We start from the raw sequence: 72,089 nt of genomic DNA on the forward strand, positions 1-72,089 counted from the left end.
ATAATGCACCGTAGCATAGGAGAAAAAATTTCTCAATGGCTTCTGGGGTAATATTGTTAGTAATTCTTGAGACACAAAACCTGTTGAGCATTTCTGTAGCAACAAATGTGTTTTGTCTGTCCATTTTTGGTTGGAAACAACCCTAATGTTTCGAACTGCCATGCACTTGCAATAGATGGAACCGGATGATGTAACAGTTTACCTTGAGGCTTTATGGTAATTTCTTCATTTGTTGACATTGGATGCAAGTTTTACTTTTATGTGCAAAGTAACACTTCATGTTTGGAAAATAATATTTTCGTAGTACCAATTGGTAGGTTTTCGTAACTCCAAAATGTGTAACTGTAGGATGTTTATGCATAGACTAGAAACACTTACTCAGTAATCACTTTGGAATACAAAGGAGGTATAGTATTTCTAATTTCGGGTGAGCTCCTTCATGGCTAAGCGGTTAGCATACGCGCCTTTGGCGTTGAAGACCCGGGTTTGATTTCCGGCGGGAGCTCATGTGGTTCGCATTTCACGTTAATCAGTAGGTCCCTTCTCATATAGTCTCGCTGCTGTGAGGGACGTTAAACTCAAAATCAACTCAACTCCCAATTCTGGTGTGTATGATAGGGTAATTTGTTTTTCAGAGAGAAATATTTCGCTGAGCGTAATGTAGATGTCTTGTTGGGTTCTTCGCCCTCCAATACTTAAATAATATGTGAAAAGGAGACGTCCTGTCTCTGATCTTTTGCCAGGATCTAAGGTAGCGTACATTGCTCTATTTGGAGGGTGGTATCTTTTAAGGTGTTGGAAGAAAATATTTTTGCCTTGTTACTGTCAAGAAAATTATCCATTTCTTATTGTTTGATGTCTTCTTTTTAAGACGACAAGATATCTGCAGCATAGTGTTGGCTTTTTATATGGGAAATCTCGAAATGATAATTGGCCAGGAATATCTTGTAACGTGTAATAAATTTTTCTACCGGATGCTGACGTAGCTGGTATAGTCACAATTAATATAGCTACCTTAACAACTTCAGAGATCACTTGATTTAATTTCTTGTGGGAAATGGTGATGCCTTCATTTCATGATATCTTGATATAATAAATCATGATATCTTCAAAGAAGACAATGAGATGCTGTTTCTATTCCTTCACTGCATTTACAAGTCTAGATGTAATTCCATCTCGTTGATGCTACTTTTGGATGTTTTTATACTCACAAATGTTTTAAACTTTTGTGACGTTTTGGAGATGCTGAGAAAAATCAGCTAAACATGAGAGTGCTTTAAAGAAATGCGACATTGTGGAATGGAAGAAGTGGTTTGTTGTAAAATTAAATTTAGAATTTGGCTGTAGCAATGAACAAATAAAGCTTGAGCATATTTTTCTTGAACTTTAGTTTTCAATCCATTCATCTTTCCCTCTATTATTGATGCACTATCATCTGTCTGTGCAATTAACTTACTACTGATGTTCTATTACCCTACAACATTTTTTACGTACTGGAACAAATCAGTAGCAGTTTTTCGTGAGCTGATATTGGTAAACCTATATATCTCTCTTGAGCATCCTCAATCGATATATCTCGAAACAGTAGACAATTGAGTCTTGATTGGAACAGCCGCTTGTTTTACCAATAATAATTGACACAAAAGTGATTCATGCATTTCAGACTTTATATTATTTATCATAACCCTACTAACTGCCGATATCAAAACATTCTGAATTAAATACATGGAACACCGTAGAGCTCCCAAGATGATTGGCCAGTAAGTTGTCAAATTCACTTAAAGATTTTAAATATTCAATACAATTACCCTGATTATCAGATTTTTTATTCTCATTATGACCCTGAAAAGCCAATTCTTGTTTGCAAGAAAACAGACTGCATTAATTAAACGCAACAAAACTTCCCGATTTTTTTTTTTCACAACAGCATTATCATAGGCAATATGCAGAGCTTGTTCTTTATCTAACTGTAAATCAATTCTTGTATTTCCAAAATTTGCGTCATTCGTGCAACTGTAAATATGAGCCTTCGATTTATCATGTTTCTGGCCAGCACTGCGAAGGGAATTCAAATTAGGAGACCCTTCCTTCGACCAGACATTAGCTTCATTACTGAATAACAAACATGGCCAACAAAGTAATTTAGACAACTTAGAGCTACCACACAACCAATTAAACTTTATTATACGCAGATAGTATAAAATGACGTGATGTCTAAATATACTCAGGCATCACTTACCATCGTTAGGTACATTTAACTCAGGAGTTGGTCTTGCCATTTTCACAATTTCTAGTTTATCTTTGTACGAACGACGGTTAAAAGACATATCTATTAAACTTTCTATAATACAGTAATTAATAGAAATCCCTTCTGAAGCTTCCTTTGCCATTCTTTCCCCCACAATGACACAAAACAAATTAATATTTTATTAACCTAATTTCAGTTTTTACACTTAAACAAAACACAAACTAAAATTCAGTCGCCTCCTCTGACGCTACTTTACACCCCTTTTTATTTATATTTAGTTTTGATTCATCTGTTTGCTACACTCATTTTTTTTTTTTTTTTTATTTTGTTACTTCAAAATTATTTTCACCGTCTTTCACTCGTTTTTAAGCTTGCTTCTATAACCACTCTGCTGCACGACAAAACTAAAAACAGACACACATTTTGTTTCTTTAATTTACTTTCTTTCAGTCTCCCGCAAGAGGTAACTAACTCCAGTACACCACTTACCACCGTCTCGATTTCGGAGAAAATGAGACGCTCCCGAAGTGGCTCTGTCACGACTTTAAAATGCACCAACTTTCATGTTTATTGGTGACTATTATTATTATTATTATTATTATTATTGGGGTTCAGATTCTACGTTATTATACAGTCTTCAAAATAAGAGAGAGCCTTACAACACACTTTCCTTTTATAAAGTAGATAAATATGTTTTGCTCCTCACTACAAAGACTTATTAGTTATTACGGGAAAACTATTGCAAATTTCTACCTTCATTTGCTGCATGAAGTATCCCTACATTTTGCTTTGGATAAGTTGTAGCCCTACTCACTAGAGTAAATGGAATGGGGGAGCAGGCGCGCACCCAGAAAGTTTCCTTGGGAGGTGTCCAAGCTGGGGGGAAGATCCAATACTACAAGCCATTACGTCTATGTAGTACTGAAAGGGTATTACTCTGCACATGAAAAAATGATAAGTAATTGTAAACGACTTCCACCTATATTTTCAAGAAAAAATGATAGAACTAGATTTATTTTTATAAGAGAAAGAGTAGAGATGAAGTGTAAGATCAAATTTTCATGCTACATGAATCATTTCCCTGTTAAACAAAGTATAGTTTTATTGAGAAATTCTACAAATGTATGTTGAGTTAGGAAGATTTTTCTTTTTGGGAAGGGAGAGTCCGGACCCCCGTGGGTGCAAGTAATAAAGAACGCTGAAATAGGCGATCGGCAACAAAGGAGCCTCAGTCTGTAAGAGCCTTCCCACCGTATCACAAATAATGAAACAAGTAATTATAACTATGCCGACTAACTAACTAACTAAACTAACTCTATGGCCTATGGAACCCGGAGGTTCAATGCCGCGTTCACAAAAGCTCTCCACTGACTTTTATCCTTAGCTAACTGCATCCAGTTTCTACTTTGTATTAGAATCTCTGCGAGATATCATCTTAATATTGTCCTCCCACCTGCGCCTAGGTCTCCCTAATGGCCGTTTTCCGATTGGTCTTCCAGTCAAGACTTTGAAAGCGTTTCTACTTTCTTCCATCCTAGCTACATGACCTGCCCACCTAAGCCTCCTAGACTTGACGACCCTAAGAATGTTGGGTAAACCATATAAATTATGTAGTTCCTCGTTATGAAGTTTCCGCCATTTCCCATTCCCGTTCCTCTTGGGTCCGAATATTCGTCTCAGGATCCTGTTCTCAAATACTTTCAGTCTATGTTCTTCCCTCAGAGTAAGTGACCATGTTTCGCAGCCATACAGAACAGGCATGATTATCGTTTTGTATATTTTAAGCTTCAAATTCCTCGACAGAATTCGCGACGACAAGAGATTTTGAACCGAATAGTAACACGAATTCCCTGCTTTTAGTCGACATTTAATTTCTCCGTGAATATGATTTTCGTCTGTTAATATTGATCCTAGATATTTGAAACTATCCACTTTATCAAAAGTATTATTTAATATTTTAACGCATCCATAATTTGCTGTATTCCGGTCCCGACGCACTTCCATGTATTTAGTTTTCTCTCCATTTACTTCTAAACCCATGTCCCTACAAGCGTTTAATAAGATCTCTGCATTTCTTTCTATTGTTCTCTTATCATCACCTATTAAATTTACAACATCAGCATATGCCATAATAATTATGCCGACTTTAGCAAAATACTGTAAAACACAAAATTTGCATTGCGTTGACGCAAACTGCTACGGAACGAAGCTCAAGATGTCCAAGACAATTCCCAGAGGCTCCTAAAGTGCGCTGTCATCACTCGTATAACTTCCCTTTACTCTCCGCTCACGGCAAGAAACCGATTACTCTAGAGGCAACTGGTGTTTCCTGGTAGCCCGTTCGTACGTTATGAGTGGAGGTGGACCGAAGAAGAATGTGCTGATAACTACACGATTCTTGCTGCTGTAGAGTTTGAAGAGAAGCGATTTCTGCTGCGTTGCCATAACGAAGATCTCTTAAGGAAGCGAAACAGGTTGCGTACAACGAAGTTAGTGGATGTTTCCAAGTACACAAAGTTTTCAGAAACTTGTATCATTGAAAGAAGATACTAAAGTATAAAATTATCAATATAAATTAGTTTGTATTATAATAACTTTATTTTCTAATATTCTAGGGATACCGCCGGTAGGCCACAAAATACACCACTGAATCTAGCCAAAGCATAGCCTAGTTAGGCAAGTGAAATGTACATATTAATTTATTCAGATTTAGCGAATTCGAGCGTAATGCATATGACTATGCTAATTAACATACAGACGTATACAGGAATCGAGTTCACATTTATCTTATCATAAATTTGACCACATCCAAGCTTTACAAAAATTTGCGTTCCGAATAAGAAGTCGAATAACTATACACTATTTGCTGCTGGAATCTCGAAGTACAGCTACTGTACAAGTGTTATGATTTGGGAATGTTTTATTTTTAACAGAGATGATATAACCCACATTTGTCATGGTGCTGTTAATGCTCAAACATACACATGTTTTTTTTTTTTTTTTTTTTTTTTTTTTTTTTTTTTTTTTTTTTTACAGCTGGGAAAACTTGGAATTCACTATCCCTTGACATACATCTATGACTGTGGGCATGTTCACACATGCGGATTCTCCACAAATCACTTTGAAATTTTTTTTGTCTAATCTGAAACTTCTCTACTGGCACGGGATTTTCTTTTTTCTTTTCTTTTTTTTAACACACTACAGAACCATTCAAAACCTACTTTATTCACTTGTACACTAGCATTGTTCGAAATACTGGGACACTTTTTCATTATCATTTTCGCACCACAAGTTCATTAAGTTGTCTGGATTTTTTATCTCAGTTGCTTGTGTTCTCCGATAGGAAAATGTTCAGCTACTTTTCGCGCACCACAGTTTTCTTTCTTCGAAAATTCAATGACTTTGGCTTTTTCTTTCAACGTTAGCGCTTTTCGTGGCATTTTGAAAGCTCACAACTGAATATACCTTATTGCTTATTCGATGCAGAATGACTGAACGATTTATTTCTACAAATAGAGGCAGCGAGATAATATGCGTACCAGCGGGCAAAACTACTGAGCTTGTCTTATGCTTGATTAGAGATTCCAGAGGACAGTAGAATGACGGTCATCCCAAAGGCGGGCAACTGTCCATCACTTTTCTTTCTAAAACAGTTTGGGTGGGAGTGGAATGCAAGCAAAGGATGTGAGAGTGTTATTAAACAGAGACGCTTCGTCTGGGTTGCTGAGCAGCCAGTCGAGGCAGCAAAATGTTATCACTATGTTTCTTTGGTGACACATGTATGAATTACTGAAAATGTACTTTTCAACTTGTTTGTAAAGAAAGTTTCCGTAATACGGAGGTAAATAATACCCATAAAAGACAGGAAAGACTGTCTGTGTCCGTAATAGAGAGGTTTGTCAATATGAATTTTCCTATTACAGTGCTTGGAGATTACAAAATATGTCCGTTACGGGAGGTGTCCGTTAGTAGAGGTTTCACTATAGTATTTACTGTTCTGTTAGGTGGTAGAGCAGTTTACGGCTGAATCTAGTCTCATAGATGAAAACATGCTTTCGCTCTCTTTAAATCTTTTCCATTCATAAAAAATCCAGTGTACAGTGCTCACTCCTGATGCAAAAAGTTTCTGGCTCGATCCACTCATGCAAGTTTTTGACAAGAAGTTTGTGTGTCTAATTTTTGTCGGGTTTGTCATGTTTTCTCCAAATCAATTTCCATCAATTACTTGAGAACTCTCTTGTGGCTATATGGTTAGCATTCGCGCCTTTGGCGCAGGAGACCCAGGTTTGCTCGATTCATGGCTGGGAGCTCAGGTGGTTTGGATCGCATGTTAAGCTGTAAGTTCACGTCTCAAATAGCCTCGTTGCTGAAACAATAATCTCCAAACCAAACGACTAACCAATCCAGCAACTGATTTTCTCTCATACTCGTCTTCTATACTACTCTTACTACCACAAAAAGAAATAATAACAACAATACATAATTATGAACAGGACTCTTGGTCCAGAAAACGAAAAAAATAGCCCGAGGAAGCAATCAAAAATTTCGGGTTTCCCACTGCAAATATGACTTCCTTGTACACGGCACAGGCTACATTCTTTCCCTTTTGGACTCTTCAATTCGTTTACGTGACTGTATCCAAATTTATCTCTGGTTCCATCTAAAATGAATGTTTTTACTGTAATTTGACTGTGTGAAGGATGTCACTAGTGAATAACTAGAAGAAAAACCAGACATCTAATGAGGAAAAAATAACAACATCGTAAGTATAAATGTACAAATTCATACTTTAATAGGAAAATAGTTGTACATTCTCGCAGTAATACGAAATTACGTAACAACTGTCTTCAAAGGACGCTGACACAATGTCGGTAGAACAGAATACGTGTAGTGAGTCCAAAGCTGATATTAAAAATACCATTCGACATTCACCTGATGCGAGTGGAAGTCAACCCCGAAGAAATAACAAACAAACAATCAATCAAGACAATGTGCCACACTATTTCATGTATACCTAGGCATAACAGTCAACAAATGCTTACCACTCAAACGTAACAACTAAGATAAAACAAAGACAATGAGAAACAATCAACAAAGCTTTGTCACTCAAACATAAAAACTCAGATAAAACAAAGACAATGAGCCACACTCAACAAATGTTTACCACTCAAACATAACTTAGATACAAGAAACATTAAACAAAGAAACATTTGTAGAAGAAAATAGGTTTAATAAAACATACGTTTCTTAGTTGTTAACTTAGTTGTACACATATAACAAGTAATTCTTTGGCTGCGGCTGCTTCAAATCCAAAATAAGATGTACAATTTAAAACCATGTATATTGTTTGTTTGTGACAGTCACTGCGTTGGAACGATTCATTGCTTTCATACACACCAGATTAGCTGCACTCAGTTTCTTGCTAGAACATATATCGCAGCAATAAGGCCCCCAACATTCACACTTGTCCTTTTGGTTAACCTCCATAACTTTCTTGTTTCCCTGAGTCCCTGAAAAAATATAAATAACCATTTAATACATTTGTTAGAGGAATGGCGCTACATTTTATAATACATGCTCAAAGACCTATTGTAGCTGTCAACTAATTCAACTCAAAATTGTCAAAAGAAGTCATCTTTAAAAGAACACAAGAAAATCTTAAAAAAAAATGTATAGGATGAAGTTCAAAACGATCAGCGTCTCGGTAATTGTTTAAATTTTTAAACATAGCCTTCCTCATCCACCTAGTCAACGATGATACAACACTTTTATGTCACTGCAACTGCAAAAGTCTGATTTCTCGAAGCCTATAAAAGGTTCTTCCACTGACGCTTCAACAACTTCTGATGAAGATCGGTGTAGTGTTGTAAAATTTCCGGAAATTTTGAACCTGTTGGTAAAAAAAAGTTTTTCCGGAAAAATTGGGAAAATAACATAAACCTTTGTATTAGGTTGATTTTACTAGTAATGGAACCGTTTTGTGAAAAATGTAGGCTGAGAAATTTTAATATTGCGAATATTTAAAAAAGAAGCATTCGAAAATAAAATTATTGTAATTATTCTTGAAAATTAAGAATTTGCACTTATTTCCTTTATGTGCTTTTTAGTCGTTTATTGGTGGTTGTGCATTAATTACAGAAGTTTAACAGTTGCATACACATCTACCATCATGAAGTATTTCTATTGCAACAAATAGGGCTCTTGAATTAAACTGAGTTCTTAATGTGCTCTTTGATCTGTTGAAATTTTGCTAATTTTAACCAAATTACTTCTTAAAAGAGAGAGCAGTAGGCAGATTTCACTAATACTCATGTACTAAAATATATAATTACTATTATTTAATATTCTAATATAGAATTTTATATGAACTTTATGTACAAAATTTTATATGTAGACAAATACCTGTTTTCTAGTGTGAAAAATTATATAAAAATAAAAGGGACTATATTTGTAACTGAACAACTGTTGAATCACCAGACCGATCTCGATAAAATTTTCAACATAGATGAGGTTCGGCCCTGGGATGGTTTTTATTATTTCACTTTGAAGGTGCAACTTGAAGGAAGGAAGGGGGATATATATTGAAAATGGCCGATATTGGTGTCGAATCCGTAGTTTTCGCGCTTGCTGAGATGAACAGTGACACTTCCGATGCCGCTTAAATCCAAATTCAGCGCTGCAACTTACGGGAGGAGGAAGGGGAGATATATAAAAATGATTGAAAATAACCGATATCAGTGTCGAATCCCTAGTTTTCGGGATCGCTGAGGTGAACAGCAACGACACTGTCGATGCCGTTTAAATCCAATTTATCCTCGGAAATTTGGGGGAGGGGAGATGTATAAAAATGATGGAAAATGATCGATATTAGTGTCGAATCCATACCTTTCGAGGCCACCGAGATGAAACAGTGATATTTTCGATGCCGTTTAAATCCAAATTCAGTCCCCATTAGTACTCTTAAATTGGGAGAGTGACATGTAAAAATAATTGAAAATGACCGATACTAGTGTCGAATTCATAGTTTTTGGGGTCCCAGTTCATTGGTGACAGTTTTGGTGCTCTTTATGTTCAAAATGAAACGTATTCTCCCAGTGCTTTGGGTATTTTGCTAGTCTTTAATAACAACGAACGGAAGTTTCACATGTTAAATTCTTTAATATAAATATTTCTCGCTGCTCAAATTCACGCACTTGTGCGTGTATGTTTGTATCTGTAAATAACATCATCTCTCTTTTTTCAGTTGTTCGAAAAATGTAAATATAATAATGAGGGATTTTTACCAGAAATTAGAGAACTAAAAAGTAAAATTAAAACCTGTTGCTTTAAGTATTTTTCCTGCTAACGAAATACATTGTATATATGCTGCATACACGTTACAGCAAATAAGATTACCATGAGGCGAAGAAATAGTTTTTAAATTATACTTTCCGGTTTTCGCCAATATTTCTGTACAGAAGATTTTTCTAATGGGTTCAAAATTTCCGGAAATTTCACACAGCACAAGGTAGGTACGTATCACTATGAAATATATATATGATTTTAACATACCGTATTAACTAAACTGATTCTAGCCCCGTTATTTTAACACTTCCCTGCCATAAAGCGGGAACTTCATAAGATTACTTAAGATAATTTAAATGCGTCTATATTAATTACTCTTGATAGGATTATATTTTATTATCTTTTGTAGGCATAACTCCATTCTATCACGTGTAACAAAAGCCGCCACTGAATCTGAGTTGGAAGAAAATCGTCAGGACGTCTTTTATTACAAAGGCAGAAGCAATTAAAAAGTATAACTTATATTGTAAAACATCGATAGAAAGAAAGAAAATTGTTGTAACATTCTTTTAAATTTTTTAAAAAAAGAAGTAAAGATCTTGACGATTAAAAAGAAAAAGGTAGTAAATTGTAATAGTATTTCCAGACGGAAACACTGATTTCTCCCTTCCTCCGGGCGAAGCGGACTCCCGGCCGGTGAGTTACGCTCGGCATTGCCACGGTGTGAAGATGTCTGTTTGAGGCTAGTGTGAACAAGAGGAAACGTGGATTCGCTACACGACCACGAGTTTGTTCGATCGGTGTATTAGTAATTTCGTGTGATTTTTGCATGGTTCGTTTAAAGGAGACAAAGTTTAACAATTATTAATAACGATTATATCTGGAAGTATATAAAAAAAAAAGAGTGAACCGAAACACTCTCGTAAATGTTGAAAAGTGGGGCCGTGAAAATCAAGGGATTGTTTTAATTCCCAGTGCAAATATTCGATCCTGGTATTAAAAAGGAAAGAATTGAAAGTGAATGATTTGTTGGTTAACTACATAAATTACCAGATCGTTGTTTTGCAGAAAGATTCGATGTAAAATCGAATACTCCACTTTGTTTCGTCTACTTGGATACGTTATTAGATTCTTTTTTGAGAGGATAGTATCTTACGTGTTTCCTTTCGTTATTTGTGGTGTATGGAGTGGGTTGAGTAAGCCAAATTGAAGGTCGATTTCCATCCAGAGGAGAAGGACGGCGAGATACAGTTGGTAAAGAAAGGTATTAGACCATTATTGAGAGGTAAGAACTATTTCAATTTTTGTACTTCCTTGTGACCCTTGTTAAATGTTAGGGATATGTTTTCCACAGTTTTGTTGGTTGTCTCATAGTGTTCTTCCTTTGATTAGGATTTTTCTGTTTTTCGATAAATACGAAGTTGCCCGGTCCGTTATCGAATTCAATTGCCGTTTTTTGACTAAAAATCTCAGCTCGATCCTTGTTAATAACATTTTCAGCAGTCGAAGAAGGAGAAACATTCTATTGTTGCCTGGAAATATTACGTTTTGTATTAGAAAGAGAGTAATTGATAATTAAAATTAATATTAATAAATTGACGGGATCAATCCCAGTGCCATTTGATATAAGTGTGTGGCGTGACCACTCGTATATTTTGTCTCTTAACTATACAATTCTGATTTGATTTACAATTTTTCCAAAAAAGAAAGAAATATAATTACCTAAAACATAAGGTTAGGTGGAGGTTTGCCCTCCCCCCCAGAATTTGTGAAACAGTAACGATTGACAGTTGCTTGTATCAGATTGTCACTAGATAGCTTTGATAATTGTTAAGAATTGATATATATACGTAAATAAAATAAAAGATATTAAATTTCTTATTGGATTTATTGTTGGTTAACGTCGCATTCAAATACGCCACTTCATATATAATTATTATTCGTTGGAATTATTGTTGGTTAACGTCGCATTCAAATACGACATTTCACACATATATTTATTTTTCATTCTAACAGTATATTTATTGTTATCTACTTTTTTGGAATTTAATAAAAACAATAAAACAAGGATTTTGGTGTGATTATTTCCAGATTTTGTGTATGTATGTTTGTGTTATATTATTGCAGTCGAATTTTGTACGGTATTTTCTACTGAAGGTTGGAGGAAAAAAACACTGATTGAACCAATAAAAGGTAAGGGTTGTTGGGGGGGATTGAGCTGAGATCTCGCATACAAGAAGCTTCAGATGTCCCGCACCCAAAGCGCCCGATTGATGAAGGATGGTTTACATTAAAAAAAAAAAAAAAAAAAAAAAAAAAAAAAAAAAAAAAAAAAAAAAAAACTGACCGGATTCTTTACGGGCGCGTTATACACGGCGCTAACTTTAAAGGAGTGGTGCACATATGTTTGTTGCCACAAATTTTCCCTGTTCTAATACAAGAAACATAAGCACTCAATGATCTTAACTGTAAAATAGTAAATATAAAATAGTTTTCCTTTTAAAAGCAAAATGTAGTAAAATATTCAAAAATTTCAAATTTTCCTAAGTTTTCCGCTTTTTTCCAAGCTCGGGGAAAAAACGGTAAAAAACTTTTTTTTTAAACCCAAAATTTCTGTTTTTTTCTCCAGCCTTCACAACAGTAGATCGGTGTTCATCAACGACGTTTTCAATGTCAGAAAGAATGGGAAATTGGATTGAGCCAAATAAGGTGAATAAGGTAATTCCCAAATTCACGCGAATAAAGTGAATGATATATCAGTTCATTAATTACCATCAATGAGTCGACGAACTTACAGTGCCAAGTATTAACTGCATGGATATCTTTCATAAGCCCATTCGTACGTATTATTTTCCTTTACGTGGTCTATAAGGTTAGTTGGATATGTGGGTCAGATAATAGGATACATTTGACACCACAAAAACTTTCTGGACCTTGACCTTCTTTGCAGTTCGATTTTTTTTTTTATTATTATTATTATTGTTTTGACCACTCTGTCTTGGTGTTATATAATGCATTCATACTTAAACGATGCATAAAATCAATTGGGGAAATCAGGAAAGGAATTCAGTCCCAAGCCCGGGTAAACTGTGAGGTCAGGGAGGTTATCCGGTCTAAAGAAGAAACATGCCACACTATTATGGAAAAAAGGGTATCATAAGGGAAAAATTAAGGCTAGGATGTTCCCTAGAAACGATGAGCAGTAATATCGCCCGAAAATCGCGATATGTGGCACCATGGGCAAGGGCTACCAAACCATGGACGGGTTCGGTTAAAGTCAGTCCAGAAAGAGAAGCAAAGAGCAAGGGAATCAGTGCAAGGACTGGAACAGGCAATATAGGTACTTTGAATGGAAATAGCAGGGAGACTGTGGACCTGAAGAAAGAAGAAAAGTGGAGATCTTAAGAGACACGACGAAAAGAGAATAAAGCAAGAGATCGGCGAAAGTGGAGCAAATGGAATAAGGAAGAATAAAGTTGGAATTGCAGTGGCAAAGAAGTTAAAGAATATAGTGTGTGAAACAAAAAGAAAGCGTGGTAGGAACATGAGCGTCAAGCTGGAGTTAGGAGGTAATTTGGTGACCATATTATGACCCTATGCTCAAGTAGAAAGCAAGGAAAAAGAAAAATACAGTTTTTGATCAGATCTGGACCAAATGATGACGAATGTGCCTAAAAATGAAAGGTTCATTGCTGGAAGTCACCTAAATGGACATATAGGAAAGAGGGAAGGAGAGGAACAAAGAGTAATACGAAAGTGGAACTTTGGAGAAACGAATACAGAAGGTGAAAGGATAATAGGTCACGTAATTGCATTCGATGTGGCTATAGTTAACACCGATCTCGAAACAGTTAGCTTTTAACTTACAAGAGTAGGAGCCGATACAGCCAAATTGACTATATTTTGTGACGCAGGAAACACCTAAGAAAAGTGAACGACAGCAAGGCCATAAACAGAGAAAGTGTGGCTCCACAGCATAGATTGATTATAGGTTGTGATATAATAGTGGACAAATACGCGAATGACAGAAAAAAAAAAAAAAAAAAACAGAACGGAAAGGCTAAAAGAAGTCGACTCAAGGAACGAGTCCAAGGAAAAGCTTCTTCAAAACATAAAATTAGCACAAAGCGAATAAAAATGGTGAAAGTTGAACAGTTGTACCGTGAAGAAAGGTGGAGAAGTAGTGCTGGGCAAACATCCCCGACCACTACAAAGGAAGGAGACTTGGTGGTTTACAAGGAAGTGCAAGTGGCAATAACGTATAACAGAGAGAGAGAGAGAAAAAAAGATAAGATAAGATGTCTCGTACCATGAAGACAAGATGGCATACAAGCTAGCAAATAAGGCGGCCAAAAAAGCTGCGGCAGAAAATAACAGTTATGTAGAGCTGGAAAAGAAAGACGGATAGACACGAATAGTAGGAATAGCTAAGCATGTAGGACATCACATCAACCAAGCAGTAAAACATGACAAGAGTAAAGTGCTGCAGGACTAGACACTGGTCCAAGACGGGTGGAGCGACTATGTTAAGAAGCTATTAAATGAGAGCCAGAGAGAAATATATGAGGATGGAGTGGCAACAGAGACAGATGGAACAACTAAACAGCATAGAAGTGGGAAACGCAATTAGAAAAATTAAACGCGAGAAAGCAGTGGGTGCTGATCAAACCCCCGTAGAGGTATGGAGAAGCTTCACCAAGAAAGGAATAGATATCTTATTGGATCTTATAAAAAAAGGCTATGGAAGCAAAAGAAGATATCGGATGAATGGAGGAAGAGTATACTAGCACCAATTTATAAAGGTAAAGTTGATGTGCAAGACTTTGGAAGTTACAGGTGCATAAATTACTTTTTCCCATGAAGATCTGGGAAAGAATAGTGAAGAAAGAATATGCCATGAGACGACTGTTGCAGAGGAACAGTTTAGTTTCACGCTAGGAAGAGGCACAACTGACGCGATCTTTGCGCTGAGGCACTTAATGAAACGACATAGGGAAATGCAAGCGGAGTTGCACCTTGTTTAACATAGACTTGGAAAAGACGTAAGACAGAATGTCCTGGTAAGAACTATGGCGATGTATTGAGAGAGGAGGTGATTTGTAAAAACTATGTCCGGCTGGTAAGGGACAATATACGGGGGAAAGAGAGACCCAAATGAAGAGTAGTGTGGGTATGACAGGAGATTTCTCTGTGGAAGTTGATCTGCATTAGGGATCAGCTCTCAGCCAATATTTGTTGAACTTAGTAATGGATGTGTTGGCGATGGAGTAAAAAAGTAGAACGCCATTGAGTATGCTGTTCGCGAATGATTATATTATATACGAAAGATCCAAAGATAAGGCAGAGAACTTGAAGAATTTGGAAGAGAGAAGCATAAGGATAAGGAGACCAAAACACGACTGTCAACAAAGAAGTCGGAAGGTTCCTACGGCTACAAGAAGAGGAGCTCCTATCTGCCTCGAAATTTAAGTATCTTGCATCGTATCTCAACGAGGCTGGTGGATTACATATAGAAAGCAAACACAAAATACAATATGGCTCGCTAAACTGGAGAAGGATGAGCGAGGTGCTGTGTGATAAGTAAATAACTTGCATGTCAAAATGCCGTATATAAAATACGGTAGTAAGACCGGCAAGGTGTACACTAAAAAAAGAAAAAAAACTAGGCAATCACAAGGGCTTAGGAAGAAAATGGTGACAACATGAGAAATGGGCCACAAATGATTGGAAGTGGCAATAATGTGATCCAATAAGTAATATTTTTCCTTTCTTTCACAGGATTCACACTGAAATTCCAGCATTAATTCACTTGAGTTTCTGTGACTAAGTAAATTGACCCTGACACGTGACACTACCATTTATGGTCAAGTTTGTGTGTGTGAAAAAAAAAAAAAGAAAAGAAAAAACAACTCATAGCTGCGCAACGCTCTTCTTACTTCTTAGATACATTATAAAACTTACTGTAATCTACTTTCTTACCGTAAATGATCGTTATGAGTCAAACTGTGTATTTGGAACACAATCAAACACTAGTATCAAACAATATTATCCCTTTAATATCTCAGCATTCTGAATATACGGTACTCTTAAAACTAAACAAGCAAACATATATATCAGAATTTACCCTACTTTTTTTTTTTTTTTTTTTTTGTCTTGTAACATTTAAATTTTTGGATTCACTTTGTTCTTCACTTTTCAAGGCTTGAAATTTTAACACCTTCGGGCTCACCAAGCTTTTTATTTTTTTAATTTCTTTAGATAATTTTATTTTTATGACTACTTTTTTCTTTCTTTCTTTCTTTTTGAATCTCTCTTGAATGTTCTAAGTGCTCTTCATATCTTCTGCAGACAGCTATCTATATATATAACCTTCTTCTGTGAAATATAGCAGTTTCCCTGGCTTCTTTCGACATATTTCGAAGCATTCCCTGACTTTTAAGGTCAATTTCCCCATATTAGCAGCAAGCTGAGCTTATATATATGACGGACTCTTCAAGAGGCACATACTCCGGACTCGCTACTTCTTACAGTTCAACATGGCAGCGATTCTTTGATGGTGTGCGTCACAATTCCATGATATTCAATTTGTCCTATTTATTACTCTAAAAGGCCGCATTACTACCGGTGACCACGTGGACATTTTTAGGTGGCCAGGTGGACCCTATGTTACAAATGTTATTCCCAAAAAACACCACCATTTTCCAAGATGACGATGGGTCAATCCAAATAACCTGACCTGTTTAAGGAACATCAGGGCGAACTTCAGCACCTTCCATCGCCTGCTCAAATCCCTCGACTTAAATATTATTGAACATCTACGGCCAGTTTATAGGAGCAAGGCGGCGTAGAGTTTCTTCTAAATAATCGCAGACGCAACTCAGTGCTGCGTCTCATGGAGAGTGGTCCAATATCTCCCCCTAAACAATTTATGTGCCATAATTCCACTACGAATACAGGGATGCACTATGCCAATGATGGCTCAACACTGAATTAATAAAGTAAATTACATTTCGTTAGGTATTTCCACTACTTTGGTAACTATCTGTGTATATATATATATAAGTTCCGTTTGTTCCTCCGTCAATAACTGATGATTTTTGTAAAATGTGCTTTCCGGCAATTTTCCCATAACTTATACCTATGCGTGCCCATGAGTCTCACGGTAACATACAAGAATAACTAATGGCCTATGGAACCCGGAGGTTCAATACCGCGTTCACAAAAGCTCTCCACTGGCTCCTATCCTTAGCCAATTGGATCCAGTTTCTATTTTGCATTCTTATTTCTGCGAGATCCATCTTAATATTGTCTTCCCATCTGCACCAATGTCTTCCTAATGGTCGTTATCCGATTGGTCTTCCAGTTAATTTTGAAAGCGTTCCTTCTTTCTTCCATCCTGGCTACAGGACCTGCCCCTGAGCCTCCTAGACTTGATGACCCTAACAATGTTCGGTAAACCATATAAAGTTTACCGCCATTCCCCATTTCCGTCCGAATATTCGTCTCAGGATTCAGAACAAACACGAATTTTGTTTTATTTTGAGGAGATTACAAAAAGTTCCTGAAAAATACTCACGTTATTGAAGCTCTTCAAATCTTGTGTTAAGAAAACACCTCGTCCTCCTTCACGTCTTGTCACTCTTCCTGCTTCCCTCAATACATTTAAGTACAACTTCGGGTTATTCCTCTTGCGCCCCGATCTTTTACCAAAAGGCTACACAAAAGACAGAAGACAAAACTATTAGAAGAAAGAAAAAAAATACATAGTTCTTATAAAGAACAACTTAATGTTCATGCATAAATGCCAGGCAGTTTAACTGAAACCAGGTCATGAATTATCGGGGCCGCGGTGGCTAAATAGTAGTGTTCACCTCTGGTGCATGGGGTCCTAGGTTCGATCCAAGCACGTGCCAAGTGAACTTTGTGGTGGACAAGCACCGTGTGCTTGGGTTTTCTCGAGGTTCTCCTGTTTCCTCCAACTTTCTTCATTTCACGATTTCATTCATTTATAATCATCACCATTTCCTTTAGCCTAACCGGCATAACCATGGGACGTAAAACTTAAACATTTCATTTCATGAATTATTGCGCGACAATATACGGGGCAATTCATGTAATGTTTTACTAATATACTTCAACAAGACTCCTTGATGATTGCCAACAATAACCGTTTGTATATGGTTTGTTTCACGGAATCATTACAGATCGCAAACATTATTAACAATATCTGTCCATAAACAAAATATAATTCAGAGGGTCGCAGTGGCTAAGTGGTAGAGCGTCCACCTCCGGTGCATGGGGTCCCTGGTTTGATCCCAGCTTGCCAAGTGGACAATGTGGTGGACAAGCACCTTATGCGTGGGTTTTCTCGGGGTTCTCATTTCCTCCTACTTTCTTTATTCTACCGTTTCCTTCATTTATCATCATCACCATCTCCTTTAGCCTAGTCTGCATACGTGGAACGTAAAATTCAACGATTTCAAGAAGAAATAATCCAACTTCTAAGTGCGAAATGCTGTTAACCCACAGATGTGTTCAGACAGATGAAAAAAGATGGTGAAGGATGAATATTCAATAGTACCGTCAGCAAACGGAGGAAATGTTTCGTAAAGGGCGTCAGGAAACAATACACAAGCTCCATCCAGGCCAAGCACATGTAGCTACAATAGCGAATATCTGTTTGGCCGGGACGTACTGATAAAAGTAGCATTCGATCCTTCCTGGTAGAATTCAATTTGAATATTGGCAATCTCATATGACAGTGAAGAAACTTGGATATCACAATGTGTGACCCAAGTGGGTTTCCCGAATGCTCACAGAAGAATCCAAACTGCAATTGGTTCATTTGAGTACTTGACTCATTAGTTGTTATAGTAGGGGAGCGAACGAGAGGTAATTTTTCTTACGGAAATGTTTGCAGAAGTTTAAAGCAGGTATAATCACTTTGAACAAAGTGGAAAATCATCCAACATGCGGTAATCATTCGTTGCCACGTCCGAAGAAGTTCAAATCATAAACATTTACAGCAAGTCATTCTTATCGTGTTTTTTAATGTCGTTGTTTAGTATTGCTGGAGATCAAAGACCGAGAGGAAACTATCAACGCAGTACATTACCGTAAAACTCTAAACAAAATCAAACATAGTGCTATGCTGACGTCAAGTGTCACTGTTAGCACGATAATCTTCGATCACATGTAACCTGCAAAGTGATGTGTTGGCACGATTCAAGTGGAATGTGTTGAAGCACCCACGCTATAACTCGGACCTATCGCTTAGTGACTTTCAAGTTTTTGGAGTTCTAAAACGTGATGACGAGGTAAAGACCGCCGTACTCAGTGACAGTGATTGAAAAATCATCATTGTGATCTACTGTTTGCTTTTCATGATCTGAGGTCCATCCAGAGGGAATGATTCGGAAGCTTCAGAGATAATATTCGCCATATTGCATTTTTTTTTAAATAGAAAATTATAGCAGAGTAGGTTTCTTAAGCTGTTGAAGGGATAAATTTACTCTTCATTATTGTAAGATTTTAAGCCCAAGCTGTGGGAATCATCAAAATCATTTAAAAAAATTGAAATCGAATAAATTTACGTAGATTACCCTGCAAATTTTTATGCATACGTTCAAACTTGCAACATGGGGTTGATTTTAGCCCCTTATTATTTATAGATTCTCACTCCAAACAATAGGTTATGTCGGAAGTTTAGAGGAAACCACTTACAGTGTTTCATTAAAAGCGGATAAATTTTACGACAGTTATCGTGGAACAGACGGACACATTAATCAAATTAACGGACCAATCAAGTTAAACGGTAGGGGCTCGCTTCAATTCGTATATATATTAAAAACTAAAGGAGGTGGCCCCGTGTAGCGTAGTCGCTAATGCCTCGTCTTTGGTGCCATCGGTACTGGGTTTGATTCCCGGTAGGGACACTCGGTTGAAAAAGTGTAAAAAGCTTCTTCAGGCCAGCTATCCTGAGTGAGTTTTTTTTGGGTTTTGTTCGTTATCACCAGGTAAACATAGAGATCCCAGGCCATTTCCTTCCTTCCTCAGTCTTTTTCTCCTTCCCTTTCATTGGATAGTGTGATCGCCGAGGGACGTCATCCCTCAAACGTGACGGGCTAAATGGCTTTAGATGTCGAAAACCCAGAAATCTAATTCCTAATCCTAATCAAAACTAAAGGATAACGAATATAGCCTATACTGATAAGCTTTCCTACCAACTTACCAGATCCGTAACAAATACATCGACGCTACTGTCCCGCAAAGGCAGCCTTGCTGAACTCCAAGACAGGACATCCATTAATGGGGTTGGTTTGCTTGTTTCCACTATGTGCTGCATATTAAGTTTTGCCCTTTCCACAGCCACAGATTCTATGTCTCCTGCAAGGTGAAAAGTGCTATGGAATGCCGAGGCTCCCTAGAAAAGATTAAACAAATTAGAAAGGGAATAAATAATCTTCTAATATATAAAGCTACATGAATTACTCACTGACATAAAATCACAGGTATTTCCGATTGATGTGGAAAGCTGAAAGAGCATCCGATCATGGCACTAGTGAAAAGTGCGAACGCTTGGATAAATTACTAATTGCCACTACAGTATGGGGCAAAACAAACAGTACTGAAGTCACATCGTTGACATATATTTATTCATTTGTTGTGCAACATAATGAAACATAAGAAGTGTTATCAAATGGATGTCAACTAAATGTTACTCAACATGTATTGTAAATTTAAGAGGAACCGCGTATGTTTAAAGTGTTGACTATTACGTTGCATACATTCTTCCCAGTGGTCCTGTAGATCGATCATCATGTTAGTGAACATGGGTTGCTGGATCGACAAAACAAATGACCAAATCTTTTTTCTTAACTCCGGTATATTGGTATGGGGTTATCTGTTCGGAAAATTGCTTTCTTCAGCATACCCCATATGTAGACATCCGAAGCCGTGAGGTCAGGGGACTGAGAAGGATATGGAAAATCCGTTCCACGGGAAATCAAGCGATGTCCAAACTCTCGTGGGCAGAAGGGTAAATGACTCACTTGCAGTGTGCACAGTAGCTCCGTCTTGCTACATCCACTGTTATAAACGACAGATTTTTGGTGCGGCAAAAATCACGCAAATCATGAAAGAATGGGTCAATAACTGTCGATTAATGTAGTGGCCAAGGTACGCATGCCTTTCATCACTGAACTATATGCGGCTGATGAAATCTTCATTTTCATATACCATAGCTCCAGAACAATACAGTAGACGTGCATGTTCATCTCCTGCAATAAGATGCTGCCCCACACCGTACAAGCGGAAACAGTGCTCGACAATAAACACCTTTTCCTTTGTTGTGAGTAACATTATCTTCTCGCCAACTTCACACACGTGACGCTCACAGCTCTTACTACATTGCACCTGAGCGCCATCCGTAGGCGAATTTCAGTACTGTTTGTTTTGCCGCATACCGCTTATGTCGTGTGACCAAATGAACGGATAAGTTTAAAAATAGCTGCATTGGATCCTCTGCAGCTATTTTCTGTATCCTCTAATTACTTGTAGTATGAAAAACGCTAATAGAAATTAATCCCAGCGTGGGCAAATTTTATTAGTCAGGATGTTTTCTGACATCTTTATACCTTTACGAGAGAATCAACAGGAAACCTCTTAAAAGTATACTTTTTTATTTTTTAGGAGGCAACAGTGAGGAATGAAATAATTCGCTATGATATTTAAATGGGAGTTTTTTTCTTTTTTGACACCAAATCTTAGTTCTTTTTCTCCTATTGAAACCGGAAGTAGTAAAAAATTAATACTAAAAATAAAACTACATTTTCGGGGAAACGGTGATACAGAGTTCTGTTGCAAAGGGTTTCTAGTTCGACCCAAGGATGTGTGTACATCAGTGTGTATGTGCTTTCTCCGTTTCGTTTCTCTCGTTTCTAGAAATTTTCCCAATGTTGTTTCCTTGCATTTGTTACCTCTCTTCAGCCTAAAATCATAACCGAGGGATGTTAAACTAAATATTTCTATTTATAGGTGTCATGGTAACTTAAAAATTATTTTTCTTTTCGTCGTGTATAGTGATATCAAATTTAAAATGTAATTACACCTCATGTCTACATTTATTTTTCTGAATTAAGTATCTTTCTGAAAGTGACCAAAACTTATTAAAGGAAATGGGATGAATTATCCGAATTTCCCTCGCACCATATTCTCTATAGGAGAGAATTAAGTGAAAATTCAAAGAAAAATTGTGAAACTGAACTGGGGTTCCCGGTTTATCGTGCCCATGCGTTAATCACTATGCTACCTAAACCAGCCACACACTTCTGGCTCCTGTGGTCGGTGCTGTCATTCAGACTACATGCACTGTTCCACAACTTCTCTTTGCATAACTGCGTAACTCAGCGTTTATATTAGTGAACACTTTTCGCGGTTAAATTCAATGTTATTATATACATGAGAAATGAAGGAAATCAATCGATGTTTACCTTACAATATATCCTATACAGTTCGGAATTCAATGAAAATTCAAAAGAACAGAAAAGTGTCATTGGGGAAGAAATTGAATCCAGGGCTCTAGCTTACCGCGCCAGTTCGCTAATCCTACGCTACCCAAGCCTAACCTCGAATTTCCATCGCACTCACACGTAAAACAAAATCGGTTGATTTCTGTCATAATACCAACTTCAATCGTCACAGCAGGTGTTCATTAATAAAGATAATGATTGTCTAAAGCAAAACAGTTGTTGTACAGTCCATATAGTCTGACTGATTAAGCACCGATCTCAGAAGTGAGAAGAGTATGGCTGTTTGGGGAGCGAACTGATTATAGCTCACTGCAGGGTAAAATGAAAACCCAGGTTCGATTCTCGGCTCAGTCACATTTTTGAATTATCTTTAAAAGTCTAAACTAAACTAAACTTCTGGCACAAAACGCCACAGATCTATGACAACTAGATATTCGAAAACTTCAACAAGGGCTAAAATCAGCAATTACTTATTACACTGTCCTACTTTTATGCACTTACCCTTCCCATTGCGGAATGGTTGGTACGTTCACACAGATAAATTAGTCTAGAAAGCAAAAACAAGATTTGTTACTAATAATAATTCTTTGATAATAAAAATCACAAGAGACGATTAAGAAAGATTTTACCTGATTCACTTCCACTGGAAGTAAGGAGTGAAATATACATGTAAAAGTTTCCATTTACTGATAAGTACTAATAACTGCTTCAGTATTATAGTGGTATGTGTAAACATCCAATAGTGGAGGGTGCAGCTGAATCCAGATCTCTGTGAATTCCGATTCGACTACTGATAGACATAAATTACTTAGCATTAGCAATTGTAGTGCTCCTTCAACTAAGTTTTCTACTAACAAGCAACTTCGACATAGCACAAGTCGAACGAGTTTGTATCTCTGTACTAACTGAAAAGTGTTTCAGGACAATTTCATTATTCTCCACTTCGATTCCTATTTTGTGTGTGTATGTGATTAAATATCTAGGATATGAGAAAAAATGAAATGAAATCTTTTTGAGTTTTACGTCCCACGGTTATGCCGGTTAGGCTAAAGGAGACGGTGCTGATGAGTAATGAATGAAATGGTGGAAGGAAGAAAGTGGGAGGAAACGGGAGAACCCCGAGGAAACCCACGCATACAATTTTTGTCCACCAAAAAGTTCACTTGGCGGGGGTTGGGATCGAACCCAGGACCCCAAGCACCAGAGGTGAACGCTCTACCACTGAGCCACCGCGGCCCCCTCTAGGATATGAGATGTAATGCAGTGTAAATGGATTGTATAAACAACGTACCTCTATTGATATAGATCCTACACCGCAGAGACCATCCACTACAATGTCTCCTGGCTGTGGTTGAGCAAGATGGTTCAGGCTGTAACACAGTGTAGCCCTCAGAGTCGTCAGACCAAAGTTAACGATGTTCCTACGATGCAAAGATTGCTTAGTCAACGCTATGCTGACCCACGCTGCTTCTGCGGAAGAGAGAAAACACAGCTGTTCTAATAGTTATTGTGATAACATTATAATAACATCCAGTAAACTAATTTTAATTAAAACTCATTTTTTGAACAGTAATAGCAGAATGAAATTAAAAGCTTAACATTAAGAAGGAGGAATGGATACAGATAGTACGAATTAAGAGCTTCGTATTAACATCAATTATAAGCACTTTTCATTATAAATCGGGTGTTCTAAAAATGGCGCGCACGGACTACAAAGTCAAAATAAAGCGAAAAATATATATTACAGTGAAACCTCCCTTAACGGACACCTCTATAATACGGACAGATTTTTTTTGTCCCGGCAAAAATATATGTTCCCTTATGGAACAAAACCCTCCCTTTTACGGACACACTCAGATACGGACGCGGACAGTCCTTCCCCCCCCTCCAGACGTTTTAATAACCTCTTCATAACGGACAGGAATTATTCTCGGTTCTGCGATATATTATTCCTCACAAGCGTATCTATCATGAGTCTAAACCTGGTGAACCATCAAACAGAACAGCTTCAGGCTGAACTCGAAATTATTTTTTTCCTGCAAGCAGGGTTGGCTGGTTTAAACCAAGGTGGTTTAAACCATGGTTTAAACCAAGGTTTAAACCAGCTGGTTTTTTCAAAAAAACCAACTGGTTTAAACCAAAGAACAAAAAAATGTTCGTAAAAGTGTAAGTGTTTGTAAAATCTTGATGAACACACATTTGTGGGTTATCACGTTTCACTCCCGTATATTATTCGTATTATATTCAGACCTAAATTTCTCATTCATTACTCAAAAAGATTATACTACAAAAGCAACTTTTTTTATAAGTTTATAAATGTTTATTTTGTGAATTGTTATGTAATTGCAATCGAAGAAAAATTCTAAATATTGTTTTGTTTCAATGTTTACTATTGATAAAATACATCGAAAATGCCGTACTTTGTGTGTGTGGGGGGGGGGGGATACAGACCCCACGAGAGGCATTTAGTGAAATATGTATTTTTGGTATCTATTTATGTATAAATAAGTCTGAGCCAAAGTGGACTCAAATAATTCGTATCTTTATTCACTTTTCTTATTGATATGCAGATTAAGTCGTTGTAGGGCTTATTTCTTTAATTTGGACCAATAAAAGTCGTTGTTAACTAACTTGAACTAAATTAGTTCTTCTGTACTCCGTAGTACTTTGAAATTGTTCATATGTAATTCTTTATAATGGTTTCACTTGTGCAATTGTTTATTTTTTTGTTCTTCTGAAATTAGTTTTGACAGTTATATTAAGAAGCATGTAAAGATCAGTACAACGTATTTTTTTTATCAGGATTCCTTCGTGAGTGAGTCGGCATACATATTGCATTTGTGGCCAATTAGTCCTGGTTCCGAGTTCAAATGGAGGATAATTTCTCTCGGATGTAACTCGAGAAGCGGTTTTTATTCCGCTTTAAGCTTATGTGACCCCTTTCAGCATAACCCGGTTCTTGCATAATAACATCAAGGCGAAACAAACTTATTTCTGTTCATATATGATATGAATATATAGAGCAAACTATTTAAACCATAAAAACCTGGTTTAAACCAAAAAAACCGGTTTTTTTGGTTTTTTTTAATAAAAACCATGGTTTTTGCCAACCCTGCCTGCAAGCAATAAACTGCTTTCTGGTGGAAATCCTAGAAAAACTTTAATAAGCAAAAACACTCATGCAGGGTCAGTCGTATGGCCAAGAATTCTATGCGAAAGATCTTCCTTTCCCTAACAAACTTAGTCCTTTTTCCTCTGGGCCTTGCATCTTTCCTGACAATTTCATAGATTTTTTTTTCCGAGAAAATCATAGTTGCTGAGATTGTTGTCCACATTTTCAGTATTTAATAATAATATTGCATGCTCTTATTAAGCTATTTTTGCTTTTAGTATAGGAGGTATGTGAATTAATGATTTTTTTTTTTATATATATATACAGAGTGATAACATGTACTTAAGAAAATCACCATACACGCATTATCTTTTGCAGTATACGAATATATTAACACATCCCCCAGCAATACTATTACTTAACAGAAATGAATTTCTTCTTCATCCCTCTCAGTAATTCAAATATGTACTAAATAGAGTATTTTCATATTGAATTTTATGTATTTAGGGTCATAAATAATGTATTTACTATATATTACTGCACAATTGCCGTTGTGAGAAATTAAATTTCTGTAACCTCCCTGTAATGGACACCTCTCATTAACGGACAAAAATTCGTGTCCCATTGATGTCCGTTATTGAGAGGTTTCACTGTATTAGGCTATATACTTTTGAGTCCTCTTCTGTTAATTTAAATAATTGAGTAGCAAGCAGCGACATCTGCTAACGTGACAGTTTACTATAAGGAAGTAGTGTCACACACACTGACGGACTAGGACGGTTTCCTTTTATCATTAGTACATAATCTTACAAGAGAGACTGCTAATATGAAATCGGTTTGATTTTGCGCTACAAACCCAAAAATTCTCAAGAAAATTCATGCAATCTCGTTTCTTCAAAATGATCGATTATATAGCTAAGAATTTGATTTGATGTTGAGTGTTGTCATTTCAGTAGCAAGGCTATATATCACGTGGACCTACAGTTTAACGTAGGACCCAAATTAAATGAGCTCCTGCCGGGAATCGGCCAGGGTCACCTAACTAAGGAGGACAACCCAATAATTGAGAACTTGCTCCTACTCAATTCTGGTAGAATTAACGTGTCTCGAAAATACTGTACTGTTAACATACTAATTATAGATATTTTCGACACAGATAAAACATACTAGTTTTATTCGTATCATTTGTCTCTAAAATACAAACTAAGTGAAGTATTTAGTTCAACGTTTCCCTCCCACCTCCCGCAGCTATACTGCGTTGGATGCGACGAATGTAATTTTGAAGCTAACATCTACAAAGAATATACACATATTATTTACCTTAGCTACTTTACCATTAATAAAATTTATTTTTAATTTTGCCAACAATATGTAAATAACGCATCTTCAATTTTGTTTAAGTTTAATTTAACAATTAAGATATTAGTATGATTACTGAAGGTAAAAATAATTTCATTGTGTTTGAACGTCCCTTGTCAGTATCAAAGCTATCTGAGATTCGAACCAGTTTTCCATGGGGTCTGAAACATATAAACCCTTCATAAGGAATGAAATGGGTGTCTATAGCACCTAAAGCAAGCATTTAGCCACGAGGGAGTTCGTAACATTTCACATAATATCAATTCACTTTACCTTTGACTTACTTTCAAGTATATTTAACACCACTTCCACGTCATAATGGGAAAGATTAACCTTCCAATTGTGTTTTTCTTGTACAATTGCACCAAAGGCACTTGCAGCTTCCATAGAAGAAAACGTGTGCTCTCCTGCTCGGTTACATGTCACACGAAAGTTCGGAATTTTCAACTCAGATTTCGTAATATTCAATTGATCACTGTCTATTGGTTCTTCTGGATCTACCACTTGCTTGGGACCACTTCCTGTCGATGAATTCTGCTGTAAACCACTAGTCATTTCGGGTCCAATCACAGCACAAGGTTGAGGCTCACAAGCTTCATTTGCCGTCTGAGGCTTTCCAGAAGTCAGTTCACTAACGTATTCGTCATATTGTTCCTTGGTTGGGAACAAAACACCAGCGAATTTACTGATGGAATCCCACGCATGAAGACCATCTTCCCATAACCCTATACCAAACAACGCCTTGATCCGATTTAAGTCCTCTTCCTGAAAAATACAAAACTCTCTGACAAATATTGGTAATTTTAAGGGTTATTTTCTGAATACTGTAAATGTTAAGGATTTTATTTTCTTAGTAACTCTGAAATGAGTGATCTAACTGCAGTAATTGCTAAATTATTGTGCTAAACTAGAGAAACAAATTATATTTCGTGGACAGCATACTCTCGCATCTATGCACCTAGATATTAATACATTTCATGGAAGGGAACCCATTCTCGAATATGACCGAAAAATCGTGTTCATTACTTTACTCACTTCTTAAGTACTATATCAGCATCGTACTATATCCTTCTTCAGCATCGAGGCTATATGACATGAGGACATACACTTTAAAGTACTATCCGAAGCACCGTGATGCGTTCAATGCTCTCCCACCGGGAATTGAACCCGGGACTCGGTAGAGTGACTGCGGGTGCGCTACTATATATTAAAATGCCATATAAAATAGTACAAATGGGTGACATCACCGCCAAAACCATACTACTACGAGTAGAAAGATGTAATTTGGATAAAATACTCCTTTTGTAACGGAAGTAAGGGATAAGGAAGAATATTTGGAAATACTCTTTGTAAAGGGGATAACGAAGTGTTCAAAATTTTCTTCAAGAACAGCGTACTCACGAATCCCTGGCATAAGAGAGATAAAACATGGCATATGAACTCTTCGTTAACTAGAAAATTAGGAAAGTTGAAATGAAATGAAATCTTTAAGTTTTACGTTCCACGGTTATGCCGGTTAGGCTAAAGGAGAGGGTGATGATGAGGAATGAATGAAATGGTGGAATGAAAGTGGGAGTAAACTGGAGAACCCCGAGAAAACCCACGAGCACGGTGTTTGTCCACCACAAAGTCCACACGGCGCGAGCTGGGATCGAATTAGGAAAGTTGAAAATGGATCAAAAGATTGCGATCTTGGCCAATAATCAGTTTTGGGATCAGGGGCCACAACATTTTTGAACGGTCAATAAATCGAGTTTTCATATTTTCTACGCACATCATACTGAGTTAAATGATAGCTTGGGTTTGGCTACACTATATGTAGTTCTCCAGATATAAGGCTTAGAAGAAAATTTTTGCCTGAAATATATTGGATCTTTTAAATCCAAAAGTAAAGGAACATGTTCTTCAGCATTTTAAAAATTTCCGCTCCAACGAAAGGAAAGAGAAACATTTATAAAATACTCAAATTTTCTTTTGTTTAATCCCGAAATCTCAAATGTCAATATTCGCTTAAGTTGGAGATAAGACGTTCAGTATATAAACTTTCATATATAAAAAAGGGAAAACATTTTATCGTATCGAAAATTCTACTCTTAAGAAGGAAAACTGATTGTTTTCTTCCCTATTTTTGTTTTGTAATATTACTGATTATCATAGATGTTCAAGAAGTGAGAAGTTAACACTACAATATTAATTGAAGATACATCTTTGTGTTATAAAATGTATATTCGAACTATTACATCTGATTATACTTACCTTATTGTCCGAAAACGGAATCGCGTGTAGGAAAGATATTACAACTCTCACGTTGTCAACACTTCTTAAGTCAAAGACCTGTTAAGGAAAAAGAACGATTACATAAATCAATTATAAAATGTTTAGATTTGATCCTACTTTACAATGCACAAGCCTTACATAGGCAGCCTCTTATGACCAAATCTCGGATACGCCCTGTGTATATACACATAGAATAAAGTTGAAACGAATTATTTTATCCAGAAAATAGTGGGAACAGTATCACACACTAATAAAATAGTAAAATATAAGGTTTTTAGATAAACGCCTCATCAGATAAAGAGTGAAAGAAACTAAAGACAGAAGTAGTTGCAATAGCCCAGCTGGGTACCATATTGGAATGCAGCTACGCAATAGTGTTGAAAGGTTCAGTTATAAATGGGGAGCAGGATAAAACTAATAGGACGGATTAGTCGGTAAAATTACTTGAGAAAAATTTGTATATATACGTACAGACACCAAAATTGAACTGTGTGTTGCTATTAAGGGAGTGGACTGGGTAGCGTAGTAGAACACGGGCACTTGGTTCGATCCTAGCTCGCGCAAAAGTGAGCTTTGGGGTGGACAAATACCGTGTGCATGGGTCTTCTCGCGGTTCTCCCGTTTCCCCATACCTTCTTCATTCCACCATTTCACTCATTTCCCATCATCATCTCCTTTAGCCTAGCAGACATACTGTGGGACGTAAAACTTAAAAGATTTCATTTCATTTTAGAACACAGGCAAGGTAAGTAGGGATCAGGGTGTCGTTCCCGGTTCACTTCTGCACTTTCTCATCCTAAATTTTCATTGAAATCACACCACGTGTGTGGTGTAAACAAAGTTGGTTGATTCTTTCGATTATCTCTTTCTTTTTTCTTAATTATATATCAATCCTTTCCCTCATTTATTAGTCATTCTCTCTTCGGTACTGTTAAACAAATCCATCTCATTAATTTTACTTTCCTCCACCTGAAATATCTTTAGTTTCAACCTTACAATACTATCACCTGAATATATTCCAAGATAGCGCACACCTGACACTTAACAGCTGCTTTTTCTGTTCCAAAATTTTTCTTCCTTCTCTACTTCTCTGAAGAAGCTTTTAGCGAAAGAGCTTAATACCGTAACATCAACTATTAACGAAATTCATCTGACACGTAATTTGGTAATTAACTGATATATTCCTAAGCTTAATTTATTACTTTATATTGCACAGTTTTACTCTCATGTGATAATGTTTACTCCACTAAACAAAAAACAGCGTGGCGCAAAGAAATGAAATCTTCGAGTTTTACGTCACGGTTATGCCCGCTAGGCTAAAGGAAACGGTGATGAGAAGTGAATGAAATGCTGGAATGAAGAAAGTGAGAGGAAACGGGAGAACCCTGAGGAAACCCACGCGCACGGTGTTTGTCCAGCACAAAGTTCACTTGGTGCGAGTCAGGATCAAACCAGGGACCACAAGCACCAACGGTGAACGCTCTACCACTCAGTCACAGCGGCCCCATCATGGCGCAAAAAATGGGAAAATTTCCATTCACAGAAAATGCAGGAATAAACAGAGGAAAAAATCATTTAATGATGGAAATGTACGTGCAGAGTATCCCATTAATAATGCCATTCACTATCGCACGTCACATCTTGAAGACGATATCGGAAAGATATGTTCCCTCTTCGTGTATGGAAATCTCTAAAATGCTTGGTATGTCATGTCTCGAGGAATGTCAGTGATAACTACTTCAATCTTCTGTTTCAGTTCAGCGCTGGATGCAGGATGTCTGCTGTACATTTTGCCATTGGGAGATTCCTACAGACTCACCACAGAAAGATATCGCAAACACTGAGTTCAAGAGAACTTAGAGGTCGAGGAATATTACTATTATGTAAATGACTGCCTTTCTGCGAACACACGTTCCGAACACTTAAAGTCTTATAATTACTAAACGACAAGTCACATCGGTTGCGAACAAGTGTCGGGATTACAGTGTTGATAATCCTGGATTCATAATTTCCCGTTTCCTTGCATTACCATTTATAAAACGTACTTACCAGGAAACAGTAAAATATTTTCTAGTCAGTAATTCGTTTCCATTCCCGCTTTGAGATTTCTATGTAACATATAAGCAAGCTTACTTATATGTTATCTTACGCCATTAGGCTTCATAGTTTGAAAAATCTGGAAAAAAGTATTATTATTATTTACTTCCCCGCCTCACTTTGATCATCATTATTGTTTTCAACCCTCCAGTTATTGTCTTTACTGTAAGCAGTGTTTTTAATTTAGTGTTTTTCCAACCAAATTTTAGTAATTGGAAAATTTTCAACATCTGTGGACAATGTCACAAACTCACATGGCCTAGAATTCTTCAAACTAGAGGTAGGCAATCAAACCTTGGACCACTGTATTTGTCTTAAAATCAGTACAATTAACGAAGCTTAACTATAAGAATGATGTACCTCATCAGTGTAAATATATAATTATAAAAGTGACAAAACTGCATAGCACAATGAATTACAGGGTTAATTGTTGTTAATGGTATAGAGATAGGTGCTATCTTAATGCAGGAGGGCCGCGGTGGCTCAGTGATAGAACGTTCACTTCTGGCGCATAGAGTCCCGGGTTCAAACTCTGCTCCCGCCAAGTGAACTTTGTGGTGGACAAACACCGTAAGCGTGGGTTTTCTCGGGGTTCTCCCGTTTCCTCCCACTTTCTTCATTCCACCATTTCATTCATTTCTCATCATCACGGTTTCCTCTAGCCTAGCCGGCATAAAGTGGGACGTAAAACTCAAAGATTTCATTTCATTTTTTTATGTAATAAGATTCTAATATTTTGAGCTGTGATCTACTGAGAAAGTTTTATGATCTGTTACGAGGAGCAACGGAAGAAGGAAATTTTGGCACCAGTAGTCTTGACACCCGCCCGTTTGTCGATAGGTATCAGAACAAGAAATTTGAGAGATCGAGATGCGGCTTCCTGCAATCAATTCACCGTCCCAAGAATGGATTCCATCTCGTCCGGTTACTTTCTTCAGAAACCAGAAGTGGTTCAAATTAGTCATTTCCGGTTTCAAAGTTTATCGTCATTGCACGAAAAGGGTACCAAATGGCGAGAAGGGGTTTTTCGCGAAAGATTCAGCGTCTCAAGGAAACGTACTATGATTATCCCGAACACTAAAAAAACGGAAATGATTGAAATTTAATGTTACTTCCGGTTTCAATTCTGATTTGCGGGTTCTTGCAATCGATTCATTGGCTCAAGAATAGCTCCCATGTTATTCATTTACCCTCTACTCAAACCGGAAGTGGTTCAAATTAACTATTTCCAGTTTCAACATTTATCATCATAGAACAAAACTGGTAATAGATAGCGACAAGTAATTTTCTGCAATCGATTCATAGTCTGAAGAAAGCACATTATAAAACCCATAACCCTCTACCTAAACCGCATGTAATTGAAATTTACTACAATACTGATTTCGGTAGAGCAAAAACAATAAGAGGTACTGGGATGAAGTTTTCCGCAATCAATTGAGCTTCACAAGAATAGGTTCTATCTCATCCCTTAAATATCTATTCAAACCGGAAGCGGTTCAAATTAACAATTCCCGGTTTCAACCTTTATCGACATAAAAAACAGTAACGGGTAGCGAGTAATGACTTTTCGATATGGCTTCCGCGTCCGAGGAGCAAGTTCTATCTTTGATCTTATTGCAAAGAGTGGTTCTAGATGTACTCGTTCAGGGAAAGCATATGAATAGGCACTTTAATTTAGATTATAATTGTGTCTTACAGAAACAACAAAATGTTATGTCGTTTGGTTATATTAGCGAGGGAAGTAGGCAGAAAAAACATAAATGTCATTCTTGTTGCCTTAATAGTCATTTTTAGGAACAATGTACTTATAATAAGAAAAATATTGGAAGTGAGAAAACATATTATGTTAGTGAGGATCAACCCCCCTTTTTGTTAAAAATGCCGCCATCTGCTAAGGCTTACATCTTTGTGTAATTGATTCGGAAAGTAGTCTCTCACTTACTGAAGAACAGGTTTTGAAAAAAAAAAAAAAAAAAAAAAAAAAAAAACAAAAAAAGGGCTGGCCTAAGACTAAATCAGTGAACTTTACCATTTTGGTTATGAACTCTGAACTTATCAAAATCTACAAACAAGTGAAATTGATGTATTTCATAAATGGAGTTGAGTTTATCAATTGGTTTTCGGTGGTTCAAACCCGTATTTAAAACTGTTAGTAGGACTTGATTTCTTATAACAATATAATGTTAATATAAGCATTGGGAAAAGGAAGTTGAATTTTATACATTGACTTAACCGTAAAATTAACAGAATCAAAACCACCTATTAGTGAATCTAGTGACCTTTGTTCCCGATTTTCTTGTTTTAGGTCTGGACCTGAAATCTCTGCGTCGCCATAAGATCTTGACACAGGGGGAGGGGCAAATCCAGACCTATGTAGCGAACGCCCACGCGCTGCGGGAAGGAGAATAAACAGCCACCACTTGTCAACCGAGAACTGCGGATCAGCTGATTGGAAGCAGGTCGTCTGCCCAGTACTGTTTCCATACGCAACCCAAAAGAGCCAGGAGGAATTTTTCTCGGGGGAGCTCGAAGGCCTGGCCACCTGTGTTGGAGACTTGTAAACCATTTTCAACTACAACATTAAATCATGGTTCTGATGTAAAGTCGGCACAGTACCAGGATGTTCCACCAGGAGTACCCATTTCAGATCCTACCGTCCATCATATTTATCCGGAGGAAGAAAATTCATGTAGAATCCCGTATGTAGAAAATTTGTTTGATCAGTATAACGACGTTACTAATGAAGAATTAGGGACTCTGAAAGACTGTTTATGAAATTAAAATGACTGATCCTAGTTCCTGCGTAACGCAACCCTATCCTATGCCGCGTCATAAATTGTGCGAGTTAGATGAATACATAAATCAATTGATAGAGAAAAATGTTTTAGAGAAAGTTCTGCCTATATCTCTCCATGTTTTTTAGTAAGTAATCGAGATGGAACCAAGCGGCTCGCAGTCAATTAATCTTCTATCAATTCTAAAGTTCTTGTAACTGCCTTCCCAGACTCACGCTGAAGCGACAACTGCTAATATAGGTATGCATAAATTCTATTCCGTTTTAGATGCGAACGGAGCATTTCACCAGCTATTGCTTGATCAAAACTCACGTCAGTATACTACCTTCGCTACACCAACGAGGTTATTAAGGTATCTAAAGCTCCCAATGAGGTTTATCAACTCATAATTTATTCTTTCTAGTATCATGAATAAAATTTTACAGACCCATTAGGAGATTATTTGGACATATTTTATGATTATATTATTATGCATACTGACACTGTTGAAAAGCATAAAGAAATATTGGAATTAGTCTTACAGAGACTCCGACAGTAGGACATAATTTCTAAAAGGAAAACTAGACTATGTAAAAATAAAATAAAATTTATAGGCTATGTATTTTCAGGTGGATACATAATAGATGAGGACAGAATTCAGGTAATTAAGAATCTACCAAAACCTAAAAACCGACGAGCTTTAAGTAAAATGATTGGTTTCTTGTCCTATTATTTGAAATTTGTTAAGGATTATGGTGAGTGATTGGGTCCTTTATGTGCATTAAAATAAAATAAAATACCGTTTCGCTGGGGAAAGGAAGAAGATAAAATATTAGAACAAATAAAAGAGGCAATTATTAATCATGTAGTGTTAAAAGTGACAGATTTTTCTTGTCCTTTCGTGATACATATAGATAGCAGCTGTCGCACATACAGTGCGATTTTAAGTCAGTACGATGAGGAAGGGAGACTTCGTCCTGTTTCTTTCTTTTCTAAGATGATGATTCCAAGTGATTGGTCAAAGAGTATCTTTGATTTAAAGATGAAGAGACTTGTTTACGCTCTTGATAAATTTGATATCTATTTACAAAAGAAATTTACCATCCATACTGACAATGCTACTTTATGGTGGAATTTAAGAAATCACAAGAGACAAAAGAAATATGGCTCTTTAATAGAGAAAATAAGTAAATACTCCTTTGATATTATTAATGTGTGCTCGGTAAAGAACCATTTCGCGGATTTTATTAGTCGTATGTATAATTACTTAGATTTTACTCCTCCCAACAGCGAAATTATTGAAATTAATAAGGTTAATGAACAGAATGTTCATCTCTCCTTTGTCAACTTTTGGAGTTATTCAATCTTCAAGAAACCACTTGGTGAACACCAAAGATAAGATCCTCATCTAAGTGAGATTCTTTCAGCTTTAGAGAGAAAAGAAACGATAGATCCTTACATATTAAAAGAGGGAGTTTTATTAAAAAAAACTAATGGTAAAAAATATGGTGGTTTACGTGCTGTAATTCCTCCGTCTTTACGATATTGTTAAATACTGGCATGAAGAACTAGTAGGGGGATGTCACGGTGGGATCCAGAAAACCATCTCCAAAGTGGCCTCACGCTTTACATGGGAAAAATATATTCTGAAATTACTCATTTTGCAAGGCGCTTTATCTAAAAAACTTGTCTACAGAGCAAAGAAATAAATTGTAAACTTTATGGAACTTATTATTCTAAAGAGCCTAGATACCCAAATAATATCGTTTATCTGGACTGCATGGGGGCTTGTCCCACTAGTAATGAATTTAATTATGTAATGGTTTTGACAGATAGTTATGGTCGTTTTGTAATAATAGCGCCTTTAAGAGCTTTGAATTCAAAATTAATTTGTTTCAAATTAACTAAAATCTTCCTTACGTATGGATATACTTACTCACTTTTACATGATAATGCGTATTATTTCTCTAGTGAATACTTCAAACAGTATTTGTTTAGTCTAGGTATCTAGAATATTAGTACGTCACCTTCCTCTGTCTTCGAACGGAACAAAGCGTCAGAATAAGACAAATAAATTTTGAGAGCACATATTAACAAGAATCATACAAAATGTGTGAATTATATCTATCAAATCCAATATACATTAAATATTACTGAAAATAATGGAAATCCGAAGACCCTGAGTGAGCTTTATCTTGGTCGAAAAATGTTTAATTCATTAGATGTCAATTGGATATTAGATTTAGGTACAATAGAGAAGGCTCAAAATAAAGAAAAAAATAGTAATACAATAGTCGATAACACTGAGAAAGCTTGGGAAAGGAGACAAGCTTATAACAAAAAAACATATACCTAGTAATCTTCCCGTAGGTGAATTAGTTAAGAAAATGTTAAAATCTTTAGATAAGAAATATTATGCCAAGTTTGATATGAAAATTTCTGGACCTTTTAAAATTATAAGTTAACTGACCCCAAATACTGTGTGGGTAGAGTTAGTAAGTAATTCCGATGTTAAGTTGAAGCGCCAGGTTCGATTTATAAAAAAGTATTCGCCTCCAAGAAATCTCCATAAGGGTACAAATAATTGTACTTTTAATCCAAAGAATTACTAAACTGAAGAAAGAATGAAATTTTTAAGTTAATAATTGTTACTTAATTCGTACTGAAGAAAAATATCTTGAGGTTCATTTCTAGTTTTCTTGTTCACTTCAACCATAGGTTGGTGGGCAACATGGAAATTTTAAATTTTTTCTCTTGTTTGGGAGAGCTGTTTTATACTTTGATGAGGTCATTTGTAGTAATTACTGTATATATATATATATATATATATACACTGTATATATATATATATATATATATATATATATATATATATATATATATATATTGTATATTTAATGTGTTTATATAAGAATTGTACTGTTTGTCTATTTTTAAAATTCTGTAGGTTCAGAACTATGTGGATCCACTGGGATTGTGTATTCCTCAGAGAAATCTAATTATCCTGAACATTAAGCAAGGTCAAGAAAAGGTATTTCAAGCAACGCAGCTTGGAATTGTTTTACATTCGTATCTTCTGTCTGACTCAGCAAATCACACCGTTGCTGATATGGAAGATGATCTCATCCACTTGTGACGAGACTACTTCTAGACCTTGAAGAATAGAAGTCCAGACATTTTAACTATATCTGGAATTTTTGGACTACACTTGGTGAGCTGAACTATCCTTATTTCCACATGTAGTGATTTGACTTCTCCAGTGGATTATTTTTTTTCCTTTTTCAATTTTGTATAACCAGTGGTTGGAAAACTTCCAGAGGGGAGGACTTTAGTATGCAGTATAATTGAAAAAAAAAAAGTTGTGATTCAAAATATAGATGGAAACATTGATGATGAGCATTGCTTACACAGGCTAAAGTGCTGCCACCTATGAACTTACGTTGTTTGAATTGACCTATCGAACCATATAATTTGACAAGGTAATTGGAACGGTTAACACCTTATTGTGTTTTTGTGATTAGAATTGTTTCATGATTGTGTCGTGAAGAGGAAGCAGTGAAAATTACAATTTGAGTGGATTTGTATAACGAATCAGGATTAAATCCTAGTGTGTCATTAATATCCACTCTTTCTAAATTTTAACTTTCTTTTTTCGTGCGTGTCTGATTTTGAATTGAACATCTTGGTAAGTATTGGTCGCCCACTTGGGTTATGACCCTGATTCCTCTTATATTTAAATTTGATGTTATTCGTAATATCTGGTTTTATAACCTAATTCGAAGTAACATTGCGAGTCAAAATTTGAACTTTGAATTTAATCTAAATTATCAAATTAACGAGAAAATATAATAATGTGCTTTCACCTTCCAACATTAAAACCGTGAGTGAATGGAACAATTTCTTAAAGGAATCGGTTCATTAGTTATTGATATTCAGGGCGTCTATAAAGTCTGACCCCGGGTCATTTGTTCGGAAGAGGTTGGATAGATGGAAAAATCAGCAAACACGTATCCCATTATTTTTAGAGATACACGATTTGAGTGAAAAAGTGTTGCCCCAGGGTCCCCTGGGGGTCAAACTCAAAATTTTCAAATGGCAACGGGGGTCAAGTAGTATATCGTTGGAAAAGTATTGTTAAAAGAAAGATGATGGTACAAATCCCGAGTCCCTACACGAACCCTGTGCAAAAAGGCTGTCGGTCAAAATGTCAACACAATTTCCATTGAAATGTATGTAGCCACCAGTAGAAATCTACAACAGGAAATTAGATGTGAAACGAGACAAACACATTTCTCATCATTTCAAAAGTACAATACTTATCGTGGTAAAAAAAATGCCCCAGGGCGTGCTTTAGACTCCCAAATGATGTTCAACTCAATTTATTTTTAATAGAAAAATATGTGAAGTGGTGTGTCGTTCGAAATATCTGAATCAGGTACGTAAAATCTTCGTCTGTGTTCGTGTCGTTTGAGAATGTGTAGATGCAGAGTTCATTCTACACATCTCCCTAACCCCACTACGATCAAATTCCGAGTACAATTATATGGTGTAATATTGGATTGAACTTCAGCTTAATAAATGCTGAAATTGAGCACCACCAGGAAGTTTAGTATGTGTTGTAGTCTTTGGTAGACTTACATGTAAAATCTGAAAAGTATCTTATTTTCTTTTCTAATTACAGGTATGTGAATAGACCGTTTTGTGACATTTGCTGAAAATTGTTCCTTCAGTGATAAATTTCCTATTGAAAAAGCAACTAAACACAAAGCAAATCCATGAAGAATTGGTGAGTACATTCCATGATTCTTGCCCATCATATTCAACTGTAAAGAGATGGTATTGCTAATTCAAGCTTGGCAGAGTCATGTACGGACGCACCACGTGCAGGTCGACCATGCAGAGAGAAGAAAAAGCAAACAATATCCATGATATCGTTATGGCTGATCGAAGAAGGACTATTCGCAAAATCGTAGAGAAGACCGTTTCATATGGTAGAGTGCAGTCAATATTGTTCGATCTAAACGATCTTCAAATTCCTGACTTGCGTGCTGAAAAGTAAGTGGTGGTATCTCCAGGCAAGCTGTAGTAATTCGGGTCCTTAATTCCAGTAATGAAGTTGGTTGCGTTCTATAGACTAGGCCTGCAGTTTTCAGGTGTTTCCATCTGAAAAAGTCATTTAGAGATAAATCAGGAAATCGAGGCGGCCACTCAATTGCTCCTTGCCTACCAATCCATCTGTTTAGGAATCTATGATCCAGATATTGGCGCACAGTGCGATCATAATGTGGAGGACAACCACCCTGTCGAAATATAATTCCTCCTGCATCAAATTCTGACTTGCCTTCTTCAGTCGTAGCACTTTCAATAACCATTGTAATGAGATGGTATATTAGATATACGAGCAGACCTAAGTATCTTTCCCCGGTTAAAGTGCCATCAACAAACAGAAACCCTATGATACGTTTTCTTAAAATTCCCGCCCAAACATTTACTTTTGTCGTCCTTGGGTATGTCCTTCTCTTAAAATATGGGGATTTGCATCGCTTCAGTAACGCACATGTTGGCTGTTAAAACGTCCATTAAGAAATAAGGTGCTTTCGTCACTGAAATAAATGTTGTGTACAAACTCATTATTTGCAGCGATTCGTGCAGTCATTACTTCAAAAAACTCAAGACGACGATCAAAGTCAACCTCACTGAGCTCGTGAGTAATGTGCATTTTATATGGATGAAACGAAGTTTTTTTTTCAGGATTTTGCCGATTGTAGTTTTGGGAATACCCAAGGAGGCACTGATTTCATTCAAGGATTGCTGGGGTGTTATAATAGCGTTGACAAGAATTTCCAGCACTGCGCGCTCATCAACTTGAAGCCGATATTTTACACTTTGTGTTCCGCGAAATTTCTGTACTAAATCGGATACGTACTTGTGATCGATTGATCGGTCAGGAAATAATTCCTTGAACCTTCTAGAGCAGTGGTTCTCAAACTTTCCGATAACGCGGCTTCCCTGTTCATTCGGAAAGTGATCTGCGGACCCCCTTGCAATGGTATCTGAAATTTCACATAGTATTAAAAATACATTATTAGAATTCCCACTGACAAGAAAAAGATCAAGAAAAATAATGCAGTAAGTAATTTATTCTAAAGATACATGTATTGTTTCCTAATGAACGAAATTTCAATTGAAAATACAGTAACTTTCAAGACCGAAAATCAGTTTGTTTATTTTATATTTATTTTTTAGGAAACCCACTTGATAAACAACCTTCTCAAATGTGGGGTCACTAATGTGAGGAATGAAGTTCTTTTGTTTTTTCATAATTGGATTGAAATCTGGAATAAGTTTGGTAACCATCAATCTTAGGTTCGATTCCACATTAAGATGATTTTGCTTTAGGGTTTTAAGACTTCAAAGAGCAGAAAAGGTCTGCTCACATAAGTAAGTGGTAGGGAAAGGCATCAAATGTTGCAATGCCTTTTCAGACAATTCTTCATACTCACAACACACGTGCAACGAAAAGCTACAAAATTCATTTTCTTTGAAAACGTTTTTGCATGAAGTATCGCAGGATAGTTCCAATAGTTTTTCTTGTTCTGAGTTTAAGAGATTCATATCTTGCATGTCATGGATTTCTACATGAGTGAAAGAATTTTCAATGCAACCATTATTAGGTTGTGGGAGGGGGAAATATTATCGAATACTTGCACCTAATGCTTTCAAATGCCCTAGAAGTGTTTTGTGCATTTTAGCAGAGAGTTCTCACCTGCAGAATCAATGAAGTACTGGAGCACTGGAAATGTTGAATACTTATTGTTTTGTACTCGTACTGCCCACAGCTGCAGTTTCTTAATCTTAAAAATACTTCTTGCATAACAGCTGAGAGTTCCATTTTATTACAACTTATTTCAATTTTTAGACGTAGCGGACCCGTTGGCTAGGTCCCAGGGACCCCACTTTGAGAACCACTGTTCTAGAGTTGCTCTGCAGTTTCGACCACATTCCCCATAAAGATGATTATTTTTACTTTGTCTTCCGATAAGCGTCCATCGTATGACCGGGAAATCCGAAAACAAAGCGCGAAATGACATAAGAAATGAAAGTGTAAACGATTCGATTTTGTTGCTTTACACTAAGGCAAAACAGACCTATTAACTCGTACAGGAAATGCTTTACTGCCGCAGCTATCTATGTTGCTAACACGTAAACGAGAAAGTGTGACTACACAGGCGCAGATGCAAACTTTCTTCCGTACGAAGCACAGAAAAAGATTTTCAGTTCTTGTGTGTAAGGAATGTTGGTATAGAAAGTGTGTTTATCAGAGATGCCAGTAATCTTGAGGACTAGTTCGGTCAAGTCTCATTGTAGTTGTGATTTCTGAATACAGGATTCTTCTCCCCCTTCGGCTTCTCATTATTATTATTATTATTGGCGATTCCTGACAACTACCGGTAACCTTTTTAAAGCCTGGTCTCATATTATTTTTTCCTGCGTGCAGTTCTTCGAATCTTTCTACAGTAAACTTACAGTATATCGTACTCCGATGGCTAACAGAGTTGAACTCAATACCTCCAACATCAATTTTGTAGAATTTATAAATCCATGTGTCTGTTAAGTAGTGATTTCGCACTCATTACTAGTAAAATGTCGCAGTATAGAGTATTATTGATCGATATCTTTGGCACCATTATTATTTTTGGACACTAATGCTATAACAATACTTTTTATTCAGATCTTTCTCACAACATACAATATAACATACCTGTCTATTTGAAACGTTAGAGATGAAACCCGCTTCATACCCTAAGGAGAACCACGGGGCAATTTATTTTACCACGATATGTTGTACTTTTGAAATGATGCGGTACATGTTGTTCGCTTTTAGCATCTGATTCACTGTTTCAGATTGCTAGGGGTGGTCAAAGTGTTTGCAATGCACATTGACATTTTGACCGGCCGCCATTTTGCACAGGGTTCGTATAGGGACTAGCACAATTTTCTTTCTTTTAACAATACGTTTCCAACGATACACTACTTGACGTCATTCGCCATTTGAAAATTTTGAGTTTGACCCCATCTGGGACTCCCCAGGGGACCCTGTAGCAAAACTTTTTACCTCGATATGTTGTACTTTTGAAATGATACGACACCTGTTTTTCGCTTTAGACATTTGATTCACTATTTCAGATTGCTAGGGGTGGCCACAGAATCTTTAATGCACACTGAGTTGACATTTTGACCGACCGCCATTTTGCACAGGGTTCGTGTAGGGACTGGTACCATCTTCCTTCTTTTAACAATTCCTTTCCAATGATATACTACTTGACCCTCCTTGCTACTTGAAAATTTTGGATTGGACCCCATCTGGGACTCCCAGGGGACCATGGGGCAACACATTTTCATTCAAATCGTGTACCCCTAAAATTAATGGGATACGTGTTCACTGATTTTTCCACCTAATCAACGTTTCTGAACAAATAACCCGGGGTCAGACTTTATAAACGCCCTATATATATATATATATATATATATATATATATATATATATATATATATATATATATATATATATATATATATATTATATATATTATTTGTTTAGTAGTCATTTGTTATAATAAATTTATATGTCTGTTGAAACTGATTCCTTCCACAATTTAAAACTCTAAAACCCTTTCACCTAAGTCTGAATTCCGTAACCACTCGCAAATGCAGTGTACTTGTCGTTTCTTTGACATGATTGCTGCAACTACCTAAAGTTTAAATATTGAAATTCACATAGTTTGGAAGTCTACCGTAGGTTACAGTGCGAAACGAACTCACGTCTTTTATTTTCATCCTTTAGAAAATTATCCTTAAGTCTGGAAGTGGGACCTTACATCTTATATGTATACTATGAACTATGTACGTATACTGCAACATTTTACACGTAGCAATACGAAAAGGAAAGTGTGTTCTTTACCACACAACAATCCATAAAAAATACACGTTGAAGCAAAGTGCTATGTTAAAGTAAAAAAGTGACCTACAATTGTCGCGGGTTAAGTTTAGAGTTGCCCCTCCGTTTTTTATAAAAATTAGGAAAATTTACAGGAGAAATGAGGTAAGAAATTATGATTTGGAGTTCTTATATGATGTTTAGATGTGTAAGTTTTGTTAGTAAAGTTATGTTTAATACAAGGAAAGATGTGTGGAAGTTGGTACTATCTACAAGACGCGGAAGATTTCATGATTCAGCAGCATGCCCATTTTATGTCGAGAACAGAACCCAACGAACCCCTGCGGGGCTTCTAACCCGTTCCTACTACTACTACGCCTACTCCTACTGCTAATCCTACTACTAATACTATTGATCTGTGTAATAAAACTGCGCGTTTTAATGCTTTTACTGCTTTTTTGTAGGTTTGAAAATGGAGGGGTAACTCTAAACTTAAGCCATTGTCGCAAAGGTGTGCAACACACACAAGACATGTATTTTAGGCCATATTATGTTTTTCCAATAACCTCATCTAAGCATATACCCAGCGTTGCTGACACGCCTTCTCACTGCGGATGCACCCCTTGCTTCTGCTCGGCCCTCCCTGATGCGCTCCTGACCTGAGTCGGTTACATAGCATTGGTGCGCTTTTTTTACTGGACACCTTGCACAAGTTGGTTCATGTTTTATGCACTCACTACTTTTCATGTCGCACCTCCACACTATTTATATTCAGACCTCCTGAAGTCAATCTGCAACCAGTAACGGAGCTCCTCATTTAGAGCATCTTACAATAAGAGAAGTGCATTCTTCATGAATGTAAATATGCCTCCATAGAATGGAATAGAACAGAGGAAATCGAAGATTTTGTATGAGTCTTGTAAGACATGTGTTTGACAGAGGCATCACTCCCGAAACCTCCTCTCAAAGTTTATTTACGAAATCTTGTAAGTATCCAATGGATTAGTAATTTCTGAGTAGTATGCAGTTTGGAACACTTAACAGTTGGAGTGTACTAATTTTGCACAGTAACACCTTACAGATGCATACGAACGCAGGGAAGATTGATTTTGAGTTAAACGTCCCGTTCAGCAGCGAGGGTATATGAGACGTGGACCTACTGATTAACGTGGAATCCAAACCACGTGAGCTCCCGCCGTGAATCGAACCCGGGCCTCCCACGCCAAAGGCGCGTACGCTAACCGCTTAGTCACAGAGGAGCTCCATAATGCAGGGGAGAGCACAGGAAGCATGAAAATAAATATTTGTGGTTAACAGTCAAAAGTAAATGAAACAAGAATAACTGTAAATAAGGTATACTAAAATAACAAAAGATAAGTAGTAATCTACCCTTGAAAACAGGTTTATGTGTGTCTTATCCGTGGTCGCCATCTGCGGAAGATGAGCCAAAACGCTTAAGTTTCCCAGTGATACTAGTTCCTGTAACTCTTGTGGTTTTACAGTAGCAATGCTATACATTAAAAATAAAATAGCTTCCTTATATTGTGCAGAAATAAGAGTCATATGCATTTACTTGTTTTACCCGTCGTATAGACTTCTGATTTTATACCAGTACCCCTTCAATTGTAAACATAAAATATAGCTTCCATTACTTATTATCTAATTCGTTCCTTATTAACATTCTAGGTAGTCAATCAATAATTCCTAAAAGTATGACGTTCCTCCTCCTTCGCAAAACGGGAAGTTTGTCTCGCATACTAGTTCCCAAACATTTAATTTCAGGCAGAGTATTGAATTTTACCTGTAAATGTAAAAGGTGGTATGCCTAAACTTCACCAGTACCTAATATAATGAGAATTAGTACAGTCTATATAAACATATGCATAATTTGAACAAACCATAAACAACAGCAATAGAAATCGCACCCGCCCTCTGTACTACTCACTTCGGCTCCAACATTCCCCGGTAGTTCCGGAAAGCAATTTGCTTCTGCAAGGAAATTAACAATCACAAGTAGCTAAAAGAGAACGGGTTTCTCCTTTTTTTTTTTTTTAAAAAAAAAAAAAGCATTTTAATTTACCTTGGGCAACTGCTCCTTTCTTATTTGAAAAAATATTTTGCCCCGCTCAATGAGTACATTCTCCTTCACAACATTTAAGGAACGCATACATTCTTCTGCGGCTACTGGCTCCAAACCCGTTGCAACAGTGCACTCTAACGTGTAAGTATTTAATTCATTAGAAACTGGCACTTTACCATCACCATTATATATCATTAAAGTAAGCTTGCGCTCGAATTCATTATTGCCCCTCTGCATTTTCAAAATATCGTTTCTTTCCTTCTTCTTCTTCTTCTTTCTTCGAAAACCACATGCGCACATATAACCAGTGTTCGCAAGTTTTTCTAAGACAATTTCCCTCGAATGATACAAAATTTTCTCTTTTCTTATCAAGTTTTCGCTAATTTGTTTAGTATCTAATTCCTATGACAGAAGTTACGTGATAATTTAGCTATATTAAACGAAGGTGCCAACTACTTTTGTTTTATTCATTTGTTTTTGATTGTATTTTAAAATGTTTTTCTTCATTTTTTTATACAAAAAATACACACAAATACACTCACAAGGAGAAGGCAGAGTTTGATAAGTGAACTTCGGGGCCATTTTTTGCGAGGTGGTAGTGCACATTTAAAGAGTTAATATTACAAACTGGGAGAGCACAATGGAAAAAAAATAAAATAAAATAAAATAAAATAAAAAATAACGGAGAAAAATAGTCTTAAAGTTTTTTACTCGCCGCATATATCGTACAACGCGCGAAATTCGCAAGTGACGGTGTGGCAGAGTGATCTGTAGCTGAGTAAAATCTGTAGCTTATGTGTAAAGTGTCCCCGGTTCGATTCCTGTTCTAGTCATACCTATTTTTACTTCAACCAATAAAGTAGGCATTTGTAACTATAAGTAAAATGTTAATTCACCGTATGTTCATAATGAATAAAACAATAGAAATTTTCAAATCACAAGTAAAATCTTTCAATGTTCCATGTTAACTGGCAAACAAAATTTAATCTATTCCGTAAATATATTGGTATCACGAGTTATATTATGGTTACGACCAGTGGCGTATTTACGATTTTATTTCGGGGGGGCTTTGCCAACTTTAGACCTGGACATGTGAAAATTCTCCAAGATATTTACTTTAATTTAGTAAATAATATTTCGGGGGGCTTAAGCACGGAAGTGCCTCCTTAAATAGGCCACTGGTTACTATAGTCGTTGTGTAATAAATGTTCTTGACGCTTCGTGTCTACATTTGTTGACAGTTTGCGAATTACAAAGGAGTTGAGGGGGAAATCCCCTTTGCTAATACTGGATGTTGCTATAACCAAAGGAGATTTCCTCCTCATTCCCCTTGTGATTCGCACACTGTCTACAAATGTATATACGAAGCGTCAAGAACATTTTTCACACAAGGACTGCGGTAACAATAATATTTACGGAATAGATTAAATTTTGATCCTACCGTAGTTAACATGGAACATTGAAAGATTTTACAAGTGATTTGAAAATTTCTATTGTTTCATTCATTATAAACATATAGTGAATTAATATTTTACTTATAGTTACAAATGGCTACTTTATTGGTAGAAGCAAAAAAAAAAAGAAAAGAAAAGATGTATGACTTGACGAGGGATCGAACCCGGAACCCTTTACTCATGAGTCAAGGATTTTCCTCCCTTTGCAACGCCGACACTTATTATTTTTTGTTCTTTGATAACTGGCGGATCTTGTAAACATATATTCCATTATTAAAACGTGAAAAGAACGTAAACAACAATTGCTAGTCAGTCTTTATTTTTTTGATCATGCGGATTTAAATTAGTGTGGCCACGAGTATTAATTTTAGTATAATTCTATATTTTAAGGTGAGTATATTGTTCTTTGTTTCAATAAAAAGTATACGGGCCCTATATGTGTTTCCATTATGTGACAAAACGTCAGGACACATTCACTATTTCAATCTCAACGTTAGGCACATTTCTTTTCTTCATCACTAGTTAATACTAACAGAAGCAAAACACCTCTTCCATGCGCTAGGTTTCTCGCCCGCAAGATTGGGGCATTTTCGAGTTTATTTAATGCATTTTGTGAATAAAAGTATAATAAGCATGTATGACATAAGTATTTTCGAGCTCTCTATTTAGTTATTTAACTGCTAATCTACTCAAGTCTTTAATCCAACCGTAGTGTGTTTTAGTATTTTCCTTTACATATAATAGATTCATATGGGCATCTCTTTTGTTTTTAGTATGATATAAAACGTATACCATATATTTTTCGTTGTATGTATAAACGTTAAACTATATATCGAGTCTTCTATCAATTTTAGAGATGTCGCTTAGTTTTGCAGGACAATCAATATCTTTTGATATTTCTTCCAAGTCTTTAACAACATGCTTGTTCTTTGATGGTCTTTGTGGATTTTCTTCAACAGGATGTAATGCAGAAGGAATTGAATATAGGAAACATTTTTCATCTTTGTTCTTTACATTAATAACAGCCTTTTTGCTTTTAATTTCATTTGGTAGTTCTATGTACGATGATCCTCTACACGGTGCATATTTATTAAGAGCTAACTCTATGTAGTTTATATTTATGAGAGCCCATCCCGAACCTCTAGCTTGGAACTCATCCATTCTTGTTCTTATTATTTCTTTAGCATCACTTATGAACTCTTTTAGATTGGTTGATTGGAATATCTCTTTGTTATTAGTGTTGAAGTAAAAGATTTGAATTTCTTTACATTTCTTATATTGACAGTTTATCAAGAGATTAGCTTCAACGAACCATGTTTCCCTAAGCTGATGTTCAGCCTATTTATTAAACCCTTCGATATTGAAGTAACATATTGTTCTAGAGGATCATGTTTTTTATAATCTGTTTTCAATCTCCATGTTTCTAATCTTGATTTAAATTATGACTCTGGGAACTTTACATCAATTGATAGTGATTCAGGTTTCACTCTTGATTCTTCAATTACTTCGTCTTCAAATGGGAATAGTTCTAAAGAATTCTTTCTATATAGTCTTTTAGGTTTCGGTTGTTCAATTACTTCTTCTTCAAATGGGAAAAACTTTCTTTCTATCTAGTGTTTTAGGTTTCGATTCTCCAAAGATGTCTTCTTGGAATGAGAATACGATCTGTCTTCTTAGGCTTTCTTTGAATGTTTTAATATCATCTTTATCTAGTAAGTAAATAAGTTGAGCTTTCCACAGTTGAGAGTAACCTCTAATACCAATTTCTCTGCAGAGCTGCTTGAACTCAATGGCAGTGTACCTATTATAACTCATCTTATTTCTTAGAACAAGTTTATTTTTCTCAAACTTCATTTTAGTGATTCCTCCTTGCTGTCTGTCCGCGATTGCTTATTCAATATACTCGCAGCTAACCTCTATATCTAGAGGCCTTCCCTCCATCCGCATACTGAGGACGCGCCGTGCTGTGGTGACAGAAACCCACATTACATAATGATATTATCATAAAAGTTGTGACACACTGTCATTCAGTTGAACTAGCTCTAATAATTTTTGCTTAGCTACATACTTAATCTAGTTTCTAGGTTTTGATTCGAAGACAAGTATATGTTTTGTAAATCCACTACTAAGCTTCTTTAAACCTTCGTACTGCATAAATATTCTCATCTTCTTGAAATCACTCTATATTCTCTCAGTGTCCTCGTTGTATCTATATGGTAATATAGTTTTAAGAGTATCATCTAAATGTACTACTATGAGCAAAATAAATGACGCGTCTCTTTATTTTGAAGTTTTTTGAAAATATCTCCGTTTTCTTTATATGTTCTAAATTTCGGAAGGTTTACCCAACAGGACAGGTTAATAACAAACCTGTTTTTAATATTTGTATTAGATATTAGCTTAAAATAAATAAATTAGAAGCAAAAAACATTAAATCGACAGAAATCTCGAGAATTACCAACTCTGCTAAAGTGGGAAATTTTCAAGAACGCGAGGGAATTCTGCAGTCCAACACGAAGCAGCGACATCTATGTCATTGAGAGAGACGTGGATTAGATCTACAAACGAAACTTTTAACGGCACATTTCTAATATGTCTTACTACATGCATTATCAGCGAACTCCAAATATATGAATCTATGCTAAGTATTAACGTAAAGATAGAGCAAAAAGTGGAAATTATCTATGGGAAAGGACGAATTGGTAGCGCGACCGTAACGAAAAATCGTCTTTACCGGAACAGGCTCAGTTCACGTAAGAAAACAAATAGCTCAGTTAGTTCAAGCAACTAGTCTGTATGCCGAAGGTAGTGGGTTCGAATCTCCATCGATGTTCCCTTGTCACTTTTATTAGTATGGTTATTTATTTTTATTTTTTATGTGGGAAAAAATCAAATTGTAACATATATGTAAAACTCATGACGATACCAAAAAAAATGTCGTTGTCGCACTTGCATTAGCGTCCCTAATTTTGTTCGCAAACAGTTTCGTAATTATTTCCCCTGTGCTCACTGCTCACTACATGCTCACTGGTGCATAACGAATATTTCCCAGTAAATGTTAATTCTACTTTGGGGAATTTTATAAAGTTTCACAATGTTTCTCACTTGATAGTCTTCTATCTACTTTTTTGGACACTTTGATAACAGATTTCCCTATATATATATCTAATTACGGAAAAGTTTTACAATGTATTTGTATTAAATTGAAATTGTTTTGAATTTACCACATGAGGTAAGTAGCCCGAAGGAGTTGAACTGAAGTAACTGATATTCTGCGTAAAAGCAACCTGTTGTAAAATGATTATGCTTCTTACCTTTAGCACATAATCTTTACGTTAGAGAGTCATACAGAGAAAAATCCGGTTCTTCTCTCTTATGACCACTCATCTTAAAGCTCTACATGTAATGATTCGTGTCACATAATTTCGGCTCTCCAAAGACATTCATATTTTATTATTATTATTATTATTATTATTATTATTATTATTATTCCTGAATATGCCACCCTTACATAATGTAGTAACTTTAGACATCTTAGTTTAAAGTGCTTTCTTTAGTAATAATTTGAGCAACCACGTAACAAAATTTAAGATGTATGAGGAGGCACGACGTTTTATTTCCCCCCTCTCTTTTCAGAAAGTATATAATTTCTGACAAACAGGGCAGACAAAATGAATAAGAAATATATTAGAGTATCCTTTTCTCCTTCGTGAATGGAATATCACGTAGCATTTTTTATTCTACCGAAGACGACTCTAGGCCGTTATGGTTAGGTAACAAAAGAAATACCTAATATATTTATTGAGCCCCTTGACTCTAATATTACCTCTTCTTTTTTGTTCGAGGGCGCCCTACACAACCAAGGGTGACAAAAAGAATAGGAAAAGTGTCTAAAGATTACAAAGCACTTTATATTTTGTCAGAAACAAGGAAGTGTATACACAGCATTGCTCTCGTTAACAAGTGTTTCACCCTTGAGTCGCTTATGAAATTAGGCAGAATATACTTTTGCCGATCATTGTTCTAGAGGGATTTGTCCACGATGGTTTGGTGTCGGGCTAACAACGATGAGTATCCGGTATGTTTATTTACATCGCCGTTAAAGAAATAGCAAACTTTCTGAAAGGAACTTACGAAACATCAGATCCCCCTTCTACTTAATTTCATCTAGCGTTCTGAGTGAAAGTTCTATGGGATTATTAGAAAAATATATATTCCCATTTCCACGCTGATGGTAGAATTTCTTAAGCAGTTATTGAATTACGTTCGAAGCATAGGCGTAAATACCGCCCCCGCAACCCTGTGGCGTGGGGACCGCACAAGCTGCAAGGCCAAAAAATATACAGAAAGTACGCAGGGGCGGACCAGGCCAAATTTTAACCAGGGCAAAGTGACTTTTTGGCGCCCTCCCCCTGGTACTAGCCTATATTTTACATTTTACCATAGTGTTTTTAATATTTTAAACCCATTTTTCAAAAAGACATTCATTACCTAGGAAAACTTCACAAAGGATATGGCCCGCTATAAACAATATGAACTCCGCCCCCCTCGTTTGGTCTTGTGGCTAGCACGCCTGCCTTCTGTGGCACCGGGTCCAATTCCCGGTGGATTACTGTTGAACAATAAAAGTGGTTCGGATTCCACTATAATTAGTATCCATATCTCCTTAGGCCTAACACCGTGTGCGTGGGTTTTCTCGAGGTTCTCCCGTTTCCTCCCACTTTCTTCATTCCACCATTTCATTCATTACTCATCATCATTGTCTCCTTTAGCCTACCCGGCATAACCGTGGGATGCTGAACTCAAGCAAACAAACAAACAATGCTTACTCCCCCGCCACTCTTTATTCTACATACCACCTCTCCATTTTTCGATACAACCCCCTTAGTACTATGAAACTCTCCTGTTCCATGGTTATGTAATTGCCACTACTTAACAAGAATAGAAACCAAAAAAGTCAGTAGAAATCACGCTATAAAATTTACTTTTTGAGGCTCGTTTTGGCGCCCCTCTTTCTCTGGCGCCCCGGGAAGTCGCCCGGCCCTTGGTACGCCCATGAATGTACGGACGCATAATTAAGGACTTCGGAGGAGAGGTTAACCTTCATGTTATGCCACTGGTTTGACGTGTTTGAAATGTTCAGTAACTGATCGGTTAGTGAAATTATTTCGACGGTTACTGATATTTAAAGTTTAGCTAAGACAAAAATTACCTAACCAACTACATTTGATATCGCGATGTCACAATTTGATTTTTCCGCACATAAAAAAGAGAAAAACAATAGTAATAAAAACCCTTACTTATATTGGGATCGAACTAACAACCTAATTCGTACAGACTAGTTACTCTGACCAACTGAGTTTCGATTTCTTACGCGAATGAAGTCTGTTATATTACGAAGCATGCTTTTCATTCTCAAAACTGTTCGAAGTAATACGAACATGGCATAAGAACAGAGACGGAACTGAATTACCACTCGATTGACCTTGAGGGCAAATCACCAAAGGGTAGCTATAAACGTAAGTTCAGCATGCATTTCTGTGGAGTTCTGTTCAGTATTCCTATCTGCCAATCACGCTTGTCCGTTGGAGTAATATTTTACAAACGTAACCTTTCGATAGAGCACAATGGCAGACCAAAGAGAAGGAATTCTTGCCCTTGTGAACGTTGGATACCACAATGTGCAATAAAACTGTCGCGTCTACTTGAAGTTATATTTTATCGAAAAAAAAAACTGTTTTCCTTTATATATCCGAAGTTTTTGAGGGTTTCAAAATGAGGAAACGTTACTTTCAAAAAAGGACGACACATTTAGGAGTGGGTCCAGGGGGTCCGGACCCCCCTCTGAAATCCCAACTTTTCTGTAAATTTAGCCTAATTTTGGGGATTATTTTTTAAACTTTTATTAAAATTTATCCTAATATTGAAGTCGGACCCCTCCCGAAACAAATTACTGCATACGTGCCTGCTGACAATTTTCAATATATTCGTTAAATAATAAAGTAAAATAATTAAATTAGGAGCAAAAAGCTTCAACATGGGATAACTTTCGTCCACTGCCAATATTAATAGCAAAAACTGCTAGTCAATGCTGAACCTTGGAACTTCACCCCGAACAGCAAGTCTATTATTGAGAACTACATATGAAACATTTTATCAAAACTTATTTAGCTTTTATCTGGCATGAAATTATTATATACACCAAAATGCACTCTCCTAAAATGTGTATCTAAACATTGCTCTACGTATCTACGAAGCAATGAAAATTTTTTATCGAAATATGTGAGCAGGAAACTCTAACAGCCAGCCATTTTATTTAAATCGTAATAAACCCTGTAACCGTGTGTTAACGTAAAGACAAAGCTTGGTCCATTGGTAAAGTGTTGGAAGAATAAAAACTCAATGCTCGTAGGTTCGAATCTATCCACTCACCACAACATTTTATTCTTATGTGTAACGATGAAATAAGAAAGAAAAAAATGTATAACCGTTAAGACAAAACTTCAACCAAGTCTGAAGAGAACAATACTAAAATAGTAACACAATGACGTCAACCAAGAATTATTTCATGTAGCGTTTGGACGAAATTACAGCTGTCAACAATTGCAGAAGTAAAAACAGGCTGATAGGTGTAATGCAGTCTAGACTTCTGAATGCATTTACTTCCTGAAAACTTCCGTCTCGTCATTGGTATGCCGTTAGTTATTGTAAAACCTTTCAATTGGAAGTGAAATGACACAAACTAAAGCAGTTTTAAATCAATAAATGTCTATGTGTAAAAGTAGGTGTCTCTTATCCGTAGTTCTGAGTTCCTTTTACTTTGAAGTGACAAATGAGAGAAGAAAGTATGGTGTTCGAAAAAAAATCAAATTTGAGATTTCAACGAATTTACACGTATCAGAGCCCCTAACACCGAAAAAGTTATTTTTCGATACATGTCCATCTGGGGTTCGTCCGTCCGTTTGCTACACTTTTCTGTGCACTCGCTTAGAGGCTATACCCTACCTAGAGGCCATACCGTGAAACTTATCTGCACGAAATTTTAGTTTAAGATTTTCATAGTGTTTCCTATAGTTTCTTTTATTTCCCTCCTACTCCCAAAACAAGGGTAGTTTCCTGTACGATGAAAATAGAAAAAAGATATTTTCTCATAACAGGCTCTAACGATCTTGTGTTCTTTCTTTTTTTATAAATCAACATTTAATTAGCAATCCTATTTTGTGGTATAAGGCATTTATCTGAGAAAACTCTACAAGGGGTAGTTTATACTTAGGGATGAGTTTTTTCTCAGTGATTTTCTCAAAATGAACTCAAGTGTTTTCGATCATATTTCATAAATAAATATTTTATTAATAACTTAATAATATGGCATAACTCGTTTGTCCTAAAAAAAATGCGAGGGGTAGTTTATTGTTGGTGGAGAGTGTTGTCTGGGCGATTATCTCAAAAACGACGCAAAAGAGTTTATTCATATTTCAAAAATACATATTTCTTTAATAACCTAACAATATGGCAAAACTCGTTTGTCCTGAAAAATATGCGAGGGGTAGTTTACTCTTAGGGGTGTTTTTCCTCCACGGTTTTCTCAAAAATGAGTCAAGCAATTTTGTTCGTACTCAGAAATAAATATTTCATGAAAAACCTAATAATATGGAATAACTCGCTTACCCTGAAAGAATCCTCAAGAGATAGTTTATTCGGGGAGTTATTTTTCCCACACGATGTTGTCAAAAATTACTCGGACAATTTTATTGATAATTCATAAATAAGTATTTCATTATTAACCCTATATTTTAGTATAAGTCATTTCTATTAAAAACAATTACGACGGATAGTTTATTTTGGGGATCAAGGTTTTTCCCGACAATTTTCTCGAACGACAGGCGATTTTGTTCAAATTTCGCAAATAAATATTTCATTAATAACCAAAAGTATATCTTAACTCATTGTTCGAAACAATTCACAAGAGGTAGGTTGCTCCTGACATGTTCTTTTTGAACGACTTTCTCAAAAATGGCTAATTTGATTTTTTCATATTTCATAAACAATTATGGCATTAATTGTTCTATTATATGTCTAATGAAAATATGCTCAAATTGTAACTTAGTTTTGTAGTGTGGATTTTCTTCAATCGAAGTTTTTTATTCGATAATCTGACTTTCGATGTATTTGAATAATACGTTATTTTTTTCTCGTATTATCCAAATACACACTTCAGTAACAACTGCGGCCTAACACAGTTAAGAAATTGAATTGAAAAAGTTTAGTGCGGTGGCCCTGTAATTGAATATTTTTTGGTAAACACCCTAGCTTTTTGTGGTAAAATCAGGCTTTTCTTTTTCGAGCGACAAAAGAAAGAAGAAAATATGGTGATTGTGAAAATAGTATATCAAATTCAGATTTCAACGGATTTACATACTTCATGGCGTCTACATACCGAAAATGTGATTTTTCGATACCCGTCCTTCCGGTCCGTCCGTTCGGTACACTTTTCTGTGCACTCGCTTAGAGGCCATACCGTTCAACGTATCTACACTAAATTTTAAACTTAGGGTTTACATAGTATTCCTACAGGAGATTTTCCCATTTTTTTCCTACCGCCTAAAATAAGTGTGGTTTACTAACAGCCGAAAATCGAAAAAAGCTATTTTCTCCAAAATGGTTTTAACAATTTTGTTTATTTTTCATTAATCAATATTTAATTAACAACCCTATATTGCAGTATCAGATATTTCTCTTAGAAAAATTTACGAGGGGTAGTTTATTCTTGGAGGTGACTTTTTCTCGACGACTTTCTCAGAAAAGACACTGGCAAATTTCGTACACACTTCATAAATAAATATTTAACCTTGCAACATGGTATGTCAATTGACCTGAAAAATATATGAGTAGTAGTTTATTCTTGGAGTTGAATTTATTTCCTTAATTTTAAGGCAGAGAGCTACTTTTCAGAGAATAGATCTTGAAAAACAATTTTAAAACTTAGACTTTTGTTTTCGAGACATTCCAGACAAGACGAGACATTTTAAAAGCTATCTCGTGTTCAAAACATTTGTCACGTCTTATTTTGGATGTCACAAAGCGCGTCTCGTCTCTTCCTCGAGACATGTCTTATCTCGTGCGCATTCGTTAACACTTGGAAAGGATTATCTTTCTACTCAAAGCATTGTTTTTATAATGGTTGCATATATATGATAATTGCCGTCAACATAAATTACAGTCCTTTCAGTTGAATTAATTGTTTATTATTATTATTGAAATTAAATTAAATGGAATATCTAGGTGCACGATTATGCACCTACGCTAAGGAAGAATGATGATGAATGAAATGGTGAAATGAAGAAAGTGGGAGGAAAATGGAAAATCCCAAGAAAACCCATACCCATGCACACGGTATTTGTCCACCTTAAATTTCACTTGGCGCGAAGTGGAATCGAGCCGCGGACCCCATGCATCAAAGATGAATGCTCTATTATTATTATTATTATTATTATTATTATTATTATTATTATTATTATTATTATTATTATTATTATTATTATTATTATTAATAATAATAATAATAATAATAATAATAATAATAATTGAAGTGAGCTTAACGAGTTTCAACCGTCCGACTCAACCAATGTTTGGGTGCCTGTTCGTTCGTCTGCTCCATGACAACCTCTCATAAAAGACCTCTCATTTTAATGAACCTATGTAGTAAGTGCTTTCTTTTAGCTTTGAGAAGTAACTATTGCTTGGAATTTGAATCTGCAAAATATAAGAGGTAAAATTAACCAAATGGTGCAAGTTTCCACTCATGTATACAAAACAATTTTGCAATATCAACTACGAGAATCTTGTCCCATAAAGAAACTGAAACCCCTACACCGAAGAGCCCTCCGAGATTTGATCATTGTCCACACGGACTGAAATTGTCATTTGAAGCCAAGACTTTAATATGAAGCCAATAATTTCTTTAAAATAGACGAAAAATTCGAAAGTTATAAGCATTTTCATATTTTTGCCTTTTCCCATAAGGGAGCCGTAGCCCCCTATACTGAAGATTCCCCCCAGGATTTGATCATTGTCCACTCGGACTGAAATTGTCATTTGGAACCAACACTTTAATACGAAGCCCAACATTTCTTTAAAATAGACGAAAAATTCGAAAGATATAAAAAATTTAATATTTTTGCCTTTTCTCATAAGGGGGCCGTATTAGCCTACACTGAAGAGCCCCACGAGATTTGATCATTAACCACTTGGACTGAAATTCTCATTTGAAACCGAAACTTTAATATGAAGCCAAAAATTAAACTTTTACTTCAATTTAAACTGACTGGGTTCCGGTTCACCCCACTATTATGTTTAGTTTAGTTAAGTGGTAATTTGTGACAGCTTTACATCATCAAAAGAATCTTTCACTCCCACCAGAAGTTTGTGCTGGATCCGCCACTGGAATCAATAGACACTTTTCCTATTCTTTTTGCCACACTTGTAGGGGCTCCCTCGTACAAATAAAGAAGCTGTAATATTACAATCAAGGGGCGCTATATATTAGGCATTTCTTTAGTTACCTACCCCTAACCACACAAAGCCATCTTTCGTAGAATAAAAAATGCTACGTGATATTCAATCATGAAAGGGGAGTGGATGCTGTAAATATATTTCTTATTCATTTTGTCTGCCCTGCTTATCAGAAATTACTTTCTGTTAGAAGGATACTAAAACGAGAGGGGCAAAATAAAACGTCGTACCCCCTCCTACATGGTTGCTCAAATAATTACTAAAGAAAGCATTTTAAACTAAGATATCTAAGATTTAAACTAAGAAATTAAGATATCCTTACATTATGTAAGGATGGCATATTCAGGATTATTATTATTATTATTATTATTATTATTATTATTATTATTATTATTATTATTATTATTATTATTATTATTATATGAATGTTTTTGAAGCACCGAAATTTTGTGAGACGAACAATGGAATGTAGAGGTTTAAGATGGGTGGTCATAGGGAGAAAAAACCAGGATTTTTTTCTGTCTGACTCTCTAACGTAAAGATTATGTGCAGAAGGTAAGAAGCATAATCATTCTACAACAGGTTGCTTTTACATAGAATATCAATTACTTGATTTTTCCTCCTTCGAGCTACTTATCTCATGTGGTAAATTCAAAACCATTTCAATTTAATGCAAATACATTGTAAAACTTTTCCGTAATTAAACATCTAGGGAAAATTAAACATTTAATAGGGAAATCTGTTATCAAAATATCCAAACAAATAGATAGAAGACTATCTAGTGAGAAATATTGTGAAACTTTATAAAATTCTCCAAATTAGAATTAACATTTACTGGGAAACATTCGTTATGCGCCAGCGAACACAACGTATAGTGAGCAGTGAGCACAGGGGAAATAATTACGAAACTGTTTGCAAACAAAATTAGGGATGCTAATGCAAGTGCGACAACGACATTTTTTTTTGGTATCGTCATGAGTTTTACACATATGTTACAATTTGATTCTTTTCCACATAAAAAATAAAAATAAATAACCATACTAATAAAAGTGACAACGGAACTTCGATGGAGATTCGAACCCATACAGACTAGTTGCTTGAACTAACTGAGCTACTTGTTTTCTTACGTGAACTGAGCCTGTTCCGGTAAAGACGATTTTTCGTTACGGTCGCGCTACCAATTCGTCCTTTCCCATAGATAATTTCCACTTTTTGCTCTATCTTTACGTTAATACTTGGCATATATTCATATATTTGGAGTTTGCAGATAATGCACGTAATAAGACATATTAGAAATATTTCGTTAAAAGTTTGTAGATTTAATCCACATTTCTCTCAATAACATAGATGTCGCTGCTTCGTGTTGAACTGCAGAATTCCCTCGCGTTCTTGAAAATTTCCCACTTTAGCAGAGTTGGTAATTCTCGAGATTTCTGTCGATTTAATGTTTTTTGCTTCTAATTTATTTATTTTAAACTAATATCTAACACAAATATTAAAAACGGGTTTGTTATTAACCTGTCCTACTGGGGAAACCTTCCAAAATTTTGAACATATAAAGAAAACAGAGATATTTTCAAAAATCTTCAAAATAAGGAGACGCGTCATTTATTTTGCTCATAGTAGTACCAATACCTTTGAACCATTCCTCGTTTGGATAAGATTCCAAATTGTAATTTCATAGAACTTAGACTTATCTAGATCTGCAAGTTTAACAGGTTGCAGCTCTTTGTGTTTAGATTTTTCAGTTAGGTAATAGGTTGATGTTTTAACTGGATACTACACCTCTTATAGGATTTATTTTTCACAATTTCATTTTTTTTTCATATTCTTCTAGTTCTTCGTCTATATCGTCGTCTACTTTTTCGTCTATTTGTATTTGTATTCTGATTCTCTACTGACTTACTTTCACTTTCAAACTCATCTTCTCCTTCCATTTCTATGATGTTACACACTGCCGTTAAAGTTTTAACCAGTAAGTACGCCAGAAATTTTTACTTGGGGGTGTTCAAAATAAAAGGGGGAGTTATATACATTTTTAAACAAACTCAAAGAAAACATTAAATTTTGTTACGCAACTAATAATAATAATAATAATAATAATAATAATAACAGATCTTCGCAGTGGTAGATTCAATAAAGGAAATTCACACATTTGAGCATTTATTATTATTATTAAAGTATGTAATACAGTGAAACCTCTCAAAACGGACATCGGTAGGACACGATTATTTATCCGTAAATGACAGGTGTCCCTAAAAGGAAGGGTTCTCTCTCATGACACTACACCACACATACTTTATGGCATGGAAGGATAAGAAAAGTCCTCTTATGAAGATGTGTACTATTGAGAGATGTCCGTTAAGAGAGGTTTCATTGGAATTAACCACCACTATTTTACCCAGTAATTACATTTAAATTGATTACATACGAATTAGTGTAATTATTTTCCAAAATCGTGCCATTATTTCAATTTATCCACCCCCAGCAAGTTTTAGTGGGCGATTTGTTTCCAAAATATTAATTGAAAAAAAATTTCCTTGTCCCATGCTGAAATCACATTCGTTTAGTAATTAATACTGTACATAGTTGCAATTTCATTATTTTTATATTCTAACCCTGTTGTTAACGTTAATTGTTGTAATATTATTTGATCTCTTGATCTCCGCTCCTGCCACTTCCTGGCTACCTTATTGGCTATGAATATCTTTCATAAGAAAATTATTCATTGATTTATATTTCTTTCAGAAATCCAGTTTTTCAATTTACAAATATTTTTTATCTTTCTGTTTTGGCGTGTATAATGTAGCCTAATTTTAATAATCCGCTCAATGAATTTACGTGAATAAAAATATACTTTACAAAAAAAGCTAGCGACAAATGCGTTCCTGCATAGTACTAGACTCAGTTTAATATATATATATATATATATATATATATATATATATATATATATATATATATATATATATATATATATATATATATATAATTCTTACTTCGATCGATCTCTTAATTTCTAAAACGTTTTGACTACACCCTTCTAACTCCCGTCCGTTGATGCACCACTTGCAGAGTAGCACTTACCAACTGAATGGGTGAATCTGGTATAGGCTTATTACTATATTGTCACATTTTTCCTTATTGAGGAGGAGGTAGGTGAATGACCGCTCAAGACGTTGCCAATTTCAGTCATTTGCATCTGTCCATCAGTCTCTTTTTCTCGGTAACGACCGCGGAGCCCAGGAGCGTAGGTGTGAGCGGGTCTGTTTTGTCTATTGTCTTGATCGAAAACCCGCCCGACACAATGAGGTCCTGTGATTCTCGAAGTCGTATATGAGAACGATGTCGCTTCGTATTTTGAAGTGAAATAAATAAATAAGAATATTGCCTTCTTTCGTAAACACTAAACCTTTTTTAACTTGATTTAATAAATAACCTATGTGATGCTGATTGATACAATTGGATTTGGGGGGTATTCCTTTTCCATCCAGGGGTGTGTGTAAAGAAATTTGGGAGGGTGTTAGGGGGGTGTTGGGTGTGTGTAGATTACTCCCTGGTTTTAACTGCATCATAAAACTCGATATCATCATAAAGTATATCACTATGTTCAATGATTTCCGGATACATTCTAAGACCTCTTCTGCATAGGGGACAGTTAACATTTCAACACAACCACTTTCTCAAACATCTCTTACAAAAGATATGGTTGAATATGGTTTTAACTTTTCAAATATTCTTCCGAAGACAAATAGAACAATTGATGTCATCAGCTAGCTCTATCTCACCATAAAATCCATTGATAAGTTTAAATTTAAATTCAGAAGTGAGTTTTTGATATCTTACAATCTCACACCAATAGACTTGATCTCAAAACTCTAGAATGGAATCTTGGTCACGTGATATGATGAACCAAGAAAAGTTGTCTTCGAAATTTCTAATGAACTTTTCATTCAACTTACGTTTAACTGCTAAAATGTTCCAAGAATCACTGTCTTTAAATATATTACAAAATTCTCTAATAAAACCTTCTGATAATTTCTAAAAAACCATCAACTGTGCCCAAAGATCATTGAACTTGTATTCAAATTCTCTTATAAAGTCTTCTGATAATTTTTGTCTAGATGAAATTTCCATCCAAGCATCTGTTTTTGAATTATCTCATAAAAGCTTCAGATAATTTTTGATTACGAGATTTCCTTCCAATTCACCTTATCTTTGAATTCTCTTATAAAGTCTTCTGATAACTTTTGGTATTTGCTTACATTACCCCAAATCACCTTCTTAACATGCAGAAGTCTAGTGATATCTTGTCTCAAATCTTCCTCTCCATACATTTTGATCAACACATGCAATGGAACTTTCTCAAACAGCTTATTTACCATAGGTTTGTAGCTTTTGTTTTCTTCACTGAGTTGTTGTGATTTATATTCCTTGCATATTATTCTTTCTATCGGGTCATCTTTTCTTGAACGTTTCAATTGTGATGTAGTTTTCATGGTTTTCGAAAAAGCTTGTATACTTTTAAAAAATAATTTCATTTTTATAGAACTTTACAAAAATGAAGTTACTCATATTTATATACAGAAAATCGTAATTGAACATGTCATTTGCTAAAGAAGTATTACCTATATTCAATCGTTTTTGTTTTTACTTAGATGATGATCTGTTAATGAACGTGGAGTATGATACAGATGATATTTATTGTAACCCAGATGAATATGATAATCTAGATGATGATGAAGAAAGAGTTAATCCTTATTTATTTTTTGCGTTGCTATTGGTAGGTTAGATCATTTATTTAAAAAGCTGTTAAGGAAGATAACGAACGCCTTATACAAAATATTATTCAGAAATATATTATGAGCTTGTCAGATGAAACATTAGATACTCTAACAGATAAGCAATGGTCTTATATGCGTTTCACTGAAAATATTACAGAAGATTTCAGACGTAAATATAAGGATAAGATCAATAAGGAAGACGTAACGTACAATGTCTTATCAGAAGATATCAAAAGAGAGTTTGCAGATAGAGTTAACCGGTTCACTATAATATGTAATTACTTACCAGAAGATTTTATAAGAGAGTTTGCTGATAAGGTTGATTGGGAAATTATATCAAACAAAAATTTATCAGAAGATTTTATTAGAGAGTTTGCTGATAGAGTATGATGGGTAGGGATTTCAACGAGACAACATTTATCAAAAGCTTTTGTTTTAGAATTTAAAGATACCTAACGAGCTTCTATTTCTATACAGCCACTATTTCGATTTTAGGAGCAGATTTGTTCTACTTAATTTCTTGGTTCACGATGTACCTGTTGATTCGAAACCTCCAGAACCTCTCTCGCTTTCGTTATCAAATTCTGTAACTACTTCAATTGCTAATGATTCGTGTTTTATTAAAACCAACTGTGCAATCCTCTGAAATCTTTGAAGAACAGTTTCACCATAAGGAGGGAATTTAAAATATCTAAGCATCGCGTTAACTTCAAATAGTTCAGAGGTAGACTATATTATCGACGTTCTTTTCTTAATTACTACCATAACTTCGCCGTGATATCCACTGTCTATAACGCCTGCACATACATCTACATACATCTATATATTCTTTTAAACTCAAACTTGATCTAGAAAAGATTTTCCCGAAGTATTCTTTTGGTATGTCTATCTTAATTCCAGTCTTAAGTAGGCGAGTATGCTCAGGTCTTATTCTTACAGTTTCAGAAGAATAGACATCGTAGCCAGCAGAATATTTTACCAATACTCTATATGGAACAACACTATATTCATTTAGACAAACAACTTTGAGAGACATAATGTGATACTCACTTTTATGAGATAATTCATAAATCATAAAAGAATAAATCATAATAATTCATAAAAGATTTCATCTTTATATTAGGACTATTCGGTTTTTCCCATCTTATACGTCTTCTCTAAATTCTATAAACCTGTTAACCAGATCTATATTGTTTATAGGTGAATCCATATGAGAACTATACCATATTAATTCTTTATCATAACGTTCCTTAACTCTGTTGAATGAGTTTATAGAGTTATTATCAATATTATCATCATCAATATTAAGTAAGATTAATCATAGAGGGATATTTAAGATTAAATTGTTTAATTCTGCTTTCATAGTTACAGGTTTGTACTCTTCCAACCCAATACTTGAATCGTTCTATCTTTTCTCTTTGGTATCGTTCTTCTTCATCATATTAGGGGAGTATCCTGTTAATCAGTAAGTTTCTTCTTGATAATGAATAATCTATGTATCTTTCCAAGATCTTCTGTATATGGTGCCGCTATTGTTTTGAGAAATTGATTCTCGCTTTCTAGCTCTTCGTTCTTAATACATATCTCTTCCATTCGTCTTTCTATTTTTTGCACTTGTGTTTCTAGTTTTCGATGTTGTTTCTATATTGCCTAAAATCTTGGATGAAATAGCTAATGACAATCTCGTTGCATTTGAGATAAAATTCAGAAGAAAGCCACCAACATATATGAAGAATTAGTTCCTTGCATACATATGTTCATCCAATAATACCTAATTTGCCACCTGCTGCAACGTTAAAGTCATCACCACGAATTCGGGGCGATGACCTTAGGTAAGAAATTAATTCTTTAGATTGTTTTCTAGCCATTTATAAAACTTTCTTCCTCCACTCTTACATAACTTAGTAGCGTTAAAGTATCTAGAATTCTTATCTATAATCAACTTGAAATCGCCAAAAATACCACACCAATTGTTACCTTTAATATGTCCGTAAAAGGTATCATTTAAACTGCGAGATTTATCCATAGTACTCCTATTTTACATGAAGAAAATAGTTTTATTTCATTTTTATGGGATCCAAAAAAAGAACTACTTTCACTAAATACGTTGAAGTGGCCGGAATCCTGACCATTAGAGCGGTGGGCGGAATTCCGGCCATCGGATACTTTACCATAGTATTGTAATAACTCCTGCGATTCTTCATTCTCTTACCACCATCTTGATACAACTTAGTAGCCCCGCCAATAATTTTTTAATAGTTTCATCGGCCGGAATTCTGGTTCTAAAAATACATGCCATTAGCACTTTTGACTTATGATTTCTACCCTCGGTTTTCCGATCCTAGAAATATATGCTACCCTAGAAACCTTTTATGAGTAACAATCATAAAAAGACAAAACATACTAAACTTAAATTACAACATTATCTCTATCTATCCAACTATTATGTGAAACATCAAACCATAGCCATTTCACATATACTTTATTACCTTTCTTACGCAATACCTACTCAACAAGGTACTCATCTTTGTATTTAGCTCTTAATAATTTTTGCTCATAGAACCTTCCTTGTACTATACATCAAGAATTTCTGTGGCCCACTGTACACATGTCAGGGGCCTCTAAAATTCTGTAAACAACAAGTGCCCCCAGGGGTACCATCATAGGGCCCAAGGGGAAACTTGAAAGTTTTAAATGAAAACTCCCTATTTTTGTTGCAGATTCGAATTTTGCCATCGAAAATACGCAAATTTTACTTGAAGTACCTTTCGTTATCCGCCTAGATGGCACTGTAATAAAAAGGAAATATCATTCGCGTATCTGGGATTGATAATAAAATAAATATCTCGAAAAATAAACGTGCAACTAAAAAGCATGAAATACGTGACCAATGTTTTAAAAAGGTTTAGCATAAAACAAAATTGCATTCATTTACATTTCAGTGCGACTACGGTAGACCATTACAATATGGAGAGGAAAGTTTTTTTGTTTTGCAAGAAGAAACATCTTCCCTAGAATTGTAAAGGTCAAGTAGACCAATATGTTTGTTAAATATCACGTGACACGGACAGATTAAGTAAAATCATTATTTCACACTAGTACGGAAAAGCAAAAGTGACAAACCCAAAAGAGATTTCACAGGAGAACAAATTTAGAAAACCGGATAAAGCGTAAAGAAACTTTATTTATATACAGGGCTATTGTAAATGATTTTCCCGGTTTCAAAGGTTAATTACTCACGTGTGTTTAGTCACAATGACATGATGCTTATATTAAATGACAGAAAACTCAAAATTATTTTTTGTTTATAAACACATGCGTGTTATGTTCCTTGTCAAAGTTGCTCAAGATGAGTTCCGTTTGTAATTCAACATACGTCAGTTTGATAGTCTAATTCTTGGCACACTATTTTCTTACATCCCAGAGTCAGGAAATCCAGCTGTTTCTGAAATGCGTTCTCAAAGTTCAGTTAAATTGTAAGGGAGGGATGACTGATACACTTGGATTTAACATAACCCTAACTTTGTTGAAAATTGCGTTTCACATAAAAGTAGAGAATAAAAAAAAAGTTGTCCTGTCTTCGTTTCCTGCTATCTAAATTTACTGTTACCCTAGATACGGAATGCATGACTATACATAAGCATTACCAGCCATGTAGTGTTTCCCTGTTGTTGTTGTTTTTTTTTTTTTTTCCAAGAAGATTATCATGAGTCTCCTGGCCTCTCACGACTTGGTTGTCTAAAGTTGGCAAATGAACAAAGTGTAACTTTTTTTTCAACATATGCTCCAACTTCACACCTTTCTTGGTCTGACAGTGAGCAATTCGATGGTAAAACACGAATACTGCATTCCCGATTACGTCCAGTTCAATAAATGCAACTTCATCAATAACGCGGTTGGCATTGTTTGGTATACTCGGACTTTTAGATAAAAAGAGAAAAAGGAGTCTAGTGGCGAAAAATCAAGGGAAGAGAGAAAGAGCGCGCCACCCAATCTCACCTCTACTGCCAATCCGTTATTTAGGAAATTCCGGGTTAAGAAATTGCCGCATATTTATACCGTTGTGCAGTCCTGCACATCTTGCTGAAACCATCTATGGGCAAAATTGTGTTCTGCAGTCTCTTTCATTGCTGGTACTACTGATTTCGAAGCATCTCCTCACACAGTTCAGAAGTCAAATTGTTATTAATAAAAAATGGTTCAATTATTATATATTTAGCACTGCGGCCCAGATATTCTACTTTTCAAGATGTAGAGTGTGTTTGAAAGGTCCAATGAGATTGCTATCAAATCAAAATCCGCAATTACGTCTGTTAGTGGAACCGGTTAGGTGGAACGTGCCTTCATCAGAGAACACAATGCTGGTAAGACAAGTAGGATCATCATTGATTAGTTTCATCATATTTTCACAAAATTCTACACGGCGATCAATGAAATCTACATTCAGCTGGCGTATTAGATGAATTTTGTATGGATGGAACTTCATTTTCTTCAACATTCTTCTCGCAGGCATGTGACTAATACCATATTGTTCAGCAGCTTTACGAGTGCTAAGTTGAGTATTTTCAACAAATAACTGCAACATCAAGCTGTTTATCGCCGATTACGGTCGACCAGGAATGTTACAATCCTTATTGTTACCGTTTTCTCGACCCGTCTTACGCTGCACTGGACAGATCTCGAAATGGGATTGTGTGGAACGCTTTTTTTTTCGTTAAATATTACCCTTACCGTAGAACAGGGTGATACCGATCATGAGGTGTGAAACCGATCGTTTGCACGTACCTACATTGAGAGAGTGCTGTCATCGATCGTTTCAAGTCGAGTGTAGGAAAGATATCATGAGAAGAAGGGTGATTAGACACGAGATCTGTGAGCATAGAAAGTCAGAGCATGATGCATGCAGATTGTGTGTATAGTGCAAATTTGCTTAATGGTAAAAACGTAATTATTGTGGAGCTCTGTTTCCGTTATATTGGTGTGATTACAGCATGTAGTTTATAGCTTTTGCTAGGACCACCGCCTCCTCGATTCACTTACCTGCCTGTTCATTCTTTTCAAAAACCATTGCCTCCCGCGTGAACGCTTGTTTTCTAATTTCGATGCTAGAGTGCAGCACGTACTGCCCATTTTCTGTGAGTAAATCTTTATGGTTTGCATAGGAATGACCACGCTTTTCCAATAGTTTAGAAAAGAAAATGGTCTTATATTGTTGGGCATCATTCTGCAAAGCAAGAAAAGGCAAGTTGGAATACAATGGAGTGCTATTTCATGAAATACCATCCGATAATGAACTACGTAAAAACATTAATAGGGGTATACATGAGGGATACTAGATTTTCCGTTTTTTCCTCAAGCCTTTGGCAATTGCATATACGAAACTCTCTAAGTCAATAAACTAACTGTATACTCCACATTTGATGAGTTCAACAATGGGGTATATTGACGAGGAGTTATAAAATGAAAAAGATCTCCAGTATTAGACTTCCAAACTATACTATGTATAAGTGTTGGCAGTCTTATAGAACGGCTATGTCCTTCGGTTGACAGGTATCAGAGCAAAAACGGCAAGAGCTATCGACATGCAGTTTTCGGGAATCGATTCAGTGTCCCTGGAATATTTTCCATCTCCTTGGACTATCTTCTACTTAAGCCGGAAGTGGTTGAAATCGACCACTTCCGGTTTCAACAGTAAAGCTTATAACTCAAAACGGTGATAGATAGCCACAAACTGTTTTCGGAAATTGATTCATGGTCTCAGGGAAACAACCTCTGCACCCCTATATTTTAGTAAAAGTGGAAGTTGAAGAAATTCAGTACTACGTCCAGTTTCAATGTTGATTTTCATATAGCAAAAATGATAAGAGATTTTGCGAAACGTTTCTCAGTAATCGATTCAGTTCCAAGAATATACTCCATGTCTTCAATATAGTATTCAATTTGCATAGCTTGGAAGTCTACTGTAGTTTCACAGTCAGAAACGATACTCACTTGTATATATTGGATATTGTTGCTCTCGAGACAAGATTTAAGCTACTTCATCTCAAGAAGCTGTTGCTATATTGTGAGACAGCTTTGTCATCTCGTTTCTCATAGTTGCTGTCTCGTATCGTGGGCAACACTAATTTTAATATTAAAACATTGTACAATTTGGCTTAGAGTAAAAACAATCTATATAACATGTTGTGGTGTGGTCTGCGATAGCCCAAAGTTTATTAGAAAAGGTACAATTCTTTGTGTTTCACATTTTCACATTTGTATTAGTAATGACTAGTGTTGGGGTTTAAACTTCCTTATGATATATATATATATATATATATGAGAGAGAGAGAGAGAGACCCAAAAGTAGGTGTACAGTAACTTACTGATCAACCCATTGCTTTTTATATCATTTCTTATTGCTATCCATAAGGTAGACTTAGTTTCTTTATTATTTATTATTAATGTCTTTGTACTTATATCTTAAGCTCGGAACAGCCGAAACAAATGAACCTATAAGCTAGAATGTTAGAGAGTATACCTGATCAATGCAGGGGTGTAGGCGTATACTTACTTCTGAACCACCCTGTATAATTACTTTTATAGTTAATGGCGCCGATTTCTCAGTAAATTTGGGAGGGGGCATTTAGATGCAGAAGACATATATGAGGATTTTAAGACAAATTGCATTCAAATTATACCGAATATCGCACATTCATAAGTACAATGCGGGGGGCCGGGGCCCCCGCCCCCCAGGATCGGCACTCTTGCTTATAGCATCAGAGTTCCTTCACACGAAAGCATAAAATTATATATATTCTATTTAGGCCAATATATGATTGAGCGTATTTTCATTTTTGTGCCTCAGCCATAACATCAACAAATGTGTTTCTATTTGAACAAATATTTTTTTCTACTTCTTCAATGACTACCACATATTATATCTTTTACGCAAACCATTTAGATTTCTTTACATTCTTTCTATTAGCATGTATTGTGTACGTACAGATGTCAAACTGCAACGCAACAGGATTGACTGTCAAACGGTAGGATGCCATGGCAGGACCTGCCACCTAGTGGCGAATTCGTGATGAAAGGTACACACATTTTTTGGCTGATTGAGCAGGCAGCTTAGAGGGAGCGGACGGATGTAGAAGGCAGTGGGTAGGACACTATATCGTAGCAAGGTAAAAGAACTTCCTTCATGTAAGTTTGCATAACAGTATCAAAACTGGCGTAGTGACAACGCTAAAAATAAGTACAGCAAGAAATATGGTGGTCAATGAGTTCTCACTAAGGAGGAGAAGGTGCATCTTGTTAAAGAGCTATTATGTGCTACATGGCGTGTAAAATTCTCTGAGCAAAACCCAGACGCGTTACTTTATTCGACAAGCGACTCAAGTCCTTCAGTTCAAGAGATAAGAGTTAAAGTTTCTTCGTAAAAAATGTGGAAAAAAGCAGGTTATATTTGATTTTCCGGGTATTCCTGATGTACCCGATTGATCTTCACCAGATTGTCATGATTGCGACAGGAAAAATAGGTGTATCGGCGAAGTGTCGAATTTCTAGGTCTCCATGTCTAACAGAGTATTTCTGAATATCCGTTTTTCATTAATGTCCTTATACTTTGTTGATAATTTGTTATATAATTTTATACAATTCATATACACAGTTTTGCTAAAATTTGCATAATTCTGTTGGATAATATACATATTACAATTCTGCCTAGTATTGTATTAGCTAATGTAAATAAATCCTTGTGTTCGATTACATACATAATTGTGTATATATATATGTAAAACTTGGTGTATTTTTGTCTCATATATAAGGAAGAGGTAGAGCTGTTAATAAAAAGAGCGTCCGGAATCGACTCCCACTAAAAGTATTTTATTATAAAAAGTTCCTCTATAAAAGTATTTTTTACAAAAATACTATACAAATTGATTTCTCTATAATCAGGGTGAGTATAGGTAGTCTTTGACCGAGTGGTCGCAGACAGGACCTCCAACTGAGCCCCGTAGCATGCTAAGAGGAGTGGAGTTAAGGAACCAATGCTCCGTAGCAAGCAGAGGCAGGTTAAGTTGCCAACAGAGCCCCGTAGCAGGCTAAGCGGCTGAGGTTGGGATTCCCAGACAGAGCCCCGTAGCAGGCTAAGCCAGGAGATAGGATAGGCGTAGTCCCGTAGCAGACTAGAGGCCTGGGGTTAGGCTACTCCTAAAGTCCCGTAGCAAACTAAAGGAGGATAACCAGAAAACTGGTACTGAGCTGGATTCTTCTGTCCAATTTATAGCGTCCCTTGGGTGGCGGTGGCGCTGCTGCTTCAATTTCGTCTTCTGCTCCGTGGAAGGGGCTAAACGTCGTCTGCAGGTGATTGCAGGTCCCCCTGGTGGAAGTTCCTCTTGATGAAGCACGAGGTAGTGTTTATAAACACTTGATGCGTGGATTTGTTTGTAAACAACTTCACATGGGATATTACAATCTATATATATATATAAACTAGGTAATGTCAATAATTTATATTTTTAACAACATTTTTACATGAGGATCGTTCAGGCATACTAAACATTATTCTAATATTTTTTTCTGTATTCGGAATGCACTAGCACTTATTCTCGAATTCTCCCAGAATATAACACCAAAGTTTATTATTGAAAAAACTTTGCTATAAGGACATGACAGCTTCCTTTCACAAACTACCTTGCAACCTACGGAATGCAAAGCAGAGTGAACTGAGTTTAGTATTAATGTATTCAACATGAGTATTCCATGTTAAATCTTCTATTAAATTTTAAGGATTATATGTTAATGATGTTGTTTGACATAATTCTACAGTGTCTACAGTTATTGGTACAAGTTCACTTCTTTGGTCCGGGAATCGAAATTTAACGATGTTAGTTTTTCCTAAATTCATAGTTAATTTATTTAAGTTCAACTAATATTTTTTGTTAGCTTCTTTGTAGTAAGCTTTTCTGCTTCATTTACTGAGTCTCCACTGACAAGAACATTTATGTCATCAGCAAAGAATGTTGACTTCACACAGCCTAGACTGTTAACCAAATCATTAATATATACAACAAACAAAAGAGGACCCAATATTGATCCTTGTGGTACTCCTTTTGTTACTTTCATTCTAGATGATTTAAACATTTTTCTTCTGCCATTTACCTCTTTACAGATGCCAACAGTTTGACTACGTTCAGATAAATACGACTTTATCCAATTGTTTGCCACACCTCTGATGCCATAAGAATACAATTTTTCTTGCAAAATACCATGGATTATAGAATCGAACGCCTTAGATAAATCAACAAAAATACCAATTACATGCTTCCCTTTATTTATATCCATTGCTACATCAGAGATGAAATTAAAGATTGCAGTGTTGGTTGACTTCTGGCTTTGAAACCCGTGTTGTCTTGTGGATATTATATTATTTAAAAAGTAAAAGTTATTTAGTCGCGCTCTCATTGCTAACTCAAATATTTTAGAAAAGCACGACAAAACTGAAATGGGACGATAATTATCTAACTCCAATTTACTTCCCTTTTTATACACAGGTGTAACTCTAGCTAACTTAAGCCGCGTAGGAAAAATTCCTGTCAAAAATGAATGATTTATTATATGACAGAGTTGATGTGCAATAAGAAGAGAACTTTCCTTTACAATCATGGATGGCACTTCATCACAACCTGAAGAGCTGGAACTCTTTAAGCTTTTTATTATTTGTAAGATTTCCTCTGGTGTAGCTGGTTTCAGAAAAAGCGACTTAGGTATTCCGCTCTGTAGCTTCCAGTTATTTTCTTGATGAGCTATTTTGGTTGGGTTAAATGTTTCTAAAGTTAAGAAATATTTATTAAAATTATTTGCTATCTTATTTGGGTTACATACTACTTGAGAGTTTATTTTTATTGCATCAATTCCTGTTGATTTTACCTTATTCATCTTAGCATTAATTAACTTCCACATAGCTCTACTTTTATTTCTCGCTGCTAAGATGTAATTTCTACTGTATAAAAGGTTTGCCGTTTTTATGACTCTTTTGTACGTCTTTCTATAGTAGTTTGCATATTCAATAAATTGTGGTGTTACATCTTTACACGTTCTTAGTTTTCTGGTAACTCAAGTAATTTGAGTTTAGAAGTCCTAATTCCTATAGTGACCCATGCTTTCCCCATCCTAACCTTACTATAGTTCTTTCTGGGAAACGCAATATTGAAGTGAAAGAGAAATGTATCTAGAAAACAGTTAAATTTACCATCCGTATCACCAATTTCATATATTTTGTGCCAGGTTTCTTGTGCTAGCAAGTGTAGGAATTAATTAATATTAGTTTTTGAGAAACATCTTTTTGTTATAATTTTTGATTGAGTAGGTACGAATAGTTGAGATGTGTGTATTTGCCCTATTATTGCATCATGGTCAGAAAAGCCTGGCTTAAAGATATTCAAAGAGGTAACTGGCTCTGTGTATTGTTTACTTATTATTATTTGATCTAACGCAGATTTCCCTCTAGTTGGTTCTCTGATAAGGGGCTGCAACCCAAACATATCTAATATATTTTGACATTTTGTTTTTCTCTTGATTGAACCAGCCAGTCAATGTTAGTATCACTACAAATTATTACCGTACTATATTTCATACACAGAGACTCAAGAGCAGTT

General features: G+C 35.8%; 1 protein-coding gene across 1 annotated transcript; it reads right to left on the reverse strand.

Annotated features, from left to right (window-relative positions):
• Positions 1-7,015: 7,015 nt before the first annotated feature.
• Positions 7,016-45,017, reverse strand: LOC145687869 (tRNA (guanine(6)-N(2))-methyltransferase THUMP3-like). Its single transcript, XM_081761375.1, has 7 exons — positions 44,700-45,017; positions 28,790-28,867; positions 26,818-27,298; positions 23,354-23,532; positions 19,764-19,955; positions 17,109-17,246; positions 7,016-7,758 (listed from the first exon to the last, which is right to left on the reverse strand). The coding sequence occupies exons 1-7, from the start codon at positions 44,997-44,999 to the stop codon at positions 7,660-7,662; spliced, it is 1,467 nt and encodes a 488-aa protein (XP_081617501.1). The 5' UTR covers positions 45,000-45,017; the 3' UTR covers positions 7,016-7,659.
• Positions 45,018-72,089: the final 27,072 nt, after the last annotated feature.

The sequence above is a fragment of the Thermobia domestica genome, chromosome 6 (assembly GCF_964235325.1).
Source record: "Thermobia domestica chromosome 6, izTheDome1.hap1.1, whole genome shotgun sequence".
NCBI lineage: Eukaryota > Metazoa > Arthropoda > Insecta > Zygentoma > Lepismatidae > Thermobia > Thermobia domestica.

What these genes read in the sequence shown, in the direction of transcription:
- LOC145687869 (XM_081761375.1), bottom strand. Translation starts at nt 44,999, where the DNA reads ATGTGCGCATGTGGTTTTCGAAGAAAGAAGAAGAAGAAGAAGGAAAGA. An exon ending in TAGGATCTATATCAATAGAG is followed by an intron (nt 19,956 to 23,353) that starts GTACGTTGTTTA and finishes AATCTTTTCTAG; the next exon opens with GGAGCCTCGGCATTCCATAG. An exon ending in ATTTGAAGAGCTTCAATAAC is followed by an intron (nt 7,759 to 17,108) that starts GTGAGTATTTTT and finishes ATATTTTTTCAG; the next exon opens with GGACTCAGGGAAACAAGAAA.